A 72,089-nucleotide genomic window follows, 5' to 3' on the forward strand; every position below is an offset into this window, starting at 1 on the left:
AACAACCATGAACGTCGCAACAACGCAGATGCCTAAAAACTAATCGACAAATAAATCCGATCTATTTGGTCTAGAACAGGAAGAGTGGATAACGTAAAGAGCAAAAGAATCCGTCGTGGATCTTCCTGAAGGCCTTGCGCAGACGGTAAGACACATAGATCAACACGGCCCTCCTGTTTCCAACAACATCCATCTGGCTTATCTACTTACATTGCAGCGTTGATGTACATGTCCTTAAGGTCACCCTTGAGCTCTTGATTGCCTTTCTTCGAGTGAAGTAAAACCTACAGAGATATTAAACAACACAAACATGTGAAACCTTGACAAAACAAAACGAAAGAGTAGTTTTAAATACAGAAACGAAACGCATGAATGGCAAAAAGGCAGCGACGAGAGGGGCGCAAGATAGAAACTCACATGCGCGACGGTAGCCTCGAATTCAGAGGGCTCGACGCCCTTGTTCTTCCGGATCTTCTTCCTGGCAGTGTACATCTTGATCAGTGTAGTTACATGAGGTGAAATCAAACCCTTCTTTGCATCTTCAATCATATTGCAAATAGAAGTGCACGCAATGGTAAACAAACTACATTTCTATTTAGTTTTCCTTGCAAAAATGTTTGTTCTTTGACATGCATAAAACCGGCAATTTTTTATGCCAAAATTTCTTTTGCAAACGAAATGGTGATACAATAGTAAATCGAGGACTTAATACTCACCCATCTACAACACCCTCTGGATCAGACCAAAGACGGTCACACACACCATCATGAGGCACTTTTCTGCTTGCGATCTATTATTCTGATCTGTTGGGCGCACATGGTAATAACATAATAGAAATCGAATACATGAACTACAAAATATAACACTGGAGAGTAATTTACATGATCCGGTGTCGTAATAGCAAGGGAAAGGCCTCCATGGACATTGAAGATTTTGTTCTCGATAAGTGTAGACAAACTAAAAATAACAAATACACCAGCTCTTGCATATTAGGATTTTAATTCAAAGAAATAAAGTAGCAGCCTCATAGTATTACCATATGCAATATAAAAGCAACATAGAAATATTACCTTGAATAGTCGAATATTTCTGTGCAACATTTCCACACATTCACCGAGCCGTATTTACGAAGACACTCATCATAGACTCCATAAACCTGCAGCAATGCATGAGTTCAAAGAATAAATGACAACTATCGTAACACTACTAAGAAATATCCAACTTGAGGAAGGTCCCTCACTTGTCTGATCTGCTTGCTCATGATTTCCTCGTATTAAAATACGATCTGGGTACCTAACCCTGGATACAATTTGATCGTAACGGTTAGATTAAATGGCACATAATGTAACTTTAAGGAGAACAACTCAAAGTGTTTAACTACTTAAGTTGGATTACGAAATTTGAATGTTGGGAACCGGGTTATATTGTCTTTTATCTTCAGGATAAGGGTATGAACAAAACTGATCAGGACAATCAGTTTTTCTAGTACAATGAAAACATGGCATTGACTGTCCTGGGACGCATCCCTCTAGGTCTGTAGAGGAGAAAACATTTGTAGACTTGAAAAGGCAAAGTATTATGTAAACATCAGCAAGAGAATGGGGAAATGGCAGTATTAGTCATTCATGTATGCAGATATGTCAAGATGTGTGCAGATTTGCATATACCTTATACGGTTATACCGGTCCATCAATGTGACAACATAGAGACAGAAAACAAACCATGTGTGTGACCTGTGGCTGATATTACAATCAGGATGTAACAGATACATGCAATGTGTAATATATCAGGTATTCATCATATGGTTTCTCATAAATATCAGGAGCTCTTGGGTTTCTTTCTTTCTTGAGTCACCAAAACAGAGTATTCTGAAAGATGTTTACAGCAAAGGATATACATGAGGCAATGGGTAGACCAGTGATATTAGCTAGATGTAATTAAATGTGGTGCTTGAAAAGAAACTGAAAGCTGCACACTGCAAAAAAGAAAGACCAGGGCCTAGAGCGAGATTTTCTTTCATAAATATGCAAGGCTCGTCCCTATCTATCAATTGTTGTTTTCTGAATCCGCACCTATCAAGTGTCTCCACTGAATAAACAAATACCACAGGGCTCTCTGAACTATATTGTATTGTGCTAATCAACCAAGCAACTGGTATTAACAATGTAATGAACTATTTTCTTTTGGTAGGGTAAATATTATCCTTAGTACTATAAAGAAAGGAGGTAGATGGATGCACCACTTATGTTTTCCTATGAACATGGTTCTGTCATGTGGATCATGAGCAAGTTCTACATTTCTTACTACATTATCAGTTCAAACACAAGAGATGTGCACATTCAACTAACAACACTTATAGTAGTGGTGCACGCTTATGGTTGTTCAACACTTCTGGTGATGTACTACTTCTATTTCGTAAGATGAAATAAATGCAAGCATACATATAAAATAATTTTTTGAAATGTGCCAGTTGATCACTGATGGCATTAACAGTTTGGTGTTCTTCTCGATTGAGTTTAACCCACCCCAGTGATTAATACACATTACGATTTCATTAGTTCAATTTTAACAATTTAAATATATTAGTCTGTTATGCACTCGCAGTTGCACCTTGCAAAAGGAAAAAAATCACCTATAATAGTACATGCAAGTTTAATAGTAAGCTAGCTAGCTAAACAGTACCGAGACTTAATAAAGGTTGGGATCATTATCTAAGTCAGTCCATTAGTCTAACTGATACTGTTAAAATCACATCGAAACAATTTCCATTGACAGAGTAAGCTAAACTACAAAATACAACAACAGAGCTTCGGTACACCAGCAACTTGTGTATTGAGGCGATCTTCCATCATGAGATTAATAAGATGGCATGGCCTTAAAACTGATGGCAAACCGACAATAGAAGAATCTCATGATGCCGAATTATTTTACTGTCAGTAATTAACCGCTGCTTTAAATTGAGATCTCTTACAATGATGAACTCTTAACAAAAAGTCAATTACTTCCTAAAGGAAAAAGTCAAACAAATGCAAAGACCAAAAAACTTGTATGACCTGAATTTCTGATTACAGATGTAGCATACATGTGACAACAAACCACCATATATTTCTATCCACATTTGCGATGTGTCCATGTGTCATCTTATATTTTTTGTGCCCGGTACAGAAGGTCGGAATCCAAGCGACACCAAACAATACATCCATAGCATCAAAAACCTAAATAAAAGAAATGGGGTTGGAGGCAAAGCAGTTAACTAAACTTCCAAGATATCTGCTACTATTAACCAAAGCTGTGACAGAAATGTGAGGCGACAATCAACACCAAAGATAGGTACCTGCAAAACAAATTAGGTGGTACACAAAGAATACTCAATCAGGTGAATCTGAAGCAAAGAAGAAGAAAAGCTAAAAAATCCAAGAATTGAAATACCCAACAAGGAGCCAAAATAGCCCAAGAAACAAAATTTGAAGATGCATTAGAGGCAAGAAGAAACCAAAAAAAGAATAGGACCTGAGCACGGACAATCTACCATCCTTAAATTTTGGAGATGAACTCCAAATTTTAACCAGAGGCACTTTATCATCCTAAGTAACTTGCCACATCCATAGAAAATAGATAGCAAATCTATCCAAAGTAGGAAAGAAACCTCACTTTAAGTATGACATTACAACAAACATGTGATGGGCAAATAATACGTAGTGTCATCTCCAGCCTGCTTAATTCATCTTAGTAAACAGAGATGCCATCCTATGATAAAGGAAAAACCACTAACTAACCTAATAACACGTCTAACAATCTAGAAATAGGAAGAGGGGAAATGGGAATTACTGTAACATGGGGATGAACTGATCTCAGAGAATATAACCCAAGGGGTAATAAATCAAAATAAATATCGAGAATATGTGGGAGGAAGTGGTAGCTCTACCTGGGCAGGATATGGAGGAGGAGGCAGTGCCATCAATGGATGTTCATCATGACAATCCTTGGTCAAGACACCACCAGCTGCACAACTCTTTGTTCCTGCAAGGGGGGAGAGAGAGAGAGAGAGAGAGAGAGAGAGAGAGAGAGAGAGAGAGATGAGATGAGGCACTGTCGGCATCCCCGGCGATTCCCCGGCCCTTGCGCAGCTCCCCGACGGCGCTACAACGCCGCAAACGGCTTTCTCCCGGTGGCGTGGCCAGATCATGGAACTGGTGGAGGTGACGATGACGACGGAGGTGCTTCCAGCGGCTGTCGTCTGTGAGTACGCGGAGGTGTCGTGGAGGAAGAGGAGGCGACGCACAGAGACAGAGGACCAGCGTGCGGCGGCGGCGAGGGAGCGGGGCTGTCGAGTTGACGCGTCGGGTTGGAAAGAGGATGAGGCGGAATCACATTATTCCAGGGCGGTTGGCTTCGTGAGGAAGGCAAGGAAATAAATTTTATCCGGTGGAGGCGTTATCTCAGACGTATTTTTATTCTGTCATTCGCTTTTTTTATTTACTTTGATACAGTAAATTGGAGACGTGGCATAGGCGAGCGCGCGGTCTCGCATTCCCTTTTGGAGAGTGTAATGAGCCCATAGACAAAACTCAGCTAGCTGAGTACAAGCAAATCCGAATCAATAATGCATTGCACGGATCATAAAGCAAACCTGGTCGGCACATATAGCAGGATCAACTGGACCCGAGAGCCAAAACGCCGCTTCCTTCCGGCTTTCGGCCCATATTCAGTGCAAGTAGCAATGGTTAGCCTAACTGATAGCTCACGAGCAATCATATGCACTGCAGGTATTTAGACTCACACAATTTTGGGAATGTGTGTATGTTGGCGTGTTTAATTTTGGGAATGACACAAGAACTTCTGTTCAAATTTTTTTGTCAAGACTCCTGGCGCGTGATAGCGATCGCGTGCCTGAAAAGCACTGGAACCATATAAAAGCATCGCTTTTGCCAACTTGGGACTAAACAAGTATCATCTGAATATGAAATTCCTCGGTTTCTCCTCAGATCAGATCCATGGCCGGCGCTGCTGCCATTCACAGTCCACGCTAAATCTTGGAAGACGGGGGCGCAGCTCTAGGCAGAGCTTCCATGAGGCATTCTGGCGTTGGCGACGGCGCCGGCATGCCGGGGTTCTTGGGGAGGAAGAGTAGGTATGTGCGCATGGACGACGTACTCCCACCGGAGCCGGAGCCGGAGGTGGAGAAGGAGGACGGAGCTGGCGGCGGTGTCCGTGTTCGCGGCGGTGCGAGGAGACACGTGTTCCTCTGCTCCGTCTTCGCCTCCCTCAACCACGTCCTGCTCGGCTACGGTACGGTGAGCAGCGGAGCTCAGCCTCAGTGATCTTTCTTGATGCAGATCGGTGGTGATGACTGACGAAGATTCCGCTGTGTTGCTCTGTCTCTGCAGACGTGGGCGTGATGAGCGGCTGCATCATCTTCATCCAGAAGGACCTCCACATCGACGAGGTGCAACAGGAGGTGCTCGTCGGGTGCCTAAGCTTCATCTCGCTCCTCGGCAGCCTGGCCGCTGGCAGGACGTCCGACGCCATCGGTCGGAAGCGGACCATCGGGCTCGCGGCCGCCATCTTCCAGGCCGGCGCAGCCGTGATGGCGCTCGCGCCGTCCTTCGCGGCGCTCATGGCCGGGAGGCTGCTGGCCGGCATCGGCATCGGGTTCGGCCTCATGGTCGCGCCGGTGTACATCTCGGAGATCTCGCCAGCGGCGCTGCGGGGCTCGCTCGCCTCCCTGCCGGAGATCTTCATAAGCTTCGGCATCCTCCTTGGCTACGTCTCCAACCTCGCCTTCGCGGGCCTCCCTGACCACGTCAACTGGCGCGTCATGCTCGCCGCCGGCATCCTCCCGTCCATCTCCGTCGCCTACGTGCTCACGGTGATCCCGGAGTCGCCACGGTGGCTGGTCATGCAGGGGCGCACCGGCGAGGCGCGTGCCGTGCTCCTCACCGTCACGGAGACCGAGGACGAGGCGCAGGAGAGGCTCGCCGAGATCGAGGAGTCGGCGCGCGTGACGAGCGCCGGCAAAGCGGTTTGGAGAGAGATTATGAGGCCGTCGCTTGTGATCCGCCGGATGCTAGTGGCCGGTCTTGGTGTCCAGTTCTTCCAGCAAGCCACCGGCATCGATGCACTCGTCTACTACAGCCCGACCATATTTCGGGACGCCGGCATCGCCACGGAGGGACACCTCTTGGCCGCCACCGTCGCGGTCGGGCTGTCCAAGACGATCATCATCGTGATCGCCATACTTCTGGTCGACCGCGTCGGCCGGAAGCCCCTGCTCTACATCAGCACCGTCGGCATCACGGCGTGCCTGGCGGTGCTCGCCGCGACGCTCTCCCTGCTGGCGCGCGGCACGCTGCCCGGCGGCGTGGCGATCGCGCTGGCCATATTGACGGTGTGCGGCTTCGTGGCCTTCTTCTCGGTGGGCATCGGGCCCATCAACATGGTGCTGAGCTCGGAGATCTACCCGCTGAGGCTGCGCGCGCAGGCTGTGGGGCTCGGCCTGGCGGTGAACCGGCTGACCAGCGGCGCCGTGGCAATGTCGTTCCTGTCCATCTGCCGCGCCGTGTCCGTGGCCGGCGCGTTCACGGCGTTCGCGGCCGTCTCGACGCTGTCCGTGGCGTTCGTGCACTGGTTCGTGCCCGAGACGAGCGGCAAGACGCTCGAGGAGATCGAGTTCCTGTTCGGGGAAGCCGGCAGCGCCGGGGAGGTGGAGCTCGGCGACGGTGAACATCTGGTGCACGGGCGATGAGAATCGGATTGCCGGCAGTGACATATTTGTTTCAAGGGGGGATGTGTTGGCGCAACACAACCTGTGTCAGGAATGAGAAGTGTGAGTACTGCATCCTTAGATAGCTTCAGAGATTATAGTTTCGGAAACGTTTATAACCGGCAGTCCGGCCGAGCCGGACGCGCGTCGTGCGTTCGATCCCCGTTTAATCATGCGCCTCGCGTCATCTGGGTCCATCACGAACCGTTTTTTTTTTTCTTTCTTTCGCGAGCATCTTCTTCACTGGTTCTCTTCTTTCTTTTGTTCTTTTCTTCTCTCTCCTGCGCAGGGATGTACTGCAAGACGACGCGCCATGATAGAACCGATGACGTGTCATGGAGGACGAGATGAGCCCTAGGGCCTCTGATGGGAAGTTGCAACCAGATTCTCGCGGCTACTGCAACCGGGGGGCGGCCCGTGATGCTGGACCGGTGTCTGGTGATGCTGGAACCAGCAGCCATGAATGCTACAACCAGCAGCCATGGATGCCACAATCAAAAAGAGACGGACACCGATGCTTCAACCGGACATGGAAAACTGCTTCAACCGGCCTAGGAAAAGTTACAACCGGTGGTGGAAAAAGCTTCAACAGGCATGGTGGAAAATCTTCAGACCCCCATGGAAAAGCTTCAGCCATGAAAAAAAACTTCAACACGCATATGAAAAGCTTCAACCGGCGGTAAGAAAAGCTTCAACCGACATAGGAAAAGCTTCAATCGGCGGTGAGAAAATCTCCAACCGGTATAGAAAAAGCTTCAACCGGCGGTGAGAAAATCTCCAACCGGCATAGAAAAAGCTTCAATCGACGGTAAGAAAAGTTTCAAGCGGCATAGAAAAAGCTGCAACCTACATCGGGAAAAGCTTCAAACGAAGAATGGCTAGCTGACTATGGCGAGCGGTGGCGACGGAGCTGCATGGCGGTGCTGCGATGGACGCATGGCGAGTACGACGTCGAGCTTAGTTGTTTTTTGTTCGTAGGTTATAGACATACGACGATCGGCGATCGGAGGCGAGGACGGCGACCGACGAGAAAAATACGGGGCACCATCGGGCAACCGCCAAGCCGACGAGCAGCTCCGGCGAGCGCCGATGAGATGCTCCGGTGAGCCCGGGGTGTAGGGGCGGGGGTTGATGGCGCGCGCTGCAGTGTCCTCTTGCTCGGATGTGCAGCCCTGCAAGACGATAGAGAAGAAGAACAAAGCGCGAAGGCATATCCGATGGCTATCCGTCGTTGCAGCTTAGGAATCGTACGGTCTTAGGTCGACCGGCCGAATCGTTCGCGCCGGCGCACCGGCGCAGAGCGGTGCCTTTATAGTTTTGCCTTTTGGAGGAAAGTTAATGGTATAATGATGTAAAACGCGTATACAGTTTGCGAAAAAACGGTTTTGTGGGTTGGCGCAGGCGAGGGCATAGTCGCGCCGTGCAAAACGGACCCGGATAAAAGGATATTCGTAAAAGATGTTTTTTACAGGTCGGCTACACGGGTCTGCTTGGACGAAGCCGCGTCGACCTGCAAACCGAAAACCACCAATAAATGAATTTGACAGCGATTCCGATAAATGAATTCAAATTCAAACAATAAAACATAGTTCGCGTGCAAATAAAAGCATAGTTTTATAAGACAAACTCAAATGGACTTCATGCAAAAGCGACGACCACGTCCGTCATCATCTTGATCACTCTTCACTCCGCATCATCGAGGTCATCGCCACCTCCGAGTTCATCGGGCTTGTTCAAGTTTCTTAGGTCATCATCGTCTTCATCTTCATATATGTTCTTAAGTAAACCTCTCTTTGATGGGGATTCTTTGTCAATCAAATTTCACTTGTCGCAGTATTTGAGCATATCCCAGTAATGCTCTAGTTTAAATTTTTTACCTTCGAAAGCTTCCATGTCTTTGTACCGTTGTTGGGCAATTTTGCCTACACAATTAAAACAAAGTCAAATGATGCAATCACTTCATATGATGCAAATGGTGGGCATAACTTGGGACGTGAAAACAAAGTCACAGATTTGGATTCCACGGTTCCACTTGGAGGTGCATTGCAAACTTGTTCCAAGCAAGCTGTCCAATGGCTACAAATCGGCTTAATCATGTCCCAACGACCTTGGAGTGACTGAAAGGTCCGTGCTGTCCTATTGGGATGCTTGGCCATCATGCGGAAGTATTGATCTTCGATTCTTCCACTTGGGCTTGATCGATGTCAATGGCCTTGGTGTCCAACAAGTTCACGAAATCGACAACGACATTGTTCGAACCACCACTACATCGAGTGACATGAAGTCACGAGCTACCACAATGGCGAAAAGCGAAGCAAGATACAGGGATGGAAGATGCATGCCTTCCGGCCATTTCATCGAACATCTCGCCTGCGGTGGAAGCAGCGCCGTTGAAAGGCACCATCGGGGAACATCTTGCCGGGGCAGAGGGAGCAGACGAAGGCGCTAGCCTTAGCGTAGGAACCTTCTTCCGCTTCACGCCCGAAACTTTGCTCATCTTCTTCGCCGGCGGTCGGGCAGATCTCGCAGCAGCGGTGGCGCCCGACGCGCGTTCATGTCCAGCTCGGCCAGCCGGATTGCCGCCCTGCACGACAACGTTGCCCTACCACTTGCGGGCAGGCGCGTTGGTGTCTTGGGAGACGACGGGGGCGACATGGCCGGTGACGAGATGAGTTGAAGGGGACTGCGCTGTGCGCGACCTCCACGTTGGGGTCGGACGGCTAGGAGGCTTCCATGGCGGCGAAGAATGGTGGGGAAGATGCACCAGAGGACGCGGTGGCGAGGCAATGGCTGCCGAGGGGGGAGCGGGGAATGTCCGCGCGAAAATTTCCCTCACGCCAGATCTCCTCGCGGATAGGGGGCGAGCTCGGATCGACCTCCCACCCCGTGAATCTAAAGGTTGAAGGCAAGTTTTGCCGCATCCCACAAAATTTTTTCCGTGTCGAACAACATTTTTCGCGTCACCCGTATTTTGGCGGTTATTTTGCAGATCGGAGCATTATACAGGTCTGCTAAAGATACTCATATGATACAAACTACTCCCTCCGTAACAAATATAAGACGTTTTTTTAGGCCCTATGCAATACGCCAATACATTGGCAAATGTTTTTTTTCTTGTTCTAAAATCAGGGGAACTTTCCCGTTCGTAATTCACAGGTTTAGGTTCAGGTTCAGCTATCTTTCAGGCCTCACAGCAAGAAGATCACGCTGCGTGCGTGAAAATGCTGAAAACCCTTGCAGATCCTCCGCCACCGTTGCGAGTAGACTATGAACGCTCTATTCTCAAGTCAGCTCAGGAAAAAAAGCAGCGATTGGAGAGTAGTACGTCTAACGAGAAATCAGTTGCCCAGCTCGGACAACAGAAAAACCAATCGTGCCCCCCGCTCAAAGTGTATTCCGATACAAAGGTGTGCTCGAGCGGAGCTGCGGTCGAGCAGAGGAATGATGAAACATCTGGTATCAATCCGGAGTTTGTTGCACTATACGGAGAAGCGCCCAGGGCTCATGGCATGTCTATTGATGAGTACTTAAACCATACGCAGGAATTCGCTGACATAACATACGTGTACCGGCACGGGGCTCCACTCGTCAAACCTGAGTTAGTCAACGAGGTATCAACAAAAATACGAATATTGCATGATTGTTACATGTGAGCATGTGCTGAACAGCAAAACTGGATCTACTGTGCATATAAAGACGAGCATTACGGGCATGGAGAAGCTGTGCTAATGATTGAATTCGACGAATTATTTCAATTATACAAACAAGACGCCCTCGACAAATCTATCATCGGTGCCTATTGTTTGTAAGTATTATGAATTTATGTCATTAAGTCTTACTCAGCTCTTTCTTGCATGTATGATCTTACTCATCACTATATTAATTTTGCAGAATGTAGATTGTCGAATGCAAAAGAGGACGAATCTATGACATTGGGTTCATTGACCCATATTTCATTCATCACCAAAGTCTGGCAATGAATCCCCGCGAGACAAAGAATAACTTGGTACAAGGGTTAAGGTTTTTCGGTACCAAAAGGTAAATACTATTTCCTTACAACTTCAAGTGAGTGTTACTACACACATTCTATTTTCGATTACTCAACGTTATTATAAGTGTATAATTGACTCGTTATGCATGCGCATGTTCCATTTTATTCTGTTAATCATTGTTCCTGACAAGGGACTAGTAAAAGTCATGGACCCGAAACGCACACCCCTCGCTGAATGGGCGAATATGCAGGAATGTCTCCAGAGGTAATTTCAATCATTATGGCACTATATCGACAACTTTTCGTTCATTCCCTGATAGCAAGCAATTAATAAAGAACTCTGTTATTCATTTCGTTTTCTTGGCAGGGCTTGGAAACGGTTCACCGCCAAGTGTCGGGGTGTTTGGAAGCCAGAGCTTACATTTAGACAAATGGATGTAACTAACTACTAGCTAGATCCGCGCATCTCTTTATTCTAGTTTCAATACCATTATCATTCTTGATTATGTTTTTGATTGAACTCTGTTTTCGTAAAGTGCTTGAGGCAGGAACATGGGAACAATTTATGTGGATACTATGTTTGCGAGTTCATTCGCCAGACGACCCATGAGACGGGCAAAAACCGGGACATAAAAAAAATTAAAGTACGATAAACAATACTCACAACTTTATTTTATAACCGTCAATTGTGTTCAGTTTCATTGATATAGTGACCCCTTCTTTAAATTAGATCGAACGGTTGCGGGACGGTCTTCTACCACAGGAACGTGTACGAACAATTCAAGAGGAAATTGCTGAATTCTTAGATGCAGAGGTCCTAGATGTGAAGGGAGAATATTATTGCCCGTCTATGCAATTCAGATGAAATGTTAAAGTGTAAAAAGATGCATATGTGCATGTGTAACTCGTGTCTACATTTTGTAATATGTTCGACAAAGCACGACGGATTAGATGGTATAATATATTCGTGACGATGATGTGCAATATAGTTGTTCTTTATTTCTGTGTATGTACCATCCAATTTAGTGCAAAACAAAAATTAAAAAGTGTCCAAAACAAATAAATGAGAAAATAGGGGACAACAAAATAGCCCCATCCAATTTAGTGCAAAACCCTAAACCCTAAAAAGAGCTAAAAAAAAGCAACGAAGCAATAGATCCGGTTCGTAATAAGAACCGGGACTAATACCCCTCCCCCCTCTCGCCCCAGCCCTGCCACGTGGAGGAATATTAGCCCCGGTTCGGCCTTGCTAGCATTAGTCCCGCCTTGCTAGCCCCGGTTCACGAACCGGGGCTAAAGGCCCAACCGAACCGGGGCTATAGCCCCTTTTTCTACTAGTGCCGGATAAGTTGGTCCAAATCCAGCTTTAAGCACATTCATAGGGATTGACCATGTTTGACGACCAGGTTTGACTAGATTGGCTGGGTTTGATTGATGAATAGTAAATTTAAAAAAAATTCAAAAAAAATTCAAAATTTGTGGCTCACATTCAAATAGGTGTGTGAAAACTTGTGTGGTGTTTCGATATTTGAGAAGCCCGTGAAGAAAAATTGGCTCACAAAAAGGTCAAAATTTGTTTCTTTTCTAGAGCTCCCCCGATGTTATTGGACCATAAAAGTTTACACACACCTAGCACCCAAGCATGCTGGTTGTCACAAAATTTCAGATTTGTTTTCTGTTTGCTATTTTTCTTGAATTTATGGTTCATCGATTAAATTTGGTCAACATGGTCAAACCCTGCAAACCCAGGTCAAATCCAGGTCAACATGCTTAAAATCTGATTTTGGACCAAACTTGTCCGGTTTTGAGACTTAAAGGACAAAATGTATACAAAACAAATCTTGAGGGACCAAGTCTGTACTTTTGGATAACTTGAGGGACTAAAACCATACTTTTTTCTACTGTATTCCCTCCGTTCTAAAATAACTGTCCCAACTTTTACCAACTATAGTATAAAGTTGTATTAAGCTTAAGATACTTATTTTAAAACGAAGGGAGTATTATATAAAATTTTGTACGTACTTTCAGTAATTTAGTTCATTTTTTATTTTGTCAATATACTCCAATTAATGTTGTCTCCAATCCGGCTTGCGTGTGTTGTTTGAAAGAGCCCCACACAATGATACAATGCTAAAAAAAAAAGAATCTAATCATTTTCATATATTTTTTGCGGGGAATCTAGTCATTTTCATTGCATGTGCCTACAGGGCTGGTGTATCACAATGGCGTGTACCACATGTTCTACCAGTACAACCCGCTGGGCGCGATGTGGGGGAACGGTAACCTCTCCTGGGGTCACTCCGTCTCCCGCCGCCCTTGACACTGCGCTCAATCCCAACGCCCCCTTCGACGCCAACGGATGTTGGTCTGGCTCCGCCACAATCCTCCCCGGCGGCGTCCCAGCAATGCTTTACACCGTCATCGACGCCAACAACGTGCCCGCCTACAACCCCATTATCCCGCACCCGGCCGACGTCCCCGACGTCAACTTTCGCGATCCTAGCACCCCGTGGGTAGGCAGCGGCGGCTTGTGGCACATCGCCGCTGCCGCCAAATGTTGATTGCTGGAGGGGCCATGCCCCCCCCCCCCTCCCCAAGTGAAGATTAAATTACGTGAAGAAAAAAAAATGGGAGGTCAGATTAGGAAAAGCATATGCTTTTGACACCCTCATACATCCCTATTTTAAGTTTAGCCCCCCCCCTCCCTCCCCCCAAGAGTTCTTGCCTAGCTCCACTAATCGTTGGCGGCAACATGGGCATTGGTTCCACACTCATCTACCGGAGCAAGGACTTCCGGCGCTGGAAGCAAAACGCCTTGTCGTTGTACGCGCCACACGTGATCAACATGGTCGAGTGCCCAAACCTATTTCCGATGACGGAGTCCGGCATGGAGGAGGGGCGCTTCAACTACACGGGCAATACGGCGAGCGACGCCGTGAGACACGTGTTGAAGCTGAGCATGACGAGGACTACTACGCGGTCGGGCGGTACGACGACACAAACGGACACCTTCAAGCCGGAAGTGGGCGGCCAACGTAGCGTCAAGGACTGCCGAACCTGGCGCCCCTTCGACTACGGCCACATGTACGCGTCCAAGTAATCCAGCAGCACTTCGATGTCTATGAAGAAGATCTCCAAGAAAACTAGAGAAAGAGATTATCCTAGCGACGATCCCATATAATTAGGAGTCTAATTCCATCAGAACAATTAGACCGGGTTGAGAAAGACGGGTCCGGGATAGCAATGTGGCAACCTCCAAAGGATTTTGTGTGTTCTAGGGGCTCCAAGCACCGCGTATATAGGTGGAAACCCGAAGTCACGGATTGGAGAGGGGGTTTTAACCCTCCCCAAAGTCGGTTTAAGCCAAGAGGACAAGTCGTTCTTGTTAGGAATAAATTAATTAGATTAATTAAAGGGTTAATCCCTGCTATGTCGGTTGCTACTTGTAGTAACTGCCTCTTTGTAACCGCCTTTGTACCAAGGTATATATACCCTAAAATTCATCAATGAAAGTGATTGTTGCATCATTTGTTCCCTTCTCTCTCGTTTTACTTTCACACGTTATCAGCACTTTTGCTCCCCGTTGAGAAAAAGCCACACGAGAAGAGGAGCATATCTGCCGCTGCCGCCAAATGTTGATTGCTGGAGGGGCCATGCCCCCCCCCCCCAGTCAAGATTAAATTACGTGAAGAAAAAAAATAGGGAGGTCAGATTAGGAAAAACATATGCTTTTGACACCCTCATACATCCCTATTTTATGTTTAGCCCCCCCCTCCCCCCAAGAGTTCTTGCCTAGCTCCGCCAGTGGTCGGCAGCAACAAGGGCATTGGTTCCACGCTCATCTACTGGAGCAAGGACTTCCGGCGCTGGAAGCAAAACGCCTTATCGTTGTACGCGCCACACGTGATCAACATGGTCGAGTGCCCAGACCTATTTCCGATGACGGAGTCCAGCATGGAGGAGGGGCGCTTCAACTACACGGGCAATACGGCGATCGACGCCGTGAGACACGTGTTGAAGCTGAGCATGACGAGGACTACTACGCGGTCGGGCGGTACGATGACACAAACGGACACCTTCAAGCCGGAAGTGGGCGGCCAACGTAGCGTCAAGGACTGCCGAACCTGGCGCCCCTTCGACTACGGCCACGTGTACGCGTCCAAGTAATCCAGCAACACTTCGATGTCTAGGAAGAAGATCTCCAAGAAAACTAGAGAAAGAGATTATCCTAGCGACGATCCCATATAATCAGGAGTCTAATTCCATCAGAACAATTAGACCGGGTTGAGAAAGACGGGTCCGGGATAGCAATGTGGCAACCTCCAAAGGATATTGTGTGTTCTAGGGGCTCCAAGCACCGCGTATATAGGTGGAAGCCCGAAGTCACGGATTGGAGAGGGGGTTTTAACCCTCCCCAAAGTCGGTTTAAGCCAAGAGGACAAGTCGTTCTCACACTCCACATACTGAAAAACGCTGGAGATCTTGACTGGACATCCTATATATACCTAAATAGTTAACTCACACTACCTTTATTATCTTAGCATGCACACATGCCACATCATCAAAGACCCACCACAACATGCATGAGATTTATTTTTCATTATTAGTTAATCCCCACTAATTCTACTTATTTCAACATGCACACATAAGCCATGCACGCATTCCACCCCATCAAAGGCCCACTCAACATGAATTGAGAAAATTCCTTTATATTAGACTACCTATATTCAATAAATAATTTTCAACTCTACAATAAAGCAATACAATATATCATATGCATTTTAACTTTTTCATATATTATTAATCCATTATTTCATACAATAAATTTTATTAAAATGTATTACAACATCTTCCTGCCGCAATGTGTGGGCTATCATCTAAATTTCTAAAGCTACCACCTCCTACATACAATATGCAACCCCGAGCGCTCGTAGTTGGCATTCTCTCTGGCAATTGTTTGCCATTCTCTTTTTCTTTACTGAATCAATCAGACTGGCTTGGATTCCATTTATTTATTTAAGAGACGGGCAAGTTCATCTCTTAATTAAAACAACCCTTGCAAAAATATAAAATTGCCGGAGTAAGCTGAAAGCTCTTACAAGCTTGCTGTGTGGTTCATGGCACACGATTAAAAATCCTTTTTGCTAGCGTAGTTCTTAATCAGACCTTGTGGTGGTGTACAGTGGAGGAAGGGGTGCATACGTTACGTAATAACCGTGTGCAGTAGGACTAGAAAATGTAAGGATTGACAAAACATCTCTACTCCTAAAAGAGGAATTTGTACTTGGTTGGTATCCAACCATTAATGCAAATATAATTAAAAAACAAGCACCCAATCATTTGGAAATCCGGTCATTAATGCAATTAATAGGTAGACAATTAATTACATATTCAATTAATTAAATTTGTTTAAGTTGTGATTTATTTACGCCGAATCAATTTGGAAATCGAGGTATTAATGCAAAAATAATAAAGAAACCAAGCAGCGAATCAATTTGAAATTGATGCAAATAATAGGCAGACAATTAATTATATATGCAATTAATTAAGTCTGTTTCAATAATGATTTTCTCACATCAAAATAAGTTGAAAATCAAGTCATCAATGCAATTAATAGGAAGACAATTACTCCCCCGTCGCGGTTTAGAAGGCATGCTTGAAAATTCTCTGAAACCTAGGTGTTTATTGATTGGCTATGAGATGGGTTGAAAAATAGCATTCACAGTACACATGCATATAGAAGTACAAGAGAGTACTAATTAGCTGCTAGGAGTAAATGCCATGCGCCCTAAACCTTATTTATTGTGAAAATGCATGTAAATTTAATCATGTCTTCTAAACTGTGATGGAGGGAGTACTTAGATGTGCTATTAATTAACTCTATTTAAGTAGGGATTTTTTTGACGCCAAATCAATTACGAAATTGATTCGTTAATGCAAAAACAATAATGAAATCAAGCACAATATCAATTTGGAAATCAGAATATTAATGCAATTAATAAGCATATAACTAATTGTGTGTGCAATTAAGTAAGTCTACTTAGCATACAGATTTTCCTAACTTGACACGTTATAAATGAGCAGCAAGCGATACTAAGTTTCACGGCAATCAATTTCAACCCCAACTTTCCTAACACATGTATCCCTGCCTTTCCTAACAACCAATATCTCCACTCCTATAATATTTACCTTTTATCATCTCTACTCCTAAAGCAGGAGTATGTGATGATAGTAGGTCATGATACGTAATTCGTTCCTATCATCCATCCCTTCCCTCAAGTTTTCCCCATATTGTTTGGTTCACGGAAGGAAAGTTTTGTTCTGATTTGATTGCATGCCACCTTTGCCTTTTCCCTGTCCATCTGCCCCGTTTCATGGAAGGCAAGTTTGTCATAGAAAATCATATCGCGATTTGATTTGATTGCGTGATATGATGATGCAGAACGCCCGTCTGTGTCTTCGGTCCTTAACGCCCTTCGCCTCCTAGACTTCTGCCCCCCCCCCCCCCCCGCGCGCGCGCGTGGCCGTCTTACCCTCTCTCCCGACTACCATGTTGTGGTCCTTCCTCGACGCCATGATTGCTACAGAGGGAGGGTCGTCCTCACATTGAACTCCATCACCGTAATCCTTGATTTCATGGCGCTCAACCCTTCTAGGATGTGTGTTGCGGGACGTCGTCAACGCCGTTGCCAGGTACCGCTTTGAGGCTGCTACCGGGGATGACATATTGATGCAGATGTTGTAGGTGTGTTCATCTGCTTGCCGCCCCGTGCTCACAAATAGGGTCTCGTCAATTTCAATACTCGGTAGATGAGTTTCCACTTTTGTCCCTCATCTCCATTCGATTCCGGTAAAGTTGACAACCAGCATGAAGCTCGAGGAGTTTTATAATGGGTCAAAAGTTCAAAATTTGTGAGCTTGTTGCGCAGGATCTATGCTAATCTCTTCTCTTTTTTTTTGTGAGAATCGATACAGAATAATCTACTTGTTATGAAGTTTTCAGTCATGTGTGTATCGTTGTAAATACTCAATGATTTAGTTAATGAGTTGTTACATAGTATATGATTTTGACTAGAAAATGTGTTTCATCTATGTAATTTTAATTGAATGGTGTATTGAACGGAAGGAGTGGTTGCTTCTTCTTGCCTTGTAGATTTTCTTTAAACATTCATGGCCCAGGTCACAATTTGTAAAGAAGGATTTTTTTTACCTAGAATGATCTCTTTTTTCTCTCCCTATTATTATTAAAAGGAAAGCGAAGGATATGACCAAATCTATGCATAAGGGTACAAGATGTAGGAGCAAGAATGCTCGAATTATGCTGTCATGGTGAGTTATATATATTTACTGAATTAACACTCTTTGTGCCATTGTTCTTTGATAAGATAATTTGTCATATGAACCTCATAGTATTTCTTCATAAATATCTTGGACATGCAAGAACAAAAGGATTATCTGCAGTTCTATGTTATCGCAAAACTAAACCCAGCAAATCCTTTATCTGGTTCGGTGCAAACCCGCCTCTCTAGGGCCTTGATCACTGATTTGCTACAAAATAGAGCATAGAGGCACCTAAGATTCTTGGTTAGTACAGTTAGGGCATCTCCAACGCCAATCGCGATCGCACTATTAAAGAAGTAGAAACCCTGGCCGAGGTTGGCGACACATGATTTGTGAGGGAATTCAACGATGCAATCGAAATAAAGAAATTCGGTTGGAATACCGACATATTTAGATGACAACAGTTATTTTTGCTTGTTATTCCAACGAACATAGACGGGTAAATTTATTTATTTCATTATCATAACATTCAAAATACAAGCATTTTTTATTACTATATTCAAGATAATAATAACTTAGGAAATTGCAGGTATGTGTCTGGCTATTATGTTTTTTATTTTATGCTCTGGTGTAATGAACCGGTTTGCACGATGAGTAGTATCCATTACACATTTCAAGAATAATATATTACTTGTGGATGATGTATATGAGTTGAGCAAGAAGTTTTATTATACTAACTCAAATATCGTGCGAATAAAATTAAGAACAACATTCTTGATATTGTACGATAACTTCTTAATTAAGGGCATCAAGTATATATTAATTTCTTAAGACAACATTCATGAATAATTGCTATATATGTATACATGGTCAAATTGCATTTTTGTTATCAATTTACGTTGCAAGTGAAGTGGACTTCAATTATTATCCGATTATGCACGTGCTATCTTTTCTCTACATGTGAAATTTAGATACATTATATTTATATTAAAAATATTTTGAAAGCCCGTGGCAATGCACGAGCATTCTACTAGTAATCGTATGCGATGCCCGCGTCAGAACATATTTACTACTATAGTACACGATTTCTCGAACATTTGAATCTGCCTTCTTCTCTCATTTTTTACCCACTACTTCTGAATGGAACCATCTGTGACTGTCATCTTATTAGATCGAGCGGCCCGTATCACCCGGATTTGCCACCCACTCAGTCCTGCCAAACCTGAAAACGAGTCACCCCTTCTAGAGAACTCCACAACCCATGCTAGCCACTCTAGCTAATTGGTTCCCTGCTAACCTCCCAATTATCTCCTGGAATATGGATGCTCTGTATCCAATTTCTCTAGCCCGTGGGTCACACACCACGAGCTCCATTGGTTCATCCCCCGTCCACACCCAGCACGGCAGCAGCTCCAAATCAGCTCCACGTATCCAGATTGCATCTCCAGCCTTGTCTCGTTGCAGGCTCTGGCTTGCTTCAAAATTTGTTTACGCCCCGTGATTCTAGGTTCATATGAGCTATACATCCATCTACGGCCAGCTAACCACAGTGCCAGTGACCACACGTGAGGTTGCTGACTCTTGCTCCTTTGGGAATTTTGTTGCAGGAGAATGTTGTGCAAGTGATTCTTCTTGTTGACAACGATATGAAATACAGATCCATTGGTCTGATTATAGCTTGCTGATTTTTCTACTTTTCTTGCAAGCAAGGTGTTTGTGTTTTTGTCCAAACAATGCACTATGAAAGGCAATCGTATCTGAACATAAAGCACATGTTCATTATGTTCATGTCTCATAGTTATTTGTAAATTTGTATATGCTTTAATTATTATTTTTCTGATTTGGCAACCTCAAAAATGGTCTAACGATTATACTGTAGGCGTGGTTGTAAAAAAATGGCTTAAAAAATCAAGTAAAATCGACAAGATGGAAGGCCGAGTTCCATCCGAAGATATTACAAATGTTCACTGGACGACTTCACCAAAAAAGAACTACTGTAAGTTTTTTTTACGATCTTGATATCTATCTAATTATTATCCTTAATGATCCTTTGCCTTGACATACTATTTGTTTTTGTTTGTTTTGTTTGATGGGGAAATAGTAGATGTTGTTGGAGAGCAGAATGATTCTTTTGCTGAAACCAGAAATGCTATAGATGAATTCTTCCCGGCGTAAGAGTAATCGCGACCGGGATAGATATCTGAAAATGACTCCATATCAATGGGAAGTCTATTTGGAAAGGAAACATGAGTGCAAAAGAATTAGGCATGAGTGCAACACAAGTTGTAGCAATACGCAACCAGCACCCCAGCAGGAAAATACAAGAGCTAATAAGAACATATGCATGACATGTACTTTTCTAATCGACAAAATATTCATTAGTAATATTATCAATGAACGTTGAATCACTAGTGGGGACAGGGCCTATAGTCCCGGCCCGTAAGGGGCTTTAGTCCCGGTTCACCAACCGGGACCAAAGAGGCGGGACTAAAGGCCTAACCTTTAGTCCCGGCCCTGTCCCAAGCCGGGACCAAAGGTGCTCCACGTGGGCGCCTCGGAGCGCCCTCAAGGGCAGGCCCTTTAGTCACGGGTCTTAACACGGACCGGGACTAAAGGATCCGTCTGTTTATTTTGTTTGTTTGACCCAAAAAGGTATCTTTTTATTTAGTTTTCAAATTTTATTTTTGAATATTCTTTGATTTGTTTTTATGTTTTAATTCAATTTTTAAATCTTTGATTTATTTGACAATTTAATCTCTAATCACCCATCCTCACCGCTCTAGCAGAGATTACTCATTTCAAATCGTCTAACTTCTCGGCCGGTCACCCATCCTTTCACTGCTTCAGCCCGAGCACGCTTAACTTCCTGGTTCTATCGCCCCTAGTTGCCAAGTCTGCACTTGTTGTTCTCCTGACAATAGTAAGCTATCAATCCTAAACAACCTAGGGTTTGATGTCATGTCACATGATTTAATTTTTTGAATTCAAACAATTATTAAAATAAACAAAATAAGTAATAATAATAGTGAATTTCAATAAAAAAAACCTAAAGATTTTAAATAAAATTATTTTTTCTTATTTTTGTGGAAAAAACTTTTTTACATTTGGAATTTTGAGCATCTGAGAAAACTTTACCGGGCAAGCCCCGGTGAAATCGATTCCAAATTTTCTCTAGTTTTTTTTGATATACTAAACTTTTTTTTGACGTCGTATGCAAAAGTTATGGCCGTTTTACATTTTTCCCTTTTTTGAAAAAACAGTCAAAATTAATATCTCAAAATTTGTATACCAACTAGGCACTAAAACCTAACTACATCTCAAAGGATTTTATTTTTTGAAGATTTTAGCATTTTTGTTTATTTTCTACAAAACTAAAAAAGACGGTCCAGGGAGGGTAGAGTTTGAAAATTTCAGAATCCCCCTTTAGCCAAGAGTCTAATCATACCCGTCGACTACATTTGCTAGCACCGTCCCCGCCAGAATCACAACTAAGTTTAACCAAGCCAGAGTTAACCCTTTCTAACTTTATTTGCTATGTTGAGCTAAATGACCCTGAAATTGAAAAGAACTATAATGAACTCTGAAAATGTTGAAACTTGGCATGGTATCATCATTTCGTCCACATAGCTTGTGCTAAAAAGTTGAGAGGGTTACGACAAAAACTGGATGCACTTCGTGTACAAACTGGACCATCTCCTTCGAAGTATCATCGTTTCGGACGAAAACCCATCTGCTAGAAAGATATTTTATTTTTTTACTTATTTCAACTTCAGACATTTTATGCATTTTGTGCATTCAATATAAACCATTCAAAACCACATCCTAAATTTCGACCCTTTATAACTTCATTTTCTATTTTTCATGCATTTAATGATTTTTTGACCTAAATGACCTTGAAATTGAAAAGCCCGACAAATGAACTCTGAAAAGGTTGAAACTTGGCATCGTATCATCATTTCTCCCACATAGCATGTGCTAAAAAGTTGAGAGGGTTACGTCAAAAACTGGATGCACTTCGTGTACAAAATGAACAATCTCTTTTGAAGTATCAGGGTTTCGAACGAAAACTCATCTATTGCAAAGGGATTTCATTTTTTTGAACTCCATACTTTTTGTGTGTTTAAAATACACCATTTAAAGCCACATCATAAATTTTCAATATTTTCTGACTTCATTTGGTATTTTTCATGCATTTACTTACTTTTTTGAGCTAATTGACCCTGAAATTGAAAAGCACTACAAATGAACTCTGAAAAGGTTGAAAGTTGGCATGGTATCATAGTTTCACCCACATGGCATGTGCTAAAAAGTTGAGAGAGTTACGATAAAAACTGGATGCACTTCGTGTACAAACTGGATCATCCTTCGAAGTATCAAGGTTTCAGACGAAAACCCATCTGCTACAAAGGCATTTTATTAAAATGATTTTAATTCCAAACTTTTTATGCATTCAATATGCACCATGCTATAACATGTTAAAATCTACAGAAAGTACTAACTAAAAATAATAATAAACAACAATTAAATGACTAAAACAACTATATAAGCAAAACAATATTGTTTTAATTAAAATCCAAATTTAATTTATTCTAAAAATAACCAAATAAATCTTAGTGTGATAACAATCTAACAGATGACTAGGAGAAAAAAGAATTAAATTAAAAACTATTTGTAAACTCAAGTTATTCACAATTTGGGTTTGAAGCAAATTTGAACAAATTCAAATTTAAACCATTCAAATTTAAGAACTAATTGCACAAACAGAAACTAGACAAAATTTTGAATCTAATGCAAAAAGAATCACTAAAAAAAATTAAATATCCTAAAAGATATAAGCAATTTAAAACAGAAACTACAAACAGAAATAAAATTTAAAAACAGGAAAAAATAAAAATACAAAACCCCTTTAGTCCCGGTTCGTGTCTCGAACCGGGACTAAAGGTCTACCCTTTAGTCCCGGTTCAAGACACGAACCACGACTAAAGCCTCCAAACCCTTTAGTCCCGGTTCGAGAAACGAACCGGGACTAAAGGTCCCTTTTGAACCGGGACTAATGACCGACCGGCGCCCTTGCCGTTCGAACCGAGACTAATGCTAACATTAGTCCCGGTTCGTAATGGAACCGGGACTAATGTGTAAATTGAGCTGGGACGGAAGCCCCTTTTTCTACTAGTGAATGTTTACCTCCTTATTATATGATGTATAATTTTTTGATGGGACAAGGTTGAACCTACGTTACAAGAAAGGAAGTTGTGGCCAATTCAAACTATAATATGCATGATTCAGTATTTACTCAACTGGGGTCTTCATCAAATATAAAACAAGGTCGTGATACATAATGAATTATATCTAATATCAAAATGTATTTTTGTATATATTATCACACTGTCGTTGACACTTTTCTTAAAACAGTTGCGGGTATTGGTGGTTCTAGCATAAGACGTTCAATAGATGGAACTTGATTCACCATCAGTTCATCTGGCATATATTTATCATCAATATCCTCAGAAAATCAAGCGGCAAGATATGAATAGAAAATGTAGGTCAAGAGGTTGGTTCGCGTTTATGAGTGGGGCTCGATAGAGCTAGCCCACTGGAAAGCTTCAAGGCCCGTATGACCGAGTATCATCCCAAAACAATATTTTAGCCGAGCGGAACAAGCTATTTCCATGTTTTTTCTTTTATGAAAAGATAGTAAGTCAAGCGAAACAGGCTATTCTCATGTTTCTTGCATGGATTTTATGACATGTATTGTATATATGGACTGATACATATCCATTTTCTTGCTCGGATAAATATTGGATATGCATGGTAGAATGCACTGCATCCATGTATACGCCCAAGTGATCTAAAATGCATGGAGATGATTACTTTTTAGAACAAAATTTAGTCCCATGGTGTAACTTAGAATATTATAATCACAAGTTTTTCTTTTCTTTTCGTTTTGCGGGAAAATGCAAGTTTGTCAAGTGAACGTTAATGAAAATTGCTCTTGACATGTTTTGAAAATGTAATAAAATCAAATTGGTTCATGAACATTGTAACTTGGAAAGAGATTATGAAGCTAAAACTCCATATAAAAAGTGTTTCATTTTTATTTAAGATTATTTTGCTTTTATGATTTTTTATTAAGAATGTGCACATGCAAAGTACGTGCCTTCAACTAGTATAAAATATGTCTTAGTTCGGAGTAAACGTGTGGAATTGATCCTTCATCGCACATGTCTTCTTAGAAAAGCATGTAAGTTTTCACAAAACCCAACCAGAGCACCAAGGTTAAACATTTAGAAAATGTGACATATGTCACACAGGTTTTATGGTGGAAAATGTGTGTGATGTCTCAACCATTGCAGATGTAACGTCGGGGCATAGTGTGTATGATGTTTCATACCATCGCACACGTACACGTCTAGTGTTGGAGTGAGATTACGTTTGGCATTGGACGCGACGGCTTTGAAGCTCACCTGTGGGATGAGATACTATCACACACAATTGAAAACAACTGGAACAATATATGAAGTCTCGTCACGCACTTAGAGTTGTTCAATAGCGTGTACGATGATAAATATATTTCTCACTACACAATGCATGGTCCCATAATCGGTAACGTGTGTTGTTTCACACTAACAACACACTAGTGTAGGAACCCCAATTAGCGACGTTTGAATGTGGTCACCGACATTGTCCGAGGTGCGCGCGGCCGGTACGATCGCCCTGGTAAGTACTCACTAGCAGCATTTAGACCAAACATTTCATCCCCGCTACTTTCATTATCTTAACATGCACACACGCGTCACATCATCAAAGGCCCATCACAACATGCATGAAAAATATTTTTCATTATTAGTTGATCCCCACTAATTCTACTTATTTCAACATGCACATATAAGCCATACACACATTTCACCTCATCAAAGGCCCGTTCAACATGCATCGGGTAATTCCTTTATATTACACTACTTATATTCAATACATATTTTCCAACTATACAATATTCCAATACAATATATCATATGCATTTTTAGTTTTTTCATATATTTTAAACCATTGTTTAATACTTCCTCCGTTTCAAAATAAGTGACTCAAAAAATGACTGGACTTTGTATTAGAATTATTACAAAGTTGATTCATTTTTGAGTCACTTATTTTAGAACGGATGGAGTACAATCTAATTTTATTGAAATATATTGTAACATCTTCACGCTGCAACATGCGCACTATCATCTAGTTGAATAGATAGACTAGACGCACCAAAAAAGGGAAAGAATCAATTCACGCTATAAAATGAGAAGATACGTATGCACGTCTATTCAAGGATGTGCACAAATTAATCAATGCATTAATTCCAATCTAATAGTACTCCATAAAACTCGGGATCAATCAACATGCTCACCCTATATAAATGCTAGCAAAACGAGTTGCTGGTCAATACATTTGGCAGATCAGACCGAACAGTAAAAGAAGAGAGCATATCAGTACATAGCTAGCACCGTATCTTGTGATGGCCGTCAGTACAACAAGTGCATGCTTTGTATGCTTGGCAGCCCTTATGGTGGTGATGGCCACTGTGATGTTGTCCTGTGATGCTGATCCAAAGGGTTAACATCCTCCTTTTCTTATTGTGTATATACCTAAAAAATTCCTTTCATCTATCTTTGCAGTTGATAACACGCATTGGCAATGAATTGACGAATAACCCCATATTTATTTAAGTTTTTAATTTGGTTATTATTTTCTGTAGAATGGTGCTCAGGGCTTGAAGATGGATGCACCGAAGACAAGTGCAAGGGTTGGTGTGAAGGCAGGGGTTACACCAAGGGAATTCATTGCCAGGACGTCGCCACTTGTTGTTGTAGGAGGACTGCGACCAAGCCCATGGTGGATGTTGTCCGTGGTCGTGATTGAGCGCTTGCGAACGTTGCATTTTTTATTAGATATGTTGCAAAAGGTCGGTGCGTTCGCAGCGGGTAAGAAATAAATAAATTTTAAAGAAACATTTAGCATCGTCTATAAAGTGAGTCATCAACGTGTCACTTGGGCCGGGATTTGAGACACCTCTTGCTTTATCTCCTACCGTGAATCCCCCCGCATCTTACATTATTAGAGACACTAAAACTGCACCTAATCCCTGCCATCTGAGCGATTAAACATTTTTGGCCGTTCGATTATGCTAATTAGGAGTTTCTGGTCATTGTATTACGTCCTTCCTGAAGATCTCTACTAGGAAAACGGTTTTTAACGACGGTATACGTGGTTGTTAAAGGTTGGATTTTGGTTGTTAAAGGTCATTAACGACCAAACTCCGTCGTTAAAAGTATAACAACCACATACCTTTGGTGGTCGTTATTCTTGTAACGACGGGATGATGTGCGGTCGTCGTCAATCCCACGCAAACAACGACCACAATTATAGTATTAATGACCACATTTGTACCATGAGCATTATCATAACTCGATTTATCTCCAATATTACCTCCCAATACCTCAGAATTATAAGACTAGTTATAAGTGAGATGAAAAATGATATAATATAGCTGAAATTTATTTGAGCTAGAGGGAACAAACTTACTTGTTCGGAATCATCTACACATTGACATAGAAATCACATTTTAGTAAGAATTATTGGTGTTATGCCAATACTTCAAGGAATACTTCAATCCTTTTCCAACCATACGTCTTGCGAATAGAAACTGAAAAGTGACATGAACAACAAAAATAAAATGGCTCTATTATTTTTTACTTTTGATGCAAAAGGTTATACAGACTAGTACGTCTAGATCTTTTAATACACAGCTAACTGCTATTTGTGATAACTTGTTTTAGTAATGAACTCTACAAGTTAACCAAGAGGAAGGGTTTATCAACTTAAAGTAAAGAGTGAGTAATATTAAAATCCACATCAATATGTGTTCATAATTTATTATATGGAGACCTAAAATGCCAAGGCGACACAGACAACATGGTTTAGGAACAAGATAAGATGGTAAATCTGCTACCAATGAAAGAAAATTCTAGATCTGTACCATTAAAACCACACAATTTTTGGGAAAATATCATGGCAAGATCTTAATTTCTATACGTAGAATTGAAAAGAACACTCCCTTATACCTATGTTAATATCATGTCATTTATTGACATGCATGATATATAGTAGCATAACATTTAACATGTTACGATATATACCTATGTTACTCTAAATCTTTCACTCTTGTTTAATTATCTGCCACATCAGCATGCTTGCTAGTTCCAAGTACATGATACTACCTAAGATACTTTCACTATGGCCAGCCTGATACTAATATATGATACTACCCATTACAACCAGCCTTAGGAAATACACCATTCCACGGGTCATATGTTTCAGTTCATTGCCTCAATTGATGCCTTTTCCATTCTTCTACTTTTACCCCTCACCTACACACCCATGTCTCGAAAGGTATGCACCTAGGGCCAGCAAACATAACACACGCACAAGGTACTTTAATATCTTAGGGTGTACTATTCTGTTGTATTAGTAGTTTTGCTAGCATAGTTTTGTGAATAGTACACATTTGACATCCTAGCTAGCAAGGATTTGACATTCAGAACCAATCAGACTATATTAACTTGGGTTGAAACCTTGGACTACAGATAAGTATTACTAGTATATTACTCGCGAGGAATTGGTATGATGCAGTGGCGGAGCCAGCACCTAGCGACCCTGGACACTTGCCCGGGCTCGCTGCTTACGCGAAGCTGTACGACGCCCATTTCCACCTGACCAAATCCAGGTGTACGTCAAGGTTTCCCGGACAAAACTGTTTTGGGCTTCTTTCGCTGCTGGGCTTGATGAGAATTAGCAACAGGCCCAGGCCTAGAAAGCTAGGAACGCATGATTTACTCGATAGCAACGGGTCTAGCCTCTCCACCTGCCAGCCTCCCCACGATTGCATATCACGGAGAATGACTGACGGCAAGCCACGACTACCATTGGCGGCTGGACGTGCGGCCGTCGGCGGGCGGGGCGACTAGATCCACGCATGAACGGCTTGCATCCTCTACTGATCATCCTCTCTTTCCTGAGTAGGTAAAATTACGAATTGATCTAGCCATCCTATGCATAGGTTTAGGGCTTCAATTTTTATGTGTGTACATGGGAATTATCCATTGGAATGACGACAACTTTGTGAACCTAGTCTTCGATTAGAGATGTTCTTCTTGATAGCTGAATGTTAACTTGAATCACTAAATTTTACAGATGATGTTTTTTGTCAATAGAGCAACCAATGAAAATATGGATGGTGAACAACAGAAATAGAAGTAGAGCCAATGCAACCACCTAGCAATGCCGATGAGTTTAATCCAAATGAAATTGAATGTGATACGAAAAAGAGAAAACAAATTTCTGAGTATCGTCTCCATATTCAAGACCAAATGAGCGAGTATATCTCTTGAAGGTTCCAATATATTAACTTCCGAGCCGAATTACTTGTCGCGAAAATGGATTCTTCAGGACGGAGGAAGTATATTTGAATTATATTTATATTTATATTGTTACTTCATTATTAGTATATATAGATTTGTGGTTCAAAAGTTTGAGACTGTTATTTATGTTATGTATCCAAATACCCAATTATGATTGGACGCCTATAACTGGTGAACGCTCATCAGGGAGGGCAGTATTTGCGAGCATTTGCCTGGCAGTTTTAGTTGAGAGGAAGAAGGAAGAGATGTCAAGTTTCTTCAGGCAACATGGCAGTTTCTCTCCGAAAAGGCAATTTTCATCTAAACACTGTTGTCGTTTGATCTCGTTTTACAACTAAAACAGCCAGCAAAGATGGTTTATTTGCCACCCCTACCGCAAACGTATGCCAGCTACCATTACCGTTATGATTTTGAGATCAGACACATAGGTTCAAGTTTGCCCAGGCTAAACAAAATTTCTGGCTCCGCCACTGGTATGATGGAACCAAAGCGGTGGTATGTACAACTAGTAGAATTTGGCCATGTCAGGTGGATGTGATTGCTTGGACAATGGAAATCTAGATGAATGGAAACATACGTACTCCAGCATGTATGAATTAAGAAAAGCTGATAGATGATGTTTGATTATGGTGATACGGTACCTCTTTGGAAGCATCAAACTTGTGACTCGATCGGTAGGGAGAAGGCCTTCCCTCGGATGGTTGTTCAGCTAGAGATACGAATCTCCCGCCACGACCAGCGCAGAACATCACCCCACGGTCATGGTCGTCCATTAATTTGCACGCCCCACCGCTCGGCCATCAGCCCTCCGCCCCTACCCCTCGCTCACCCATCAGCCCGTGCCGCCGACGCTCCCACAACAGCATGCACCGCCACTCGCCGTTTCCCGCACCACAACTCTCCGTACTTTGCTGCATGAATAAAAGATAAAAAAGAGATTAAGGTGAGGGGAGAGAACAAGTCACGGGAGACGGGTCAATTGCTCCTGTACGACGTTTTTGAGGTGAATTGAAAGAAGTGCGACGTCTTTTGTCTGAATTGCCTCGGTGCGACATTTCTGAACGAGGAAATATCTCACACACGACAATGTTCCTTAATCTGAACTGATGCCCTCATTAGCTGTTAGGAGCTAGACCCACAACTTATCCACGTAAGCACGTGCCCTACTTGGCAGTGCATCTAGTTACGGGCCCACTCGTCAGTGAATCAGGTCAAACGTGTCCCCGTGCCTGTCCGAATGGGTATACCTGTCTGAACATGTGTTGCTCCCTCCTCTTCATTCCCGGTGGTGAGCCAGCGGCGGCGGCAGAGCTTTTGTTCTGTTTGACAGCACTGGCGGCGCTTTCGTTCTCGTCGGCAGCTGTGGTGACAGCCCTGTCCTGTTCTGGTACCTGTCCTGTTCTCCTCCGTGTTGAGTTAGATATCACCGCATCGCCTCTGCCCCTTCTGTTTCCCTCTGTTTTTTTATCGATTTGATCCAGATTGCTGGCTAGGCAATGGAAATCTTCAAGGATTGTGACACCGACAAGATGAAGGGCATGACTATGGGCACCCCATGACTATACCTATCAAAGTCACTTTTGTAAGTCTTACTCCTCATGCCTTTGAACTCCGGTGATGCACTTCAATAGTTGTAAAATATATTTGTATATGCAAAACCGTAATAATTTGTTGCCAATCAGAGCGTTGGGTCACCGCATGGTGCACCTTTCCTCATGGTCGGGGACGACGGGCCATCGTCACAGTCAAAGACGACGAGAAAGATGGAAAAAATGAAAAAAAAACTTGCAGCAACTCACCTGCCCGTGAATCGATGATCCCGATGGTATTACAAAACTAAAAAGGTCAACTTTATTAATTATTCCACGGAGGTATGACACGAACATATATCAAGCCATCCAACGTCAGCACTCACATCTGCGGTTTAGGGTAGGAAGGACTACAATCCTGTGAAACTTGAGGAGCACAGGATCAATATTTAATAGGGTTGCTTTGGAACTAGCTAATCTGGTCCAGAATAGAGATTTTGATGTGGCACTCTCATACTGGCTTGGATGGAGCTGAAACTTGGAGGATATGAATATTTTAGGGTTATGAAGATGATGTATAAATTTCATGCGATCTTGATAAGCCAAAGTGACACTTCCTTCACACAACATCGAGCTGGACAGAATCTTAGAAGAATTACTGGAAATAATTGGCTAAAAAATGAGCTCAAAATTGGTTTAGAGAGGTTTTATAGGTAGGAGAATGTTCTGGTAAAATTTCAGAATTTATGGAGCAACATAAAACATAGTTGCTTCACAATCCAAAATAATGACCAGAGACAAAGATTTGATGCTATGGTCACATGGTTGAAGGAGTGATGCTCAAATTTGGAGAAGCGACATTATTTGAACATTTTGAAATGATGGCAAAGTTTCAACGCATTTGAACACACCTAGCTAGCACTTGCTTCACAAAGCTTTCTCTGGATCAGAAACTTTGGAAATTTGCCAAGAAATATTTCCTAGCTAAATTGAGTTGAATTTTGACATGACGCAATGATATGGATAGGAAAGAGTGTACACAAATTTTGAGATCAATCAAGCAAATAAAAAAGGGTACTTGCTTCACAACTTGACAGATAGGGCAGAATCAGAAAGGAATATTTGAGGAATATTTTTGAACATGGCAAGGAAATATTTTGTCATATCTGAGGAAGATATGACCCAAGAGATTTATGAGAATTATTTGGGAGTTTTCTAAATGATAGAAATGGGGGCTGTTTCACAACTATTACAATGAAACTTGGTTTCGGAGGAGCTGGGCCGACCAATGAAAGCGCAGCCCGCGGATCGCTGACGTAGCCCTGCTTCCTGATCCAGACCGTCCATTCACGGCGATCCAATGGTTCGGACAGGTGCGGGGTTTTGATGGGGTTTTGATGGGATTTTGAGAGGTTTTCAAACGTTAGGGTTGAGCATAAGTAATTCAAAAAAAAGGAAACTTGTGGCAATCATCATTCTATGTGACCAACTCCATAGGAAAAATAAAAATCTGAACTATGGAGTTTTTCATGAAAAAACCTTCACAAACTTGGCTATCACGAATGAGGTTGTACGGTTTTCAAAGATTAGGGTTGAGCATAAGTAATTCAAAAAAAAAATAAAAAAAATAGAAAACTGGTGCCAATCATCATTCTATGTGACTAATTCCATAGGAAAAATAAGAAATCTGGACTATAGAGTTTTTCATGTAAAAACGTTCACAAACTTGGCTATCACGAACGAGGTTGTATGGTTTTCAAAGGTTAGGGTTGAGCATAAGTAATTCAAAAAAAATAATAAAAAAAATAGAAAACTGGTGCCAATCAATTTGAGTTGTTAGTATATGACAAAGTAAAAAACATGTGTACTGGTTTTCCAATATTTTAATTTTTTATGCTCATTTCAAACTTGGTCAAACCTAAGTTTGACAAACATTTAAACAAGTTTCAAACATGAAAATGACAAACCAAGCCTGGTTCCTTCTTAGTCACTCCAAAATGAAGCTTTTGTGATGTTTTTGAAAGTTTGAAGTTCAACACCCAAAACCACTTGTCTTCACACATGAGTTTGAAAATAGCTCCAAAGGGGGTAAATACCCCATTTCTAAACAAGTTTTTTTGTCCACCATGTCTAAAACAGCCAAATCAATTTGGGTTGTTAGTATATGACAAAGTAAGAATATGTGCACTGGTTTTCCAATATTTTATTTTTATTTTTTATGCTGATTTCAAACTTGGTCAAACCAAAGTTTGACAAACATATAAAGAAGTTTCAAACATGAACAAGTTTCAAACATGAACTAGAGAAGTTTCAAACATGAACAAGAGAAGTTTCAAACATTTAAACAAGGATATGTAGAAAAGATGATGGCTCAACTGAAAACAGGGCAACTTTCGAAACGTTCGAAACAGAGCACGGGCTGACCGGTCAATCTGACCCATGGGCCAGGGAAGTCAGCGGGCGTCACATCAGTGTCGTACCCGATCTACTTATACAATGAAATGTGTCGTACCATATCTATTTCCAGATCTACGCCGCTTTGGCCCCCTCTCGCCCCTCTCCGTCGGCGACCCCCACCAAAACCACACAATCCAGCCCCGCTGCAGATCAAGCGCCATCGTGCGACAATCATGAGGCCATGATCTTCCAACACGCGCGGCGGCCATTCCCGCAACGGAAACCGGAGGGCGAAGCGGCTGCCGCCTGACACCCCTGACTCTGACCGCGAACGGGCGGCGCGGATTTCTTCCGACGCTGCTCAAAAGCGTGGCACGCGAAGGTACACCAACTGGGGGCTCGCGCCACTGCGTGCGTTCGCTCGGCGCGAGGTGGAGTAGTACGACCGCGAGATGGTGGCAGCGGCGCGTGATAGGTCTCAAACGTATCTATAATTTTTGATGGTTTCATGTTGTTATCTTGTCATCTTTGGATGTTTTATGTACCTTTTATATCTTTTTTGGACTAACTTATTAATTCAGTGCCAAGTATCAGTTTGTGTTTTTTCTGTGTTTTTGGCTCTTTTCATATCTGATTTTGGAACGGTGTCCAAACGGAATAAAATCCCCGAAATGATTTTTTCCCGAACGGAAGAAGATCAGGGGGCCTGTGGGCCAAGCCAGGAGGGCCCCAAGGAGCCCACAAGCCCCCACTCCGCCACCAGGGGAGGCGGCGGTGGCAGGGCTTGTGGCCTCCCTGAGCGCCCCCTGACCTAGATCTTTTGCCTATATATTCCCTAAAATACAGCAAAAAATCAGGGGAGCCTCGAAAATACTTTTCCGCCGTCGCAAGCTTCCGTTTCCGCAAGATCTCATCTGGAGACCCTTCCCGGCGGCCTGCCGGAGGGGACTTTGGAGTTGGAGGGCTTCTTCATCATCATAATCGCCCCTCCAATGACTCGTGAGTAGTTCACTTCAGACCTATGGATCCGTAGTTAGTAGCTAGATGGGTTCTTCTCTCTCTTGGATCTTCAATACAAAGTTCTCCATGATCTTCAAGGAGATCTATCCGATGTAATCTTCTTTGGCGGTGTGTTTGTCGAGATCCGATGAATTGTGGATTTGTGATCAGATTATCTATGATATATACTTGAGTCTTTGCTGATTTCTTATATGCATTATTTGATATCCTTGTAAGTCTCTCCGAGTCTTGGATTTTGTTTGGCCAACTAGATCTATGATTCTTGCAATGGGAGAAATGCTTGGTTTTGGGTTCTACCATGTGGTGACCTTTCCCAGTGACAGTAGGGGCAACAAGGCACAGATTAAGTAGTTGCCATCAAGGGTAACAAGATGGGCTCTGTCGTTGATATGAGATTGTCCATCTACATCATGTCATCTTGCTTAAGGCGTTAATCTGTTCTTTTGGACTTAATACACTAGATGCATGCTGGATAGCGGTCGACGTGTGGAGTAATAGTAGTAGATGCAGACAGTATCGGTCTACTTGTTTTGGACGTGATGCCTATAGATATAATCATTGCCATAGATGACTTCACGACTTTGCGTGGTTCTATCAATTGCTTGACAGTAATTTATTCACCCACCGTCTACTTGCTTTCATGAGAGAAGCCACTAGTAAACACTATGGCCCCCGGGTCTATTCACATCTATCGTTTACACCTCTGCTTTTACTTTGCTTTGTTACTTTGTTGCTTTTAGTTCTCACTTGGCAAACAATCTATAAGGGATTGACAACCCCTTCATAGCGTTGGGAGCAGGTTCTTTGTGTTTGTGCAGGATCTTGTGATACTCCTCCACTGGATCGATACCTTGGTTCTCAAACCAAGGGAAATACTTACCACCGCTATGTTACATCACCCTTTCCGCTTCGAGGGAACACCAACGCAAGGCTCCAAGGCCATGGGGGGAAATCCTTTGCATATTTTCCTAAGAAGTCCCTTAAGGCGTAGCCGCAGCAGAAGGATTCCTGGTGCTGTCGACACGACTATTCCTGTCGCCGTTGCCGGGGAAGCACAACTGACATCATAAGTATTTCTGTCGCTGTTGCCGGGGAAGTACAACTGACATTATAAGTATTTCTGGCGCCGTTGCCGGAGAGGAGAGATCAAGATCTATCCAAGTAGGTCTCACAAACTCATCTCCTGCATTTACTTTTGTTGCCAGTTGCCTCTCGTTTTCCTCTCCCCCACTTCACATTTGCCGTTTTCATTTGCCTTTCTCTTTTGCCGTTTTCTTTTGCCCGTTTCACTCTCTCTTCCTGCTCGTTTGTGTGTGAGATAGTCCATCAATGGTTAGACCCACCACTCCAAACGACACCCCTGAAAATGAAGTTCTCAATTTCAGGCAAAATGAGGAAGAAAATTTGAAGGACGCTTGGTACAGGATTTGCAATGCTCAAAGTACATCTACTTGTAACCAATCCACTACCGTCCTCCTTCGCAGTTTCTATGTTGGAATTTCTCCTTGGAATAGGTATATCCTTGATACCGTTGTAGGCGGGAACTTTTTGGGGAGCCACACTGTCGACTCTTATAGAGCTATCATGAATTTGGTAGGCTCACCACCGCTCATGGTTAATGGAACTATCTTGACCTTGGAACACGTGATGCAAAGGCTAGACGCTGTTGAAAACAAAATTTCCATAGTTGAACTTATTGAGGGTTTGGACAGAAAGATCCACAATCAAATTACTCAGTACAGATCCAAAGTGGGAAACTTTTTGAAAAATTTAAGGGAGAAGGAACTTATAGTTAATGATTCTTCTAGAATTGGCAAATTAGAAGATGTCATAACCAACTTGGGTTCCGCTTTTGCCGCTGTGCAAAATACTCCAAATCTCACTCTCAAAAAGACTGTCAAGTCTGTTTTTGTTCCTAAAGCTAGTGGTGAGTCATCCAATAAAGATAAAGATCTTAAGATGATAAATGATCACGCTACTTATGGTTTGAGCACCAAAGATGACTATACGTGATTCCATCACTTTTCGCCTAGCTAAGGGCGTTAAACAAAAGCGCTTGTTGGGAGGCAACCCAGCGAATCTATCCTTTTTCTTTCTGTTTTGTGTTTTCCACACTTTCATAATTCTGTTATGATTGTGTTTTTTGTGTTTCTTTTTGTGTTTGTGCCAAGAAAAACCATTATGATTAGTCTTGTGGATGATCGTTTGGTCATGCTGGAAAAGACACAAACTTTCTGCTCACGAAAAGAATTTTCATGTTTTTTCTGTAAGAGCTTTTGAGTTGATTATTTTTGCTGCTGATTTCTACGCAAATTCTTCAGACGGTCGTAAGTTTTCAGAATTTTTGAAGTACCAGAGGTATACAAAATATACAGATTGCTACAGACTGGTCTGCTGTTAACAGATTCTGTTTTTGTTGTGTTGGTTGCTTATTTTGATGAAACTATGGATAATATCGGGGGGTATTAGCCATGGAAGATTGAAAATACAGTAACCCAACATCAGCATAAGTATAATTTAAGTCTGCTACAGTACCTAAGGAAGCGGTGGTTTGCTTTCTCATACTAATGTTATCACGAGTTTCTGTTTAAGTTTCGTGTTGTGAAGTTTTCAAGTTTTGGGTGAAGTTCTTATGGAAAAAGAGATAAAGATTGGCAAGAGCTCAAGCTTGGGGATACCCAAGGCACGCGAAGAGATTCCAGGATGCCGTAAAATCCTAAGCTTGGGGATGCCCCGGGAAGGCATCCCCTCTTTCGTCTTCAATCCATCGGTAACGTTACTTGCGGCTATATTTTTATTCACCACATGTTATGTGTTTTCGCTTGGAGCGTCTTGTATCGAAGGAGTATTTTATTTTTGTTGTGTCACAATCATCCTTGCTGCACACCTAGAGAGTGACATGCACTCACCGTGATTTTGTCGAGCTTCACTTATATCTTTTGGTAGACAATTCAGCTCACATGTGCTTCACTTATATCTTCTGAGCCAGATACTTTTGCTCTATGTGCTTCACTTATATCTTTTAGAGCACAGTGGTGCGTGGCTTGGTAGTTGATCTATGCTTTGAAAGTAGTCTCAAAAGGGGTAGTTATCCAAAGGGATACGAAAACTTCCACCTTCATGTGCATTGAATAGTTAGAGAAGTTTGATTCATCTCAATTAGTTTTGAGTTGTGGTTATGGTAATATTGAAGTCATGCTAGTAAGGTGTTGTGAATCTAGAAATACTTGTGTTGAAGTTAGTGATTCCCGTAGCATGCACGTATGGTGAACCGCTATGTGATGAAATCTGAGCATGATTAGTATATTGATTGTCATCCTTTGCGTGGCGGTCGGGATCGCGCGATGGTTTATACCTACCAACCCTTCTCCTAGGAGTATGCGTTGAATGCTTTGTTTCGATTACTAATAAAACTTTTGCAACAAGTATATGAGTTCTTCATGACTAATGTTGAGTCCATGGTTTAGATGCACTTTCACCTTACACCATCAATATCTTTTTAGTGTCGTGCAACTTTCGCCGGTACACAAAACTCACCATTAGCCTCCCTCAAAACAGCCACCATACCTACCTACTATGGCTTTTTCAAAGTCATTCCGAGATATATTGCCATGCAACTACCACCATGACATGTGCCACCATGTCTACATTGCCATTGCATGATCGTAAGATAGCTAGCATGATGTTTCCATTAATGTCTATGCGATACTAGATCATTGTCACGGTACACTACCGAAGGCATTCCATATAGAGTCATTGTTGCTCTAAGTTTTGAGTTGAAAGTGTGATGATCATCATTAATGGAGCATTGTCCCATGTGAGGAAATAAAAGAGGCCAAAGAAGCCCACCAAAAAAAATAAGAGAAAAAGAGAGAAGGGACAATGCTACCACTTTTTCCACACTTGTGCATATTAAGCACCATGATCTTCATGATTGAGAGTCTCTCGTTTTTTCACCACCATATAGCTAGTGGAAAATTTTCATTATATAACTTGGCTTGTATATTCCAATGATAGGCTTCCTCAATATTGCCTTAGGTCTTCGTGAGCAAGCAAGTTGGATGTACACCCACTAGTTTTCTTTAAGAGCTTTCACATATTCTTAGCTCTAGTGCATCATTTGTATGGCAATCCCTACTCATTCACATTGATATCTATTGATGAGCATCTCCACAACTCATTGATATGCCTAGTTAATGTGACTATCTTCTCCTTTTTTGTCTTGCAACATCCACCACACTCCACACCATCTATAGTGCTATAACCATGGCTCACGCTCATGTATTGCGTGAGAGTTGAAAAGGTTTGAGAAAGTAAAGGTGTGAAACAATTACTTGGCCAATACCGGGGTTGTGCATGATTTAAATTCGTTTGTGCAATGATGATAGAGCATAGCCACACTATATGCTTTTGTAGGGATAACTTTCTTTTAGCCTTGTTATTTTGAAAGTTCCTGATTACCTTGCTAGTTTGCTTGAATTATTATTGTTTCCACGTCAATAGCAAACTATTGTTTTGAATCTAATGGATCTGAACATTCACGTCACATAAGAGGAGTTACAAAGGACATCTATGCTAGGTAGCATGAAAGCATCAAAAATTCATTTTTTATCACTACCCTACTCGAGGACGAGCAGGAGTTAAGCTTGGAGATGCTTGATACGTCTCAAAAGTATCTATAATTTTTTATGGTTTCATGCTGTTTTCTTGTCATCTTTGGATGTTTTATGTACCTTTTATATCTCTTTTGGGACTAACTTATTAATTCAGTGCCAAGTGCCAGTTCCTGTTTTTTCTGTGTTTTTGCCTCTTTTCAGATCTGATTTTGGAACGGAGTCCAAACGGAATGAAATCCCCGAAATGATTTTTTTTCCTGAACGAAAGAAGATCAGGGGGCCTGTGGGCCAAGCCAGGAGGGCCCCAAGGAGCCCACAAGCCCCCACTCCGCCACCAGGGGAGGCGGCGGTGGCAGGGCTTGTGGCCTCCCTGAGCGCCCCCTGACCTAGATCTTTGGCCTATATATGTCCTAAAATATAGCAAAAAATCCGGGGAGCCTCGAAAATACTTTTCCGCCGCCGCAAGCTTCCATTTCCGCGAGATCTCATCTGGAGACCCTTCCCGGCGCCCTGCCGGAGGGGACTTTGGAGTTGGAGGGCTTCTTCATCATCATAATCGCCCCTCCAATGACTCGTGAGTAGTTCACTTCAGACCTATGGGTCCGTAGTTAGTAGCTAGATGGGTTCTTCTCTCTCTTGGATCTTCAATACAAAGTTCTCCATGATCTTCAAGGAGATCTATCCGATGTAATCTTCTTTGGCGGTGTGTTTGTCGAGATCCGATGAATTGTGGATTTGTGATCAGATTATCTATGATATATATTTGAGTCTTTGCTGATTTCTTATATGCATTATTTGATATCCTTGTAAGTCTCTCCGAGTCTTGGATTTTGTTTGGCCAACTAGATCTATGATTCTTGCAATGGGAGAAATGCTTGGTTTTGGGTTCTACCATGTGGTGACCTTTCCCAGTGACAGTAGGGGCAACAAGGCACAGATTAAGTAGTTGCCATCAAGGGTAACAAGATGGGCTCTGTCGTTGATATGAGATTGTCCATCTACATCATGTCATCTTGCTTAAGGCGTTACTCTGTTCTTTTGGACTTAATACACTAGATGCATGCTGGATAGCGGTCGACGTGTGGAGTAATAGTAGTAGATGCAGACAGTATCGGTCTACTTGTTTTGGACGTGATGCCTATAGATATAATCATTGCCATAGATGACTTCACGACTTTGCGTGGTTCTATCAATTGCTTGACAGTAATTTATTCACCCACCGTCTACTTGCTTTCATGAGAGAAGCCACTAGTAAACACTATGGCCCCCGGGTCTATTCACATCTATCGTTTACACCTCTGCTTTTACTTTGCTTTGTTACTTTGTTGCTTTTAGTTCTCACTTGGCAAACAATCTATAAGGGATTGACAACCCCTTCATAGCGTTGGGAGCAGGTTCTTTGTGTTTGTGCAGGATCTTGTGATACTCCTCCACTGGATCGATACCTTGGTTCTCAAACTGAGGGAAATACTTACCACCGTTGTGCTACATCATCCTTTCCGCTTCAAGGGAACACCAACGCAAGGCTCCAAGGCCATGGGGGAAATCATTTGCATATTTGCCTAGGAAGTCCCTTAAGGCGTAGCCGCAGCAGAAGGATTCCTGGTGCCGTCGACATGACTATTCCTGTCGCCGTTGCCGGGGAAGCACAGCTGACATCAGCGCGCTCCTCTGCCGCGGGCTGCTATGCAGCGAGCTCCGCCATTATACCCGCACTGCTGCCGCCTCTGAACAGGGATGGGGAGGAGCAGGGCTTTCTGCCGGAAGACTACGTCGACAATGGCGACCTCGACGGTGTCGTCGCCGAGGTTATGGAGCGCACCAAGGAAGAGGCCCAGCAGGTCGCCGCGCACCGGCTGAGGGAAGAGGAGCTCGACGAGATTCGCCTCCGCCAAGCCATCGAGGAATTCCGCGCCGACAGGGGGTGGGGCGCCTCCGACTCCGACTGACCGGCGCCGCCGCCTCGTCGGGGCCGCACCCGTGGGGCTCACGTGAGCCCACTTTTGGAGATATAGTAGGGGTGAGGTAGGATCTTAGGGGGCCGAGCTTAGGAGCCCGTGTAATCGAAGGTCGAACCTGTAATCGTCTCTGGAATATTGCTCCGACGAGCCCTTGTAATCAAACCCTATCTATGTTTGTAAATTTGCTTTTCTGAATCGGAGCTTGCCGGCGTTGCCGTGCTTCATCCCGGAGAAGAAGAAGAGGGAGGATGCGCGCGCAGCAGAAAACTGTTTGACAGTAGTCGCCGTCATCTAGGTCCCATGCCGACGTGGATAAGCTGTGGGTCCCGCCCTGCTCCAACGAATCCTGATAGATGTTGTGCTTAAGGTCCATGTCGCGCTTGGGCTATTTGTACGCATAGAGGTGTCGCAGCATAGCCATTCTTGCCAACGATGCCGGTTTGCGCTATCGTTGACACTTTTCTTAAAACAGTTGCGGGTATTGGTGGTTCTAGCATAAGACGTTCAATAGCTGGAACTTGATTCACCATTAGTTCATCTGGCATATATTTATCATCAATATCCTCAGAAAATCAAGCGGCAAGATCTGAATTGAAAATGTTGCATCCATGTATACGCCCAAGTGATCTAAAATGCATGGAGATGATTATTTTTTTGAACAAAATTTAATCCCATGGTGTAACTTACCGTTTTGAGAATATTATAATCGCAAGTTTTTCTTTTCTTTTCTTTTTGCAGAACAATGCAAGTTTGTCAAGTGAACGTTAATGAAAATTGCTCTTGACATGTTTTGGAAATGTAATAAAATCAAATTGGTCCATGAACATTATAACTTGGAAAGAGATTGTGAAGCTAAAACTCCATATAAAAAGTGTTTCGCTTTTATTTAAGATTACTTTGCTTTTATGATTTTTTATTAAGAACGTGCACGTACAAAGTACGTGCCTTCAACTAGTATAAAATATGTCTTAGTTCGGAGTAAACGTGTGGAATTGATCCTTCATCGCACATGTCTTCTTAGAAAAGCATGTAAGTTTTCACAAAACCCAACCGGAGCATCAAGGTTAAACGTTTAGAAAATGTGACATATGTCACACAGGTTTTATGGTGGAAAATGTGTGTGATGTCTCAACCATTGCACATGTAACGTCGGGGCATAGTGTGTATGGTGTTTCATACCATCGCACACGGTACACATCTAGTGTTGGAGTGAGATTACGTTTGGCATTGGACGCGGCGGCTTTGAAACTCACCTTTGGGATGAGATACTATCACACACAATTGAAAACAACTGGAACAATATATGAAGTCTCGTCACGCACTTAAGAGTTGTTCAATAGCGTGTACGATGATAAATATGTTTCTCACTACACAATGCATGGTCCCATAATCGTTAACGTGTGTTGTTTCACACTAGTGTAGGAACCCCAATTAGCGACGTCCCAATGTGGTCACTGACATTGTCCGAGCTGCGCGCGGTCGGTACGATCGCCCTGGTAAGTACTCCCTCCGTCTCAAATAACTGTCTCAAGCTTAGTATAACTTTATACTAGAGGTAGTACAAAGTTAAGACACTTATTTTGGGACGGAAGGAGTACTCACTAGCAGCATTTAGACCAAACACTTCATCCCCACTACTTCCATTATCTTAACATGCACACGCGCAGTGGTGATTTTACTGGGCAGACTTCAGCCGGCTTCAACAGGTTGAAGTCTGCCCTCTGAAACTAAAACACAGTCTATTCCAGCCGATCTCAGCCTAATTTCAGCCCATCTTAGTCCAGATTCACCCTTTGTACTAAAGTTGGGCCTGCCCTTCAAATTCGTCCTAGATTCGTCACTGCACATGGGTCACATCATCAAAGGCCCACCATAACATGCATGAAAAATATGTTTCTTTATTAGCTGATCCCCGCTAATTCTACTTATTTCAACATGCACATTTAAGCCATGCACACATTCCACCTCATCAAAGACCCGTTCAACATGCATCGAGATAATTCCTTTATATTACAACACATATTTTCCAACTATACAATAACCCATATAATATATCATATGCATTTTTAGTTTTTTCATATATTATTAAATCATTATTTAATACTTCCTCCATCACAAAATAAGTGACTCAACGTTATACTAAAGTTAGTACAAAGTTGAGTCATTTATTTTAAATCGAAGGAAGACAATCTAATTTTATTGAAATATATTGTAACATCTTCACGCTGCACTTGCGCACTATCATCTATCATCTAGTTGAATAGATAGACTAGACGCACCAAAAAAGGAACGAATCAATTCATGCTACAAAATGAGATAAGTATGCACGTCTATTCAAGGATATGCACAAATCAATGCATTAATTCCAATCTAATGCTGGTATTAGAATGGTAGTATTTAATTACCACCATAAAACTCGGGATCAATCAACATGCTCACCCTATATAAATGCTAGCAAAACGAGTTGCTGGTCAATACATTTGGCAGATCAGATCGAACAGTAAAAGAAGAGAGCATATCAGTACATAGCTAGCACCGTATCTTGTGATGGCCGTCAGTACAACAAGTGCATGCTTTGTATGCTTGGCAGCCCTTATGGTGGTGATGGCCACTGTGATGTTGTCCTGTGATGCTGATCCAAAGGGTTAACATCCTCCTTTTCTTATTGTGTATATACCTAAAAAATTCATTTCATCTATCTTTGCAGTTGATAACACGCATTGGCAATGAACTGACGAATAAACCCATATTTATTTAAGTTACTAAAATACTTATTGTTTTTCTGTAGAATGGTGTGAAGGGCTTGAAGATGGATGCACCGAATCCAAGTGCAAGGGTTGGTGTGCAAGCAGGGGTTACACCAAGCAATTTCATTGCCGGGACACTGACGATTGTTGTTGTAGGAGGACTGCCACCAAGCCCATGGTGGACGTTGTCCGTGGTCGTCATTGAGCCCTTGCGAACGTTCTTTTTTTTATTAGATATCTATAACTATATTTATACCTACTAATAAAGCAAGGATAATTTATATCCATACGTCATGGAAATTGTTCCTAAAGTGACATAAATTACGCACCATGCCACTCGTACGTCAAAAACCGATTTAATTTTTTCTTAAAAGTTACCGTCCGGTGTGCATGCTTATTTGGTCCTATGCCATATTATATCAACAGTCAAGCTTTAGCCGGATGGAGAGAGCCTTGCTCTTCTAAACTAAAGACCCAGGTTTCATTCCCTCTCCTTCCTTTTGTTGTCTTTTTTACTTCTCTAAGCAAATGAGTAGATGTTTCGCATAGTGTCATAATTCAGCCGGCTTCTTTGTTTAACTTTTGTACACTTTTTTTGGCAGATTCAATATTTTTTAAAATATTCATATATTTCAAAAATTATCATCAAATTTAATATGTTATTTACCCAAATTGCTTAGAAAATGTGTAAATTATAAATATGCTATTATCTTACATGTTAATCATTTCAAAGTAGTTAATACTTTTTTTTATATAATGGACATTTTCAAGGGAATAGGAAGGCTCCAGCCCGGCATATTATGGAGCATGCAGCCTATACATGCCGAATAGGCGCACCTAGGAGCAACTCCGACATTAACAACTAGAGTTAATTACGAGAGCTAAACCCCTGATTTCAATATGCTCTTTAATTAGGCGTAAACCAATAACTAACGTGATGAAGAACGTTGCATTTCCAAACAGACCCATGGTCAACTATTTAATTATAGGTTTTATAAAATACAACTGATTAGTGTGGGAAAAAGAGACCTAAAAACACTTAAAAACAGCGGACCAAAAATGTGCAATTCATAAAAATATGTTTTGTTTTGGTTCTATTTTGTTTTTAGGTCTGTATGTAATTTTTTTTACGACTGATGCTAATTTGCAGCATCAGTAGCAAATGTCCTAAAACTAAAGAAAAACGTGACGGAAGCCCAAACCGATGAAGCAAGAGAGAGCCACGCCTCCCTATATATATGATTGACTAATTAACCTTCTATACGGTGGGCTAATTGAAAAAGATATCTAAGACACGCATGCAAAGTTAAAGAAGGAACATACATGAAATGACAGAGTGCGATGAGATTTTCTGACGTTGCAACGCACGGGCCATTTTCCTAGTGTACCAAAAGGTTCTTGCATTCGCAATGGGTAATAAATAAATAAATTTTAAAGAAACAATTAGCACCATCTATGAAGTGAGTCACAACGTGCCACTTGGGCCGGGATTTGAGACACCCCCTCCTTTTATCTCCTACTATGAATGCTCCCGCATCTTATATTTGTTGGAAATATAAGTGATTTGCCAAGTGATTTTACTAGTAGAAATAATAGGTAAATTACAACCATCATAGCAAAATTCATGACTACCATAGCAATTATAAAGAGTATGCAAGTAGCATCTGCAATGATGAGCAGGAACGAAATATATCTAGAAAGAAAACTACAACAAGAAGTTACGGCAGGAACTCAAACAAGAAGAACACGAGTACATACTAATGCAGTTGGAGTTGGAGTTGGAGTTGGCGTTGGCGCGTGACCACGCAAGGCGGGCGGCGGAGGAGGAGCGTGTGTATGTCTCTTTTGTTCTCATGCTCATACATGTGTGGAAATAACCTTCCTTATCAGGAGGTCCAACTCCCACCAAACTAACAATATGGAACTAAATTTTGGTTCCACCTTTTGCCTTGCACGAATGGACTGCATGGACATGTGGGATTTATTAAAAAATTCTGAAATTGTTATTGGGCTGGTTCAAAAATAGACAAAATTCCAGCAATATTCTTAAGAAATTGATCTCAATTCTTTTGGCATGCAGCCTATTCACCTCATCTCAATATGCAATCATTCCATCTCAGCACTCACATCACGTGATGCCACATCAGCTGATTTATGAAACAATCATGCATGTGAGTTCAGCAATACTCCCTACGTTTTTAAATATAAGTATTTTAAGAGATTTCCCTAGAAGTCTACATACGAAGCAAAATGACTGAATCTATAACCTATAATATGTCTATATGCATCCGTATGTAGTCCATTAGCGAAATATTTATAAAGACTTATATTTAGGAACAATGGGAGTACATCTTTGCATCCTTGCATTGAAAAATCAATATCTTTTTTTTCTTTTTCACGAGAGCAATATTTAGAGGGTGCTTGATACATTTTAGTCCCATGACTAAAAGTAATGAGACTAAAACTTGCTAGCCTCACCCATGCTTGGATCCAAGTACTAAAGAGACTAAAATCAAGTTAATGAGCATTTATTATCGTACAAACCTTCCAATTCAGAACTTGCATGAGGAGTTAAATGAGGAGAGAGATGACTAATGCATATTTTAGTAGGGGTAACCCTGACTAAAAATTTTTAGCCTCAAGACTAGTTTTAGTCTCTCTTTAGTCAGGGGTGCTTGAAACTTTAGCCTCTTAAAGAGACTAGTTTTAGTCAGACTAGTTTTAGTCTTTTGAATCCAAGCACCCTCTTATAAAGACTTACGTTTAGAAACAAAGAGACTAGGAACAAAGGCTGTGGTCCAATCGTCTCCTGCGCAATATTCAGTTATTCCCTCACCGATTCCTCTTCTGCAATAAATCATACTCCATTAGCCTTCGTCTCCTCCACCGTGTTGATAAATTCTTCTCGCCTTCCTGGATAAATCATGTTCTCCGCTAGAAAACCAGTTGGAGTTGTCGAATCCAGACGGTGACGCCGATCGATATTGTCTGTCGCATCCTGGAGTACCGACGCTGAGGCATCCAACCCCACCGTGCGCCTCGCTCGCCCCGTCCGACCCAGGTTCGTCGTCCCACCCTATAGCTGACGTCAAGGCTTCCATCTCCACGACGTCGGTCGCCACCGTGCAGATGGTCGTCGGGGAGTCTGCGCTCTACCTCAAGGCGCACATGCGTTCGGGGTCGAACGCCTACTCTCGCTCATCACCCTCCGCTAGCGCCTCGACCCCGATGCCTTCCGCTTGGCCGGAGCCGCCAAGCAGCGGTACACTCGTGAGCTCCTCTTTTCAGTCAATTATTTCCGCTGGGATCTTTGGACTTTGGAGTTCAGTTTGGTCTCGATTCTATTTGAGCCAATATTCCTTCTCCTTAGTTGGATATAGATCTGGTTGAATCCAGTGATAGATCGTAGGATCCGGTGTAATACTAGTGATTCCGGCGGTGGTTGAGATGGATTTACCTTGCCCCGCACTTGAGGTGCTCCAGCCGGCGTCCATCGTGAGATGGCGACGGCGATGGTGAAAGAGAGAGATGCGGTGACGGCGGCGGTGCTTTTCGTGAGCACTGCGTAACCCTAGATCGGTAGGTTCGTGGGGGCGGTGAATCTCGTGTTTCGTGCCCCGCCCCTCACCCCTTTTTATATACACAGGTCACAGGGACCCACGAACCATATAAGGGTTGGACGCCCCCGATCAGGGCATGATGACCAAGGGCCCAATAGGCCGTCGGGCCTATCGGTGAAGATCAACCTAACATTTTTTCCCTTGATCTCAACTTTTACTTTTAACTTTATACTTTCTAGTTTATTTGTTTCATTACATATGGCAGATCTTCTTGTTCTGTTAGATCTTCTAAGTGCTTCATTCTCTCGCACATCCTCAAAAATTAGTTGTTGTACCTCCCTTTCATGCTCAACGACAGGTTCAGTCGGATCCTGGAGGACAGGTTCCGGATCTTCTCCCATAGTTGTCATGGTTGGAGTTACAAAAGGTAGTGCGAAAAATGGCTCTTGAATCATCGGATTAGGTGCATGCATCCTCTTCTCCTCAAGATCAATTTTTCGAGCTACCATGCCCCCTCTCATCATTTCGTCCTCTAAGAAGACCGCATGTTTTGTTTCTACAAACTTTGTATATCTTTCTTGACACTAGAAACGAAAACCCTTTGATCTATCAAGATAGCCAATGAAATGTCAACTCACTGTTTTAGGATCTAAGTTTCCAATGTTTGGATTAAACATTTTGACCTTAGCTGGGCATTCCCACACCCTGAAGTGTTGCAGGGATGGCACTCTTCCTATCCACAGCTCATGCGGTGTTTTGGGCACCGAATTGCTTGGTATTCTGTTGATAATGTGAAAGGCGGTTTTAAATGCCTCCATCCATAATCCCAATGGCAGGCTGGAGTAACTTATCATGTTGCGCACCATATCCATAAGGGTACGGTTACGCCTTTCAGCTACTCCATTTTGTTGGGGCTCGCCAGTCATTGAATACTGGGCAACTTTGCCAGTCTCCTGCAAGAACGTTGCAGAAGGTCCACGGACTTGGCCATATGAAGTGTATCGACCGTAGTACTCCCCCCCCCCCCACGGTCTGACCTCACTATCTTTATATTTTTGTCAAGCTGATTTTCAACTTCAGCTTTGAATATTTTGAATTTATCCAATGCTTCATTTCTTTCTTTGATTGGATAAATATAACCGAAGCGGGAGTAATCATCTGTGAATGTTATGAACGAATCATAGTCATCCACACTTTTCACAGGAAATGGTCCACAAATGTCAGTGTGAATAATTTCCAGTGTTCCTGTGCTTCGGTTTGCACCCTTTTTTATTTGTTTTACATACTTTCCTTTAACGCAATCTATGCATTGTTCTAAGTCAGAGAACTCCAACAGAGGAAGAATTTCACTTTTGACTATTCTCCCCCTGGAAATATGGTCCAAGCGACAATGTCATAATTTCGACGAGTCGTGAGTTCTCTTTCTTTTCTTTTGTTCTTTGTTCGACGGGGAACTTTGCTCATCCACATTATATGCATAATGCACTTTTTCAAAAAGTGATAACAAATAAAGTTCATTGTGAAGGAAAGCATCACCCACATAAGCATTATTATACCAAATGGCACATTTGCCATGTCCAAAAAAGCATTCATAATTATCTTTATCCAAACATGAGATGCTAATTAAATTTCTATTACATGAAGGAACAATAGAACATCTCTAACCAAAAGCTTGAATCCTTTGGCTAGCTCCAAAGAGACGTCATCGACAGCTTCAACTTCTGCTTGGACACCATTTGCGACTTTAATACTACTTTCTTTTCTTTGCATGATCCTCATCGAACTGAATCCCTGTAAAGATTTTGCAACATGAACAGTTGCACCTGAGTCAATCCACCAAGTAGATTTCGAAAACTGTAAATACAGATATTCATTAACAAAGGAAACGATGTCGTTACCTCCCTTTGCCATGAAGGCATTTAGCCACTCACGGCAATCCTTTTTATAGAGCCTTGTTTTCTTGCAGTGGAGCCAAGTGTTCCTGTCCACTGGAAGAGGCTTTTGTTGATGCTGAAAATGAGCGGGACCTTTACCATATGGATTTGAGGGAGAACCTTTGTTGTTGGGTTGGAAATTCTTTTTCTTTTCCTTCACATAGTTCAAGGAGCCACCATGTAAGGCTTTAATTTTCTCCTCTTCTTGGGCACACATTGCTATTACATTTCTATGTCCCACCCATCAGAATGCATGTTGTAGTTCACAACAAAGGTTTCAAATTCCTTTGGCAGCGAAGCCATTACCAGGTGGACGAGGAAAGCTGGTTTGATCTTCAGATTCGCATCCATGGGCTTGAGCTTGGCTGCCATATTGCTCATCCGAAGGATGTGCTATCTTATGCCATGACCACCTTCATAGTAGTTCTCTCTGATCAGTTGTTTTATCAATCGAGCGACATATGTCTTTGCAGAGCCAGTGAACTGACTCTTTATCTTGGCAAGCAACTCCCCTGCGGAAGCTCACTCTGCAACTCAGCCCATAATGGAGTTCTTAATTGTATTCTTTATAAATGTCAAACACTTTTTGTTGGCATTTATCCACTTTTGGTTGCTCAGGGAGTATGACATCTCCACTCGAGCATAATCCCTGTGCTTTTTTGTCCATGCATCATCATCATCATCATCAGCCTCTCTGAATGCATCATCATCATCATCATCAGCCTCTCTGACTAGCCCTGGAGGTTTTACGGGTTGTGGTTCCTCCAGAACCCAGTCCACCTCACCACAAATAGAAGCCATGTCAACTTTCTTCCTCCACTCAGTGTAATTATCACCTCTGAGTGTAGGAACGTTCTTTAGGCAACTCATGAGGTGGAAGCCTCCTGAAATCACAATTTAATTGAGATCAGTACAACAATTATATGCATTAATTTAATGTTGGTCAAATTGAATATACAATTTTCTATGCAAATAAATCTATATTACCATTGGGCAAATAATAGGAACAAATGCAACTTTAATTCCAAGAATGCAATATGATCATGTTATTAACGACATTGGTGAGAAAATAACATAACCATATTTTAATAATCATCTTAATGTGCTCTTAAAGTTTATTCTCTCTATACTTTTATTTACTTCGTAAAAGAGTATCATTAAAATTACTTTGCAGCGGAAAATGTGAATATAAAATTTATGCACTTTTTCTACTTTATATAGAAAATATTCTGTTACTTAATAAAATTTCATGAACTTTATTATCCTTTTATAAAATCCATGAAGTTTTCTTTTTCTGAAAAAACTTTATTTTATTTTCAGAAACTTTTATTTGTCTTTTCAGAAAAATTTATATGACTTTTACAGAAACTTGTCACTTTTCTTTCTTATTTCTTAGCAAGATTTTCGTCGGAAAATAGTGCATAGAATGAACAATTTTTAAATCTGACCAAAAATGTCCAGAGAAATTGAACAAAAAAACATAAACTTTTTAAGAAAAAACATTGGCTGAAACCGGTCCAGTGGCCTATTTGGTCAAGCTGCTCTCGCGCACCTGCAGACCCGCTTAGGCGCCTCCCTTTGGCCCACTTTGGCCTGGCCGGCTGCTACTGCAACAAAAGACTTTTCCCGGCAACGGCGTCAGAAATCTTTCTGCTGCTCGCTATGCCTATAGGGATTTCCTTGGCAAATATGCAAACGATTCCCCCGCGGCCTTGTAGCCTTGCGTTGGTGTTCCTTTGAAGAGAAAAGGGTGATGTAGCACAGCGGCGGTAAGTATTTCCCTCAGTTTGAGAACCAAGGTATCAATCCAGTAAGAGGATCGCGTCAAGTCACAAGTACCTGCACAAACACAAAGAGCCTGCAACCAACGCTATGAAGGGGTTGTCAATCCCTTATAGATTGTTTGCAAAGTGAGAAGTGAAAGTAAAAAGTAAACAAAGCAAAGGAAAAGTGAAATCTGAGATGATAATTGTGAATAGACCCGGGGGCCGTAGTGTTCACTAGTGGCTTCTCTCATGAAAGCACGTAGACGATGGGTGAACAAATTACTGTCGAGCAATTGATAGAACCGCGCAAAGTCATGACGTTATCTATGGAAATGATCATATCTATAGGCATCACGTCCAAAACAAGTAGACCGATACTTTCTGCATCTACTACTATTACTCCACACGTCGACCGCTATCCAGCATGCATCTAGTGTATTGAGTTCATAAGAACAGAGTAATGCCTTAAGCAAGATGACATGATGTAGATGGACAATCTCAAATCTATGATGAAAGCCCATCTTGTTACCCTTGATGGCAACAACACGATGTGTGCCTTGCTGCCCCTTCTGTCACCGGGAAAGGTCACCGCACGGTATGAACCCAAAACCAAGCACTTCTCCCATTGCAACAATCATAGATCTAGTTGGCCAAACAAAACCCAAGACTCGGAGAGACTTACAAGGATATCAAATCATGCATATAAGAAATCAGCAAAGACTCAAATATAAATCATAGATAATCTGATCACAAATCCACAATTCGTCGGATCTCGACAAACACACCGCCAAAGAGGATTACATCGGATAGATCTTCATGAAGATCATGGAGAACTTTGTATTGAAGATCCAAGAGAGAGAAGAAGCCATCTAGATACTAATTACGGACCCGTAGGTCTGAAGTGGACTACTCACGAGTCATTGGAGAGGCAATGATGTTAGTGTAGAAGCCTTCCAGCTCCAAAGTCCCCTCCGGCAGGGCACCGGGAAGGGTCTCCAGATTAGATTTCGCGGAAATGGAAGATTGCGGCGGTGGAAAAGTGGTTTCGTGGACGCACTGATTTTTTCTGGGATTTTTGGGAATATATAGGCTAAAGAGCTAGGGCAGGGGAGCGCCAGCGAGGCCACAAGCCTGGTGGCCGCGGGCCCCCCTGGCCGCGGCCACAGGGCTTGTGGGCTCCCTGTGGGCCTCCTGCCTTGGCCCTCAAGTCCCCCGATCTTCTTTTGTTCTGGAAAAATTTATTTTGGGGATTTTATTCCGTTTGGACTCCGTTCCAAAATCAGATATGAAAAGAGTCAAAAACACAGAAAAACAGGAACTGACACTTGGCACTGAATTAATAAGTTAGTCCCAAAAAAGATATAAAAGGTATATAAAACATCCAAAGTTGACGAGATAAAAGCATGAAACCATCAAAAATTATAGATACGTTTGAGACGTATCAAGCATCCCAAGCTTAACTCTTGCTCGTCCTCGAGTAGGGAAGTGATAAAGAATGAATTTTTGATGCTTTCATGCTACCTAGCATAGATGTCCTTTGTAACTCCTCTTATGTCACGGGAATGTTCAGATCCCTTAGATTCAAAACAATAGTTTGCTATTGACATGGAGATAATAATACTTCAAGCAAACTAGCAAGGTAATCATGAACTTTCAAAATAACAAGGCCAAAAGAAAGTTATTCCTACAAAATCATATAGTCTGGCTATGCTCTATCATCCTTGCACAACGAATTTAAATCATGCACAACCTCGGTATTAGCCAAGTAATTGTTTTCACACCTTTACTTTCTCAAACTTTTTCAACTCTCACGCAATACATGAGCGTGAGCCATGGTTTTAGCACTATAAGTGGAATGGAGTGTGGTGGAGGTTGCAAGGCAAACAAGAAGAAGATGGTCACATTGACTAGGCATATCAACGAGCTATGGAGATGCTCATCAATAGATATCAATGTGAATGAGTAAGGATTGCCATAAAAATGATGCACTAGAGCTAAGAGTAAGTGAAAGCTCTTAAAGAAAACTAGTGGGTGTGCATCCAACTTGCTTGCTCACGAAGACCTAAGGCAATTTTGAGGAAGCCTATCATTGGAATATACAAGCCAAGTTATATAATGAAAATTTCCCACTAGCTATATGGTGGTGACAAAACGAGAGACTCTCAATCATGAAGATCATGGTGCTTAATATGAAGCACAAGTGTGGAAAGGAGATAGTAGCATTGTCCATTCTCTCTTTTTCTCTCATTTTTTTGGTGGGCTCTTTGGCCTCCTTTTTTTTGGTGGGCATCTTTGACCTCTTTTTGTAAATGGGCTTCGCTGGGCTCTTTTATTTCCTCACATGGGACAATGCTCCATCAATGATGATCATCACACTTACAACTCTAAACTTAGAGCAATGATGACTCTATATGGAATGCCTTTGGTAGTGTACTGTGACAATGACCTAGCATGGCCTAGACATCAATGGAAACATCATTCTAGCTATCTTATGATCATGTAATGGCAATGTAGAAGTGGTGGCACATGTGATGGTGGTAGTTGCATGGCAATATATCTCGGAATGGATTTGAAAAAGCCATAGTAGGTAGGTATGGTGGCTGTTTTGAGGGAGGCTATATGGTGGGTTTTATGCACCGGCTAAAGTTGCATGGCACTAAAGAAGATAGTGATGGTGGAAGGTGAAAGTGCATCTAAACCATGGACTCAACATTAGTCATGAAGAACTCATAGACTTGTTGCAAAAGTTTTAGTAGTAACCGAAACAAAGCATTCAACGCATACTCCTAGGGGAAGGGTTGGTAGGTTTAAACCATCACGCGATCCCGACCGCTACATAAAGGATGACAATCAATAAACTAATCATGCTCAGACTTCATCACATAGCGGTTCACCATACGTGCATGCTACGGGAATCACTAACTTCAACACAAGTATTTCTAGATCCACAACACCTTACTAGTATAACTTCAATATTACCACAACCACAACTCAAAACTAATTGAGATGAATCAAACTTCTCTAACTACTCAATGCACATGAAGGTGGAAGTTTTCATATCCATTTGGATAACTACCCCTTTTGAGACTACTTTCATAGCATAGATAAACTACCACGCACGCACTGTCGTGCTCCAAAAGATAGAAGTGAAGCACATAGAGCAAAATCAACTAGCTCAAAAGATATAAGTGAAAAACCTATGAGCTGAATTGCCTAACCAAAGGATATTAGTGAAGCTCGACAAAATCACGATGAGTGCATGTCTCTCTCTCTAGTTGTGCAACAAGGAATATTGTGACACAACAAAAATAAAAGTCTCCTACGATACAAGACGCTCCAAGCAAAACACATAACATGTGGTGAATAAAAATATAGCCCCAAGTAACGTTACCGATGGATTGAAGACGAAAGAGGGGATGCCGTCCCAGGGCATCCCCAAGCTTAGGATTTTTCGGCATCCTTCAATCAACTTGGGGTGCCTTGGGAATCCCCAAGCTTGATCTCTTGCCACTCTTTATCTCTTTGTCCATAAGAACTTCACCCAAAACGTGAAAACTTCATAACACGAAACTTAAACAGAAACTCGTGATAACATTAGTATAAGAAAGCAAACCACCACTTCCTTAGGTACTATGGCAAACTTAAATTCTACTTATGTTGATGTTGAGTTACTGTATTTTCAATCTTCCATGACTAATACCCCCCGATACTATCCATAGTTTCATCAAAATAAGCAACCAACTCAACAAAAATAGAATCTGTTAACAACAGATCAGTCTGTAGCAATCTGTATACTTCGTATACTTCTGGTACTTCAAAAATTCTGAAAAATTACGACAGTCTGAAGAATTTGCGTAGCAATAATAAACAAAAAGAATCAACTCAAAAGCTCTCACAGAAACAAAATGAAAATTATTTTCGTGAACACAAAGTTTCTGTCTTTTCCACCATGATCAAACGATCATCCCCAAGACTAATCATAACGGTTTCACTTGGCACAAACGCAAAAGAAACGCAAAAAAATACAATCATAACAGAATTATGAAAGTGTGGAAAACAAAAAACAGAAAGAAAAAGGATAGATTCGTTGGGTTGCCTCCCAACAAGCGCTATTGTTTAACGCCCTTAGCTAGGCATTGATAATTCAATGATGCTCACACAAAAGACAAGGATTGAAGCACACGAGAGCATCATAAAGCATGTGAAAATCACATCTAAGTCTAACATACTTCCTATGCATAGGCATTTTATAGGAAAACAAATTGTTAAAACAACTAATAGTTACCATATGCAACGAAGAAGAAAGAGACAATAGCAATCTCAACATAACGAGAGGTGATTTAGTGAAAGTTTCTACCACCATATTTTACTCTCTCATAATAATTACATGTGGGATCATATTCGAATTCAACAATGTAACTATCAAATAGGATATTCTTTTCATGATCCACATGCATGCAAAGTTGACGCTCTTCAAAAATAGTGGGATTATCATCAACTAAAGTCGTGACTTCTCAAAACCCACTTTCAATAATATTGCAAATATCATATTCATCATGAGGCTTAAACAAAATTTCAAGATAATAAGAAAAATCATCGCCCCACTCATGATCATTGCAACAAGTAGTGGACATAGCAAAACTAGCATCCCCAAACTTAGGGTTTTGCATATTTTTAGCATGACTGTCACTAATAGAATTTATAATGAAACCATTGCAATCATGCTTTTCATCCAAGGAGCCCTCGTGAATTACTTCATAAATTTCTTCCTCACAATTTTCAGATTCACGCATCTCAAGCAAAACTCCATAAAAATAGTCAAGTGCACTCAGCTCACTAGCAATTGGATCAACATAATTGGATCTCTTAAAGAGATTAGCAAGTGGATGAGGATCCATATCACTAGATTTTCAGCAAGCGAAGATGCAAGCATATTGAAGGCACATGGCACACAAGCGAAAAGGAAGCAAACGAGAAAAAGGGCGAACGAAAAGGCGAACAAAAAAGGAAAATTGGTGAAGTGGGGGAGAGGAAAATGAGAGGCAACTGGCAAACAAAGTAAATGCAAGAGATGAGTTTGCGACACTTACTTGGATAAGTTCTTGACTTGATCTCTCCCCGGCAACGGCGCCAGAAATCCTTCTGCTACTGCAACAAAAGACCTTTCCCGGCAGCGGCGCCAGAAATCCTTCTGCTGCTGGCTATTCCTATAGGGATTTCCTTGGCAAATATGCAAACGATTCCCCCGCAGCCTTGTAGCCTTGCGTTGGTGTTCTCTTGAAGAGGAAAGGGTGATGTAGCACAGCGGCGGTAAGTATTTACCTCAGTTTGAGAACCAAGGTATCAATCCAGTAGGAGGATCGCGTCAAGTCACAAGTACCTGCACAAACACAAAGAGCTTGCACCCAACGCTATGAAGGGGTTGTCAATCCCTTATAGACTGTTTGCAAAGTGAGAACTGAAAGCAAAAAAGTAAACAAAGCAAAGTAAAACTGAAAGCTGAGATGATAATTGTGAATATACCCGGAGGCCGTAGTGTTCACTAGTGGCTTCTCTCATGAAAGCACGTAGACGATGGGTGAACAAATTACTATCGAGCAATTGATAGAACCGCGCAAAGTCATGACGTTATATATGGCAATGATCATATCTATAGACATCACGTCCAAAACAAGTAGACCGATACTTTCTGCATCTACTACTATTACTCCACACGTCGACCGCTATCCAGCATGCATCTAGTGTATTGAGTTCATAAGAACAGAGTAACGCCTTAAGCAAGATGACATGATATAGATGGACAATCTCAAATCTATGATGAAAGCCCATCTTGTTACCCTTGATGGCAACAACACGATGTGTGCCTTGTTGCCCCTTCTGTCACTGGGAATGGTCACCGCACGGTATGAACCCAAAACCAAGCACTTCTCCCATTGCAAGAATCATAGATCCAGTTGGCCGAACAAAACTCAAGACTCAAAGAGACTTACAAAGATATCAAATCATGCATATAAGAAATCAGCAAAGACTCAAATATAAATCGTAGATAATCTGATCACAAATCCACAATTCATCGGATCTCCACAAACACACCGTCAAAAAAGATTACATCGGATAGATCTTCATGAAGATCATGGAGAACTTTGTATTGAAGATCCAAGAGAGAAAAGAAGCCATCTAGCTACTAACTACGGACCCGTAGGTCTGAAGTGGACTACTCACGAGTCATTGGAGAGGCAATGATGTTGATGTAGAAGCCCTACAGCTCCAAAGTCCCCTCCGGCAGGGCACCGGGAAGGGTCTCCACATGAGATCTCGCGGAAACGGAAGCTTGTGGCGGCGGAAAAGTGGTTTCGTGGACGCCGTGATTTTTTCTGTGATTTTAGGGAATATATAGGCCAAAGATCTAGGGCAGGGGAGCGTTAGGGAGGCCACAAGCCTGGTGGCCGCGGGCCCCCCTAGCTGTGGCAGAGGGCTTGTGGGCTCCTTGTGGGCCTCCTTCCTTGGCCCTCAAGTCCCCCGGTCTTCTTTTGTTCTGGAAAAAAATATTTCGGGGATTTTATTCCGTTTGGACTCCGTTCCAAAATCAGATCTGAAAAGAGTCAAAAACAGAGAAAAAACATGAACTGGCACTTGGCACTGAATTAATAAGTTAGTCCCAAAAAAGATATAAAAGGTATATAAAACATCCAAAGTTGACAAGATAACAGCATGAAACCATCAAAAATTATAGATACGTTTGAGACGTATCATCGGCCCTCCTCCCCTTTCGGCCCAAAAAGCCCGGCTGGGGCTAGGGTTTCCCATCTCAGCCAATCGGGGCCGTCGGGTGAGATCCGAAGGTGACCCATTCATTTCGCCTCGAACAAAACCAGTCCCAGCCACCAGGGGAAAACCCCAACCAACATTCTTCCCAGCCCGCTGCTCTCTCTCTGCTTCCTCTGAAAGAACAGGGCTTTCTTGACGGGGCCGAGAGCAGGTCCGTTCGTCGGCGGTGGAGAGCCACCACGGCGCGTTCTGTTTGCCCCCCGCGCCGTTGGCTTCGCTGCCCTCCTCGCGCATACCCTCGCGTGCCGCTCCGCTTCTAGGATCAGTGGCTCGCGCCGCTCACCTCTAGGGCAGCTGCCTCTCTCCCGCTCGCCTCTTCTATCACCGGAGCCGTGGCCTGCCCCTCGCCAGCTGCGCAATGATACGTCTCAAACGTATATATAATTTTTGATGGTTTCATGTTGTTATGTTGTCAACTTTGGATGTTTTAGGTACCTTTTATATCTTTTTTGGGACTAACTTATTAATTCAGTGCCTAGTGCTAGTTCCTGTTTTTTCTGTGTTTTTGACTCTTTTCAGATCTGATTTTGGAACGGATTTCGAACTGAATAAAATTCCCGAAATAATTTTTTCTAGAACAAAAGAAGATCGGGGGACTTGAGGGCCAAGGCAGGAGCGCCACAGGGGGCCCACAAGCCCTGTAGCCGCCACCAGGGGGGCCGGCGACTACCAGGCTTGTGGCCCCCTGGAGCTCCCTTGCCCTAGCTCTTTCGCCTATATATTCCCTAAAATCCCAGAAAAAAATCAGGGCATCAACGAAAATACTTTTCCGCCGCCGCAAGCTTCCGTTTCCGCGAGATCTCGTCTGGAGACCCTTTTCGGTGCCCTGCCGGAGGGGGCTTTGGAGTTGGAAGGCTTTTATATCAACATCATCGCCTCTCTGATGACTCGTGATAGTCCACTTCAGACTTACGGGTCCGTAGTTAGTAGCTAGATGGCTTCTTCTCTCTCTTGGATCTTCAATACAATGTTCTTCATGGAGATCTATCCGATGTAATCCTCTTTGGCGGTGTGTTTGTCGAGATTCGATGAATTGTGGATTTGGGATCAGATTATCTATGAATTATATTTGAGTCTTAGCTAATTTCTTATATGCATGACTTGATATCCTTGTAAGCCTCTCCGGGTCTTGGGTTTTGTTTGGCCAACTAGACCTATGATTATTGCAATAGGAGAAGTGTTTGGTTTTGGCTTCATACCGTATGGTGACCTTTCCCAGTGACAGAAGGGCAGCAAGGCACACATCGTGTTGTTGCCATCAAGGGTAACAAGATGGGCTTTTATCATAGATATGAGATTGTCCATCTACATCATGTCATCTTGCTTAAGGCGTTACTCTGTTCTTATGAACTTAATACACTAGATGCATGCTGGATAGCGGTCGACGTGTGGAGTAATAGTAGTAGATGCAGAAAGTATCGGTCTACTTGTTTTGGACGTGATGCCTATAGATATAATCATTGCCATAGATAACGTCACGACTTTGCGCGGTTCTATCAATTGCTCGACAGTAATTTGTTCACCCACCGTCTACTTGCTTTCATGAGAGAAGCCACTAGTGAACACTACGACCCCCGGGTTTATTCACAACTATCGTCTCCACTTTTAACTTTTACTTTGTTTTGTTTATTTTTTTGCTTTCAGTTCTCACTTTGCAAACGATCTATAAGGGATTGACAACCCCTTCATAGCGTTGGGTGCAAGCTCTTTGTGTTTGTGCAGGTATTTATGACCTGACGCGATCCTCCCACTGGATCGATGCCTTGGTTCTCAAAACTGAGGGAAATACTTACTGCCGCTGTGCTACATCCCTTTCCGCTTCGAGGGAACACCAACGCAAGGCTCCAAGGCCGCAGGGGAATCCTTTGCATATTTGCCAAGGAAGTCCCTTAAGGCGTAGCCGTAGTAGAAGGATTCCTGGTGCCGTTGACGAGGAGTATCAAGACAAGAATAGTCTCCCATAAACACGCCTATTGCTAGCGCCGTTGGAAGGTCTTTTGTTACAGTAGCACGCAACCACCTTGCGGTGGGCACGCCGTCGTCGAGCGGTGTGGCTGCGGTTCCTTCTTTCTCCTGTGGCAGAGAGGATGTGGGTCGAGCCCCTCTGCTCCTTCTCTGGTTTCTGCCTTCCACCGAGAGAGAGACAAGGAGACGTGGCCGAAGGTGGTGTTCTTATTCCTCACACCTCGGCTTGCCGATGCGTGTGGGGATCGAGAGGAACAGGCGCGGCCTTGCGGCGGCACTACTTTGCCGGCGGGCCCGAGGCCCTTCTCCGGTGATCTTTCTCTTTCTTTTGAGTGTACTTTGCCCTGTCTAGGGTTTTTGGGGAGGGATTCGATACTTTGTTGCTACCGAAATCTATAGCACCAACATGGTCTGATACCATTGATAGATCGTAGGATCCGGTGTACTAGTGATTCCGGCAGTGGTTGAGATGGGTTTACCTTGCCCCGCACTTGAGTTGCTCCCGTCGGCGTCCATCGTGAGGTGGCGACGGCGGTGGTGAAAGAGAGAGATGCGGTGGCGGCGGCGGTGCTTTCCGTGAGCACTGTGTAACCCTAAATCGGTAGATTTGTGGGTGGGGAGTGTGGCGACGGTGAACCTCATGTTTCGTGCCCCGGCCCCCATCCCTCTTTATATACGCATGTCACAGGGACCCACCAACCATATGAGGGTTGGACGCCCCCGATCAGGGTGTGATGACCAAGGGCCCAATAGGACGTTGGGCTTATCGGTGGAGATCAACATAACATCGAGGACCATATAATCTAAACACATCGACCCTAACAGAACCAATTTGCCTGATAGAGCCACGAGACTATGGAAGCTAATTTGGCACGCTGCAGTACGGAACCATCCATACCGGTTTGCCTGATAAACTCCGCTCTATATGAGGACTGTCTTTAGATAATCTGGCAACACAAAGGAACCATGCGGTGGTTGAATGTACACAAAGGAACCATGCGGTGGTTGAATGTACAAAAGCTCATGGAATGAAGCTCAGAAAGTTGTCAGATGAGATCTACCCCCACAACCTGAATTTGGGTACGAAGGGTCGGACTGGATACTACCCTTCTGTCCAGAATAAAACCTGAGCAACACGCTTTGGCCCTCCTTTTGTTTTGGCCTGATTGCCAACTCGGGAATGATTTGGTCATGACCATGGAAAGTGTTGTGTTTCTAGCTGAATGAACGGGAAAGGGAAAGTTATTGTACGTGTGCAAGGGAATAATTAATCTTCGCAATGGGTCAGTCCTGGATGTGGAAACAAAAGCCAAAAAAAGGTGTACAAACTACCTCAAACTTGCCGCAGGCTATCTGAAGGTTAATTAATGTCGATGCATCATTCAACGCGGGGATAGGGCAAGTAAGTGTTGGTCTCACGATCAGAGATCATGCAGGGTGTGTGGCGGAAGGTGTCAAATTGTCGCCCTACTCTAGTGCCGAGGAAGCTGTCGTTCGTTCAAGTATTCTACGGTTACAATACACTTTCTCTGTATTGTCAGGGTTCTGGACAAAAGATTAATTTAGAAAAATCATCTATTTTCTTTGGTAATGGCTGCCCGGAGGTGATCAAGGATGAGGTGAAACACATTATTGGCGTTTTCAATGAATCATTACAAGAATCATATCTTGGCATGCCTATCGAGGTGGGGAGATCAACTTCTCTGACCTTCAAATATTTGTATGATCGGATGTGGAAGCGTATCAACGGTATGTCTGATCGACCTTTGTCTAGAAAAGGTGTGGAAATTCTTTTAAAATCAGTGATTCAGGCGATTCCTACATACGTTATGAGTTGTTTCCATCTTCCTGTCGGTACTTGCGAGCAAATGAGGAGAATCATTGCTGATCAGTGGTGGGGCTTTACCGATGGTAAAAGGAAGATGCATTGGCGATCATGGGATTGGTTGACCTGTCCGAAATCTATGGGTGGTCTTGGGTTTAGGGATATGAATTTGTTTAATCAAGCTATGTTAGGAAAACAGTGTTGGCGGCTACTCACAGACCCAAATTCCCTATGTGCTCGTGTTCTTAAGGGCCGATATTTTTCAAATTCAGATTTTTGGGATGCTAATTGCCCACAATCTGTTTCCTATACTTGGCGGGGTATTCTTCATGGCATGGAACTAGTTAAGAAAGGTGTCCGCTGGGGTGTGGGTAACGCTGCTACCGTTAAGATCCAAGAGGATCATTGGATACCTGGTGTTAAACCTCAGTTTTTGCGGTTGTTAGCTCCTCTTTCGGTTGGCCAGAGGGTGAATTCATTATTCGATGTTGATGGTTGTTCTTGGAACATTTCCCTTGTTCGATCAGTTTTTGAGGAAACAATTGCGGATCAAATTCTTCAAGTTCCCATCAGTCGATTTGGAGTTCCTGATTTTGTATCATGGCCGCACACCCGTTCTGCTACATATTCGGTTCGATCTGCTTATCATCTCGCCAGGATGACTAAGATGGTTGCATCCCGCAGTGTTTCGGGCCGGTGTATGACTTCTAATCTTCGTGGTGATGCTATTTCATGGAACAGATTATGGGCGATCAAGGCACCAGGGAAGATGTTGATAACTATTTGGAGGTTTGCTCATGATTGTTTGCCAACTGGAATGCAATTACAACGACGACATATTCCTGCTTCTAAGGTTTGTGTCCACTGTTCTGTTGATGAGCACGTAGAGTATGCATTGCTTTTTTGCCCTTATGCACAAGTTGTTTGGAATGATGTCAAACATTACTTCAATCTGCATCTTGGTCGGCAAGGTTTCACAAGCTGCAAAAGATGGATTTTTTGATTTTTTTTTTTTGGCTAGTTGTGATGATCTTGCTGCGACAGTCCTTGCAGTCACGTGTTGGCATATTTGGGATGCTAGAAACAAACTCCGCGAAGAAAATATTACTCAGCATCCTTCTAGTCTTGCTCTGAAAATTAAAGCTTATGTTGATATGATTGTGGAGCATTTGTTGATTTCCTCAACCAACCATAGGCGTGAACCCTCTCCAACAGCATCTTGGGTTCCGCCGCCGGCAGGTAGGGTGATGATAAACGTTGATGCTGCCCTTTTCTCACATGACAGGAGCATGCGAGCAGGTGTGGTGATGCGAGATCATTTTGGTTCTTGCATTACTTGTTATGGTATTGGTGTTCCTAATGTGATACTTCCAGAGCTAGCAGAGGCCATTGCAATTCAGAGAGGTTTGCTATTTGCTTTGGGTGAAGGGTTTTAGGAGGTTATCCTTGGTTCAGATTGTTTGACGGTTATCCAGCGCATCAATTCACTGAGCCAGGATCGATCTTTGTGTGGTCCTGTGATTCAGGATATCAAGCAACTTAGAGGTTCCTTCATGAGTTGTTATATATTTCATGTGCGTAGGGAACAAAATATTGCTGCACATTTATTAGCTAGATCATGTAATCAGCTTGAATGTCGTGTTTGGCGTGGTGTATCCCCGGAATGCATCCGGTAAACTATATGTATGGACATTATGCCATGATCTATAAAGTTTGTGTGTTATCAAAAAAAAAGGACAAATTACCAGGTATACCTGGGCATCTCCGGCCCGGCCGGCCCGCCCAGGTCCGGCCCCAAAATTAGGGCCTAGGCCCTATTGGCTTGCCCGTGAGCCGGGCTTGGGCCTGAGTTTTGAGCCCATCAGCAGGGCTGGGCCGGGCTTGGGCTTGACATAGTGGGATTTTAAGAAAGAGGGCCGGCCCACGGCCCCAGGCCCGACGGGCTTTTCAACAGATTGGATGGGCTTGGGCTTCAAAGTAGGCCCGATTGCAGGGTTTGGGCCTCAGTTTTCTGTTGTGGGCTTTTTAGGGGCCGGTCCAAGCCAGGCCCGGCCCGGCCCATAGCCAGATATATTACCATGTAATCCTGGAGTGTGCTTGCGTGATAATTAAATTAAGAGTGAATTCCGCTTTTTACCTTGTAGTTGTACATTTGTGACACATATTACCCCATTTAGCGGATTTTTTATCGAAATATAAGATTTTGGTGACTTTTAACACGGTAATTCCTTAGATTTACATTTTTCTTGTTTATGTTAGATAGGATTGACATGTTACGTTAATGATTCGTAGAAAAATCTATAAAGATCAGAGGACATTGTTGACGATCATGTCCAGACTTCTTTTGTCCATCGGTTCCATTCCTCATCATCGTCCATATATTTTTGAACCCCGGGCGTTACCTCACACCTTGCCTGATGGACATGCATCAGAAAACGGGTGTCCAAAGCTTCCAAAAGAGGTATTATAGACAAATTTCTACTTGATGGGGTAATTAGTGTCATAAATGTACAACTATAGGGTAAAAAACGGAATTCACTCTTAAATTAACCTCATTCAAGGGTAATTTGTCTGAGTGAAGGGACACTTTTTTGGATATTGAAAAGCTTCGGAGAGGGAGAAGTCATATCCAGTTTACAAGAATTGGCAGGCATATCTACAGGATTGGTCATGATATAGCAAAGTTCCCACAACTCGGTGGAAGAGATGTTCAATGGTAAAATCACCTTCCACATGATCTTGTTGTCTTGGTGCAATGTGGTTGTAATGGGCATGACAGATCATAACATAATTGCTAGTATTTCCTTAAAACAAGTTGAATCGACGATAATTTTATAGTTGTTTAGTATTCTGGACGTACAGTTCGTTTGATTGGGCTATATGCCTATATGTATGTCAGGATATCTGAATAACTGATCTCACAAAACATGTGGTTGTAGAACTACCCGGTGGTAATGGTGGTTATTTTTGGTAGTGATGAAAAGGAAACCAAAAACAAATATGCATGTGATGTGAGCCCCTAGGGTTTCCTAGATATTGTCGTTGTCTTTTGCACAACAATAAATACATCATTATAATAGTTGTTGTCTTTCCTAGATATTGTTTTTTACCAAGTGTTACTATATTGAGTGATTTAGATATTCCCACGAAAAAGAGTGATTTAAATCTTGACACTATTCATTTTTATGGCCAACTGAATGTGATCAGAAGCAGGCCATGCAAGAAGTCAGAACAGCTGGGTCACATTATCCATATTGCTACCTTCACTCATGTTTCGGATTTAGGTTTCTATGTAATATAATTTTATATTTAAATTGTCATGCAGTTATTGCATGTTCTCAAAAAATACAAAACTCATGTCATGTAAATAAAATTTATCAGATAAATATTTCCAACTCTTTATCAGAAAATCCCACAGCAACGCGCGGCGCATCATCTAGTTTTCTAAAATGATTGTACCACCACTTTGTTCCTGAACCTTGCCGGCATGCATAAGGCATTGCCTTGCCAACGACTCAACTCATCCCGTGATAAGAAGTGGTAGAAACCAAACAAAATATGCCTAAATTGCATCTGATTCTTAAGTTCCTCTCTGGCATGGGAGGCAAAAAGGGCTCTCTAACTCTATGAGCATGACAAGAAATTAAGTGCTAAAGGTCCGCATTGCAGCTTGAACAAAATAATAATTAATTCCAATCTAAGCTTGCTTTGTAAGCATATATGTGCACTTGCAAAACTGTGTAATTTATCAAAGAAACAAAATATAAAACGTGCAATGTGATTTTTTTTAAGCACAGTACGAACGCAAACGTTCATAATAAACGCATATACTTACCCCTATAAACGCACACATGCATACTCTACTCCTATGAGCCCCTTTGAGAGACTGAGCCGGCATATCATCTTTAGATTTACGAAGTCACTGTAGGCGTCACGTCGTCGACGCGAACGTCTCCTCCCGCTGAAAGCGCATCGCCGGAAATTCTGAAATAAATTCTAAAATAATACAAACATTAGGAATTAAACCTTGGTGGGCTGGGAATATCACTGTCCCTCTAACCATCCAAGCAGAGGTTGATTTGCAACATGCAATGGGACTTTGCATTGTTATCATATGCAATGGATGTGTGCAGATATACATACATTGCTATGTGTATGATCAAACTCAAAAATGTTTATCAATGGATTAATTAATTGGGCAAGAATCCAGTTAAAAAAAGGCCCGCTTCGATGCAACTCCCCCTCCCACACACACTAAACATATAAAGGGCTATATGGACCTTTGCCAAATCGTACTCACTTTTGTGTAAATAATGGGTTACCTGCGATATACGCATACGATGTACGGGCATTAGCATCACAAAAATCGGCGCACCCCCCCCCCCCCCCCTCTTTTCTGGGCCTGGCCCATTTCTTTCTTTTTTTCAATAGTAAATTAAGTTTTTTTTAGGGAAATGCCATCATGGCGGTTTATATTTCATGTGTGAATATAGATACATCGTTTGTTCATACATCCACTAAAAAACCCAGAGGCTCTGATTTCCAAACAATGGTTCGAGACACCTGAGGACAATGACTATAAACTATAGAAATAAAATTGCTAGGTAGAAAATAACATTCTTCAAATGTTGCCGCTGCAGGTCCTAGTGAATTGCCACCATTTTGCATGATCTCGATCACCTTCATGCAATCCGCTTCGACATAAACTTTGTTGCATCCAACTACATTCGCTAGTAGGAGACCATCTCGTAGTCCTCGAGCTTCTGCAGTCGCTGCGTCTTCCACAAAGGGTATATCACTACAGGATGCAACAATAAAGAAACCAGCCGTGTCATGCAGCACCGCTCCCGTACCTCCACTACCAGTGTCATGGTCGAATGTGGCATCAACCTTGAGTTTGATGACTCCCTCCGGCGGCTTGGGCCAACCATGTCTCTTGATTTTTGTTTGCTTGATTGCTGCACGTGAGAAGTTTTGCACTATAGTTGATATAGCTTGGGTCGACCTAGCCGGCCGGCTCATAGATATGCTCACCATGTGTATATTTGCGTCATTCCCACAATGTGTATCAGATGGGCGTGGCTACTAAATCATTGCAATGAACGTGAGCCACCAACGGATATGTTGTATTGTTTGATAGTAGAAGATTAGCTGGCTCATAAATTAAGTTTTTGAAGCCGTACGTTGCAACAAAGAATAGTGAACCGACCATAAAAGAAGGTAGAAAATTTTAAATGTTTATCAACGGGTTAATTAATGGAAAAGTGTTCAAATCAATCAGATGATTTTCTGTCTTTCTAAGTCGCCTCATACATACGCCACGTCCCCCCCCCAGCCACCGCTTTCCTTCCCACCTTATCCCTTTCAGCGCTCTCTCTCCTCCATTCATTCTCCTCCTCATCTTCTTTCCTTTTTTCCTTCCATGGCTCTTTCCTTTGCACTCTGGCCACCACCAAAATCTGAGTTGTGGGTCACTGCCACCTGCTGCTTCAAGGAAGAGGCGACGAAGCATCTGCCATCGCCATCGAATCTGGCGTCACCACCATGTCCTGCATAGCAGCGCCGTTCCACCCACCCGTCCCCGTCGTGTGCTTCATCGTAGAAGCCACGTCGCCATCGCGCTACAATAGAGCACCACAGTGCCGGTGGTGGAGCTGCATTGAAGGTTCGACAGAGGTCGTCGGTTGCTTCGATGGAGCATGACGAGGGCAGCCGGTGTTGGGATGGAGCAGCACCAATGCACAAGGGTGGCGTTGCAGTGAAGCTCTGCCGACAGCGTCGGTGAGATGTTGCGATGGAGCCCATGGTGTCGGTGTTGCCTCCAATGAAGCATCGACGGAGCTGCGATGGGTCGTCGGTGCTGCATTGGAGCACCCCCGCACCAATGCGGTGATGCAATGGAGCGTCACAGGAGACGCGATGGGCCACCGCTGCTGCATTGGAGCACCACCGCACTGGTGTGGTGCTGCAATTGAGCATCGCTAGAGCTGCGATGGGTCGTTGGTGTTGCATTGGAGCACCTCCGTGGAGGTGTTCGTGCTCCAATGAAGCATCGTCGGAGCTGCAATGGGTTGTTGGTGCGACTCCTACTAGCGAACGGGGAGGCGCTGCTTCCGTGGTGATTCGCGTTGTGGCATGGCATATGTTTGACCATCCAATGGTTATGAGAGGAAGGATCAGACGGCCCGCCATCCAACTGATTTCCTGAAGAAATCAGTCGGTTGATTTGTAGCCGTTGTCGTAATTAATTGGGCAAGAATCACTAGTAAAAAACATACCTTACGTTTGAATCATTAGTCCTGGTTTGATTTAGGCCCCGAAACTAATGTAACCATTAGTCTCGGTTCCAACGGCCACTAGTGGGGACGGGGCCTTTAGCCCCGGCCTGTAAGGGGCTTTAGTCCCGGTTCACCAGCCGGGACTAAAGGGGCGGGACTAAAGGCCTAACCTTTAGTCCCGGCCCTGTTACAAGCCGGGTCTAAAGGTGCTCCACGTGGGCGCCTCGTAGCGCCCCAGGGGCAGGACCTTTAGTCCCGGTTCGTTACACGAGCCGGGACTAAAGAGTTTCAGATTTTGCTTATTTTCGGGGTTTTTTTAATGAAATTATTTTTGGGTTTTAGGCTTTTAGGGTTTAGGTGTTCGAGAGATTAACGTGATGCCTCATTTGGTGTTCGGGAATTAGTTTTCATATAATTTAAATAGAAATAATTATGCATATATATATAAGGTTAACTTATCTTACAAGCGAGCATATATATACAATTATATGGAGATCTGAATTATCGAGACTAGAGCCAGTCTATTCGATTACATGGACGAACATCAGTAATGGCCCCTAGCTACACTAAATCGTCCTTTGTCATCTATAGCTTCCGTCCTCAGAATGATCGCAAGCTCCTCTGCAACAACAATCGCGCGTTGCTCTGGTAGGACCTTCGTCGTCATGGCCGTGTGCTATATAAGAAGAGGAGATGAATATGAATATCAATCATGATAACAAAGAATGACGGGTAAAAATAGAGGTGTGAATGTTCATTGCTTACGTCGAATCTGTGATCCTTGTGCTCAGAGGTAAACGTGCGAATGGTCTCGCAAACATAGTATCCGCATAGATGCTTTCCCCGTGGCTGCTGGTCACACTTTACGAGAATAGAATATATATAATCAAAATAATAATCTAGCATCATAAATGTATTGAAAATAGAAGTATATCATACTACTACTTACCTGAGCCGTTCTAAAGGTTAGCTTCTCATGCTCGATACCGGGAGTCACGCACTTGAACCGCTTCCAAACCCTGCCCGACAAGGATAATGATTTGCTAAGTTTTTCATTAATTGATATATCAGAAAATCATCGAAAGAGACCGGTAGAGCGCAAGAATGATTGAAATTACCCTTGGAGCATGTCCTGCAGGCTTTGGAACTGTTCCAAGGGTCTCGATAATGGGTCGAAGGCATCAACTCTTCCCTTATCAATTTGAATGTCCAACAGAATCCAATGGAAGCTGCACATGTGTATATATATATATATGTGTGTGTGTGTGTGTGTGTGTGTGTGAGTAACTTATCAATTACACTTATAAGTGAATGGACACAACAGAGTAAACACCCTCACCTGAAGTTGTATGGAAACAGTATGTGGTCACAGAAATTTTGATCTGTTAGAAACCTTAGAAGGCTTTCCTCCGTCTCCTTGGGATAATTAGTTAGCGTCGCTATATGTATTTTATCTGGGTCAATAAACCCAATATTTAGGATGCTCTTACTTTTACAATCCAGAATCTTCATTCTGCATAATAGAGTACAAGTTATATATAGACAATGAATTGAAATAACTAAACAAGTTATATGTAGACAACGAATTGAAAAACTTACAGACAATAGCAACTCATGAGCGATTTGTCGAGGGCGTCGCCATTGTACATCTGGAAGAGTTCATCAAAGTCGATATGGATTTGTTCGGGGCGGCCGTAGTACTCCTGTGGGACACTCAGCACGATCATTGTTCTCCCATTCTTTGATTCACTTAAGTACCATTGATGCAAGTAACGCATATTTGTTGGGAGATCATCTTTGCTGACCAAAGGCTCACCCATGAAAAACTGTGGCTTAGGGGCTACCACAGCCTTGGGTATCCTGTCGTCTTGGGAAGCCAGCAATCTTCAACCGAGACACCACATGCATCTGCCAACTCCTTTGCTCTTTCAAAAGCTAGCCCCTGCACCGGAGGGGGAATATTCTCGATTAACACCTTGAGGGGTGGGATCGACTGTTTGGCCTGTTGTCCAAGCTAAGGTACGTCTGATTTTTTCTTGCTTGTAGTTGAACTTGATTTGCTCCCACTTGCACTTGCACGTGATCTACTCTTTTTCACTTCCTTCTGCAATGTGCGTGTATAGTCATCAGGCTTATGGTGTAAGTCATACTGTGATGGAAGGGTCGTGAAGTATTTTGCAAATGCTATTTGCTTCTCGGTGTATTCCGGGCGGGGCTCGGGTTCCTTCTTTTTCATCTGCGCATCATGATGTTCCTTTGCTATCCTGGGGTACGATCATAAGGTCTGATAGGAAGATTAGCATGACGTACTTTGGGGAGGGGCGACCGTTTGCGCTTTGGGGTGCTCTGTGGCTTAGGAATTGTCGGCGGAGCGTTCTTGGTGGCACGCTCCCGCTTAGTATCCGGAGCGGACGGCGGCGGAGACGGACGACCCAAGTCCGGCGGAACTGGAGTTGCATGTCGCCGATGTCATCGATGATCGCAAGATGAAGATCGATGCGATGCGGTTGAAGATGGATGCAATGCGCTTGAAGATGGATGAAATGCGCTTGAAGATTAGGAATATTAAAAAATATGTCATTGATAAAGACGCTTGGTATCATTATGCTGTTGGGTCAATTGTTACCTTAGTTGCGATTTTGATCGCGTTTGTTGTTGCATTTAAATGTTTTACATAGTTGTATGTTGTTTTATGACAGAACTTTATGTATTTATTTTTTGCAATAATAATATTTGATCACTACTGTTCTTTGGCTTTAATGTGATGATGAACTTGTATTAATTTGGTCATATGTTCTACAATGGTTTTTTGAGCTAGTTGACCCTGAAATTGAAAAGCACTACAAATGAACTCTGAAAATGTTGAAAGTTGGCATGCTATCATCATTTCACCCACATAGCATGTGTTAAAAAGTTGAGAGGGCTACCACAAAAACTGGATGCACTTCGTGTACAAAACGGACAATCTCTCTCGAAGTATTAGGGTTTCGAACGAGAACTCATCTCTTACCAAGGGATTTCATTTTTTTGAACTTATTTGAACTCCATACTTTTTGTGTGTTCAAAATGCACCATTCAAAGGCGCATCACAAAAATTCAACAATTTCTGACTTCATTTGGTATATTTCGTGCATTTACTTATTTTTTTGAGCTAGTTGACCCTGAAATTGAAAAGCACTACAAATGAACTCTGAAAATGTTGAAAGTTGGCATGCTATCATCATTTCACCCACATAGCATGTGTTAAAAAGTTGAGAGGGCTACGACAAAAACTGGATGCACTTCGTGTACAAAACGGACAATCTCTCTCGAAGTATCAGGGTTTCGAACGAGAACTCATCTCTTACAAAGGGATTTCATTTTTTTGAACTTATTTGAACTCCATACTTTTTGTGTGTTCAAAATGCACCATTCAAAGTCACATAACAAAAATTCAACAATTTTTGACTTCATTTGGTATATTTCGTGCATTTACTTATTTTTTTTGAGCTAGTTGACCCTAAAATTGAAAAGCACTACAAATGAACTCTGAAAATGTTGAAAGTTGGAATGCTATCATCATTTCACCCACATAGCATGTGTTAAAAAGTTGAGAGGGCTACGACAAAAACTGGATGCACTTCGTGTACAAAACGGACAATCTCTCTCGAAGTATCAAGGTTTCGAACGAGAACTCATCTCTTACATGGATACTATGAAAATGAAAAGTGTTTGAAATTTAGTACATTCCATACATGCATTACATAAAAGGTTTAATACATTATTATATTATTTCACCAATATTCCTATCTATTATTTCTGTTTTCTTCTGGGTCGTAGCCATGGAGAATCGTCATCATTCAGTAGGATGCTTGGGTCAGTTTTCACTTTGAAGGGCGGAATTTCATGAAACTTATTATAATCTTCTGACATGTCTCTCTTGTCATCTACTCTCACGATGTTTCTTTTCCCTGAAAGAACTATGTGGCGTTTTGGCTCATCGGACGATATCTTTTTTTGCTGATTTCTTTTTCTCATCTTTGTAGACATGTCCTTCACATAGAAAACCTGAGCGACATCATTGGCTAGGACAAATGGTTCGCCCATGTACGCAAGATTGTTGAGATCCACTGTTGTCATGTCGTACTTTTGGTCTACAACTACCCCGCCTCCTGACAGCTTCACCCATTTGCACCGAAACAAAGGGATCTTAAAAGTAGGTCCATAGTCAAGTTCCCATATCTCCTCTATGTACCCGTAATATGTTTCCAAACGGTGCCCATTCTCGTCTGTTGCATCAAAGCGGACACCACTATTTTGGTTGGTGCTCTTTTTATCTTGGGCAACCGTGTAAAATGTATTCCCATTTATCTCATACCCTTGAAAAGTACATATAGTCGAAGATGGTGGCCTGACCAAACAGTACAGCTCATCTTCAACGGTGTCGTCATTCATGAGATGTGTCTGCAACCAACTGCCGAAAGTCTTCTCGTGTTTCCCTTTAATCCAAGAGTCAGCCTTCCCCGGGTTTTCGGAGCGTAGAATATTCTGGTGTCTCACGATATACGGAGCCACCACGGCGGAATTGTGTAGAACTGTGTAGTGTGCTGGAGAGAAAGAATGCCCGTCCATACATACTTTTGCTTTCCTTCCTAGTGTGCCTTTTCCTGTAGCCTACCCTCATACCGAGTTTCAGGAACACCAATCGGCTTAAGGTCAGGAAGAAAGTCCACACAAAACTCAATGACCTCCTCTGTTCCATAGCCCTTGGAGATGCTTCCTTCTGGCCTAGCACGGTTACGAACATATTTCTTTAAGACTCCCATGAACCTCTCAAAGGGGAACATATTGTGTAGAAACACAGGACCGAGAATTCTAATCTCTTCGACTAGGTGAACTAGGAGGTGTGTCATTATATTGAAGAAGGATGGCGGGAACAACAACTCAAAGCTGACCAAACATTGGACCACATCAATCTGTAACCCTGATAGACTTTCTCGATCGATTACCTTCTGAGAAATTGCATTGAGGAATGCACATACCTTCACAATTGCCAGGCGAACATTTGCCGGTAGAATTCCCCTCAATGCAACCGGAAGCAATTGCGTCATAAGCACGTGGCAATCATGAGACTTTAGGTTTTGGAATTTTTTGTCTTTCATATTTACGATTCCCTTTATATTCGA

The 72,089-nt window shown here is 42.6% G+C and overlaps 1 protein-coding gene and 2 long non-coding RNA genes across 4 annotated transcripts; all 3 read left to right on the forward strand.

Annotated features, from left to right (window-relative positions):
• The first annotated feature begins 4,953 nt into the window (after window positions 1-4,953).
• LOC123431177 (probable polyol transporter 4) lies at window positions 4,954-6,877 on the forward strand. 2 transcript variants are annotated; one of them, XM_045115015.1, is made up of 2 exons: window positions 4,954-5,289; window positions 5,388-6,877. In XM_045115015.1, the coding sequence occupies exons 1-2, from the start codon at window positions 5,070-5,072 to the stop codon at window positions 6,743-6,745; spliced, it is 1,578 nt and encodes a 525-aa protein (XP_044970950.1). In that variant the 5' UTR covers window positions 4,954-5,069; the 3' UTR covers window positions 6,746-6,877. The 2 variants fall into 2 exon arrangements, with proteins under 2 accessions (XP_044970950.1, XP_044970951.1); XM_045115016.1 differs by having other exon boundaries at window positions 5,218-5,294.
• An 18,574-nt stretch (window positions 6,878-25,451) lies between these two features.
• On the forward strand, window positions 25,452-26,040 carry LOC123431178. Its single transcript, XR_006623045.1, has 2 exons — window positions 25,452-25,633; window positions 25,777-26,040. It is a non-coding gene; the product is annotated as an uncharacterized LOC123431178 (long non-coding RNA).
• Window positions 26,041-42,520: 16,480 nt separating this feature from the next.
• Window positions 42,521-43,210, forward strand: LOC123431179. Its single transcript, XR_006623046.1, has 2 exons — window positions 42,521-42,665; window positions 42,810-43,210. It is a non-coding gene; the product is annotated as an uncharacterized LOC123431179 (long non-coding RNA).
• The last annotated feature ends 28,879 nt before the right edge of the window (window positions 43,211-72,089 follow it).

The sequence above is a fragment of the Hordeum vulgare genome, chromosome 2H (assembly GCF_904849725.1).
Source record: "Hordeum vulgare subsp. vulgare chromosome 2H, MorexV3_pseudomolecules_assembly, whole genome shotgun sequence".
Classification (NCBI taxonomy): Eukaryota; Viridiplantae; Streptophyta; class Magnoliopsida; order Poales; family Poaceae; genus Hordeum; species Hordeum vulgare.

Excerpts from the sequence above, each read along its gene's own strand:
- LOC123431177 (XM_045115015.1), top strand. The coding sequence starts at position 5,070 with ATGAGGCATTCTGGCGTTGGCGACGGCGCCGGCATGCCGGGGTTCTTG. Across the intron at positions 5,290-5,387 it reads CCACGTCCTGCTCGGCTACG|ACGTGGGCGTGATGAGCGGC; the intron begins GTACGGTGAGCA and ends CTGTCTCTGCAG.